Consider the following 60704-nt stretch of genomic DNA (forward strand, 5'->3'; position numbering starts at 1 on the left):
AGCTGACATTCTGCAGCAGGTGCCCCCGTTGTCACCTTCTGGCCCTTCAGGGTCCAATCCATCGGAAATCGCCAGTTTTATCGTTCTGCACCCCCACCCCCTCTTCCGGACATCCTAGAAAATGTGGCCTCCAGTGGTGATGGGAGTAGCTGTTTGCACTTGCTCTTTCCTTCCCAAGGGGTTCCCTCCCATCCCTTTCCTCTGCCTTGCCTAATCAGGCTAGTGGCCAGATGAACGCGGTTCCTAAAAGAAAGGTGATCGAGAGACCGAGAGACCGCAACTCAGAGAACCGCAGTTTCTCAGCTTGAAAAAGACAATGAGAAAAGAGATCTCTCAAGATCAAAGGAGGGGATGAAACAATAAGTGAACACGGGGGAACTAGGAAGTGGCGTTGGAAGGAGTGACTGCTAACGGGTTATGGCAGGTGCCCAAGCAGCTGCCCCCACCCCTGTCCTTTTATTCTCAGACCTCGGCCTCCCACCCTCCTGGGACATTGCAAGACCCAAACCACCGGAGGTACCACAGGAGATCAATGGAAAAGGAGAGGATAGGGCGGGGGCAGTCAAAGGGGGAGGCCAGAGGCAGAAAGCATGTGGTTGGGCCCCACGCCTCCGAGGAAGCCATGCGAGGGTGACCTGGGATGCTCTCCCCACCCCGGCCCCCTCCCTTCCCAGGGGGCGGCCCACATCCAGGCCGGAGCCCGGGCGGGGCGGCGCCGGCAAGGATGAATAATTGAGGTAGAGGGGAGGAGGAAGAGGAGCGGCGGAGGAAGAGCGGGAGGCGGGAGCCGCCCGCGCAGGGTCCTCCCCACTCCGCACCCCACCCGCTCCGCCGCCCGGAAGTCGCTCCCCGCCTCCTGCTCCGCCAACATGGCCGCGAAGTCGGATGGAGCGGCGGCCGTGGCCGGCCCGGGGCCCGAGGGGCCGGCGGGAGCAGATCGGGGCGGGGCGGGAGGGCGCGGGGAGGCTGCGGCGGGGATCGCGGGCCCGGGACCGGTGGAGGCGGGGTGCCCGGGGCCACGCTACGAGCTGCGGGACTGCTGCTGGGTGCTGTGCGCGCTGCTCGTGTTCTTCTCCGACGGCGCCACCGACCTGTGGCTGGCGGCCTCCTACTACCTGCAGGGTCAGAGCACCTACTTCGGCCTCACCCTGCTCTTCGTGCTGCTGCCCTCACTGGTCGTGCAGCTGCTCAGCTTCCGCTGGTTCGTCTACGACTACTCGGAGCCCGCGGGGACCCCGGGACCCGCCGTCAGCACCAAGGACAGCGACATAGTCGGAGCCGCCATCAGCACCAAGGACAGTGCTGTCGCCTTCCGGACCAAAGAAGGTAGCGCGGAGCTGGTCCCCCGGCCCGCACCATCCTCGGCCGGCACCTACCGCCGCCGCTGCTGCCGCCTCTGCGTCTGGCTACTGCAGACCCTCGTTCACCTCCTGCAACTCGGCCAGGTCTGGAGGTAGGAAAAGAGCAGGTGAAGGAAGCTTGAGTCTGGGAGTGGGATGCCGCCCCAGATCTGCTCTGGCCTTTCTAGCCCGCCCTGCTCCTGTCCTGACCCTCACCCCGACCCACTCCATTGCCGCTCTCATTTCTTTGCAGTCAGCTCCTCACCTCTGCAAAACTCTGTTGGAACCATAGCTTTGATCTGGCTAATGGGGCAAGATGGGGTCAGAGATTCTGAGTGATGTATGCAGAGAACAAGGGGACACTTGGAACAGGACCACAGCGATCCTTCCAGTCCTGACCCTTCCCCCATGTCCAGGTACCAAGCCTCGACTTAGGAAACCACTCAGAAGTCCTCCCTACCACTCACAGGCACTCAGTTTAGAATTGCAGCCCACCCCAACATCCTGGAAAAGGCAGCTAAATGACTATCCCGCCCAAACTTTCTGGTTTTGTAGAGAAAGGGCCTGGGGTGAACCCAATTCAGCACTGGTTAGCTCCTACTTCCTAAGGAGCTCCACAGTGCCGTCCCATCCCCCAAAAGGGACCAAGGAGATTTGGAATCTTGACTCTGACACTAGATGGCTACTGGCTGACCCTTAGTCTTCAGACCGGATGCTGAGGCTTCATTCAAACTGTTCACTTGCAGGCTTCATCCTTTGCCAGCAAGTAGGGTGCCTGCTGGGCTGAGGTAATTGGAGAGAGGGGGAATTCTAAACCACAGCTCCTCTCAAATCAGGATTACTCTAGTTCCTTGGGCTGTACTCTGCGGTGACAAAATGGGTTTGCTTACTGTGTGATCTTAGGCACACCTCCTCCTCCCTCCAAGTCTGTTCTCTCACCTGTGAAATGAGAGGAATCTCTGCTCTTCTCATCTTGCTGGCTTACTGTTTTGTTTTGTTTTTTTTTTAAACATGTTGGGATGAGCAGGCAAGAGGAGGTCTGTGTGGGGACTCTGGAGACTGGAACATATTTTGGGAATGTCAGGGATTACCGCGATTATAACGGAGGTGTGGAAAGCACAGGGAAAGCCACTCTTCAGATATAGAAGATGGTTATTTACTCTGTTGCATTTGAATGGATTCTGCCTAAGTCAGAAGACTTTGTTCTGAGCTGAGCATTGGACACTGGACCCCTGGTGTTTGCCCCAGCTGCTCACTTGCTCTGTGTCACCCTTGTTATTCTGTTGGCTCTCTCTCTGCCTTAGTTTCCCCATCTTCCCCAGCCAAGATGATGTGTATTCTACTTCTGTTGCCCCAGAGTAAGGGGAAGAGGAAAACACTATCCATGGTCTTATTATTATTAGCTTGACACACAAAAATATTCATGTCTACATCCAGGAACTAATCTGCATTTATCATTCTGTGCCCAAGTGGACAGATGGTGAGTTATTTTTAGATTCTGAAATGGTAACTTCCTATTCTGGGTAGCCAAAGCTTCATCCCCCTTTCCCTTTAGCCTAAAGTGGGCCAGCTGCCCCACAACTCACAGGCTGCCTTCCTCCCCATTCAGAATCCACATACACGAAGCTAATAGTAATCTTCTTTCTTGAACAGAAATTGAGTTTCCCTCCAATAGGGAGAAGAACTGAACTAGATGGGCGGAGGGTGGGGGGGAGTGGCTGGAAATGGTTGAAGGCCCATTGAACTCCATGGTTCCCAATACAAATAACTCTCCCCGATATTTTCACTGTTCTACACTGGGAAAGTGAGAGCTGGGATGAGATGACTTGGAAGGGAAAACAGTCAATGAGAAGGGGGAACCTAACTTGGGGAGGCCGTTTGTGTCCACTGCATGGCATTTCTAAAACTCAGAATCTCTCTGGGAGAAACAAAACAAAACAAAACAAAACAAAACAAAACAATCGACTGTAATACTATCAGGCCTGTAAAAATCTTAGATGTTAGAGTTTATTTTTTAATTCTTCCTCTCAATTGCATTTCTTTTAAACATTTACTTAGGCACTCGAACCCTAATTTACAAGGCTATTGTAATTATTTTATTAAGTCCTTGATTTCTGCCAAGCCTACTGGTTGCCCCCTTCCCTTTTTTTTAAACCTTCATTCTCTCCTGTGTCTTCTCTAATAATTCCATCCTGTGCTTAGTATTATAATTTTCATTTGGCAGATGAGGGAAGGGAGGCTGGGGTGGGGGGACACCCTTGCCCAAGGTCACATAGTGATCAACTGGGAGCTTTGGAACTCAAGATTCTGCATCTTCAAAACCCAAGTTCAATTTATCCACCTTGCAATCCTGCCACCAAAGTGTTCCCCAAAGCTTGAAGAATTATGAGTCTGAGATTGTGAGATTGCACGGTGATAGAAAGTCCCGCTGCTGTTTCATAGAGATAAGAATGTGAAGACCAGGGGGGCGGGGGGAGACAGTCGAACCGAGTGGGTGACGATGAGGAAACTGTACTGTGGGAAAATGCTGCATTTGGGGAGGGTGTATTTTCAGACGACTTAGGTTTTCATCTTGGTTTGAGAGTGACCTTGGGCCAGGCTCTGTCTGCTTCTGAGCCTCAGTTTCTCTGTGTGTGAAATGCCATGATTAGATGTGGTGATCCTAAGATGTGATATCATTCTCATGATCCATAATGATGTGGTACAGTTCCATGTGACCACCTGCTGCCCAGAACAGTTTAAGGTCATCAAGGTCAATTTGGGATCCTCCCCCAACACCCTCTCTATGTCTAGGTTGTAGAATTGCATCCTCTGCCTCCCAATATGCCTGCCCTTTGGACAGGTTCTGAAATGAGTTCATCACCTGTGGGGTATTTTGTTCCATGCATGGGGCTGGGGTCCACAGAGAGCTAGAAAGCAATTACTGCCAGCTTGACTGTTCAGTAAATTCAGACTCTGCAGTCAATTAGGATAGATCTCAGAGAAATGGCTATGGGGAATGAAATGTGCCCACCAGGCCACATTAACCAGGCTATAGTTCTGACTCTGGGTCTGCTATCACTGAATACTGTGGACCCTTGTCCCACAAACTTTGGATTCTTAAACTGCCGTGGGCCTAGATAAATAGGAACATTCAGAGGAAGTAGAGAGAAGCCATGCAGTCTGGCATGCCTAGAAATTAAGTGGTGTTGGCACATGTTGGCTTACCACATGAGGTATTCCAGAAGATGTTCTAAGCGGCAAGGCTGGGGCAACCAGAGAAAACTGAGCCCTCTAGGGCGACACCCGAGAGACTGCTGTTTATTCTCTTCCTGATCCTACACTAACTTAGTTCTAAATTTCACTCAGAAAGACAATCTCAACTCTCCAGGATTGCGCAGTGCCTTCAAAAGCCAGGAGGAGTCACTTAGACAAGGGCGCATGGGGTGTCAGACAAGGGGGCAGTGTTATGGAATACAAGTGTCCTAGACAAGATACAGATACCACCTGGTCACTCTCTAATGATTCCATGAGAAATCATGGGTCCAACATTGCCACATCTTGATTTTTTTTTTTTAAGGGCAATGGGAAATTGGAAAATCAACTACTAAGATGTTTAAAAAAAAAATAGTGTCAGCAAGGGCCAAAAAAAAATGACTCTGTGAGTAAAGGTGCCTGCTACCAAGCCTGCCTGACAACCTGAGTTCACTCTCTAGGACCCACAAGATAGGAGAGACTGACCCTGACAAGCTGTTCCCAGGTCTTTACATACCTGTGCAGTGGCACACACACATACACAACCAACCACACACTCACGCACAACTTAAAAAGTAGCATCAGCCAAAGGAAACATTGGAGCGAGGCGTTCTTTATATCACCTCTAGCAAACACTTCACACGAGCTATAAGGTCCTTTAGTCAGAACATCACATGAAAGGAAGGGGCTCACAGACACCGCACGCCTGCCGTGTGCTAACAAGGCCTGTGTGAGAGGTCCCAGGCATCCTGTATTAAAACCTTCCCTCTGTGGTTAGTGATACCTTCACCCATCAGACAAGGAAGCAAAGCTCAGAGAGGTCAAGGAACTTGATTGACGTTACAGGAGGAGGGGAGGGGAGGCTCCTTCCCAGCTTTGTCCAATCCTCAAACCTAGCCGCATCCCTGACATAGTGCATTTGGTGTATTGGGAATCCTAAGAAAATGCCTCGAAGCAGTAACAGACTGAGTCCCTGGGAGAGCAGCAATGAGATCCTTTGGTGGGGCATGAAGCTGGCTGTGGGCTGGACACCAGCCTATCCTTATCTACCTCCACCCGAAGCCCTCTGAGCCGTTAAGCCACTGAGGGCTGTTAAGCCAATTAAAGTCCCAACTCTGCCTCCTCTGACCCTGTGGGCAGCAAAGCAGTAAGCCATGAATCCTGCTCTCCCTAATCTTGAACTCATGGGCCCCAGCTTTGCCCAGATAAGCATGGCTTCCTAAGCCAATTAGTGTGAGGAGACCTGGCATGGGATTCCTCCCCAGCTGTCAGAGTCTGAGCACCCTGAGGTGGTGGGGGGGAGGTGGTGGTGAGCTCCTGGGGCCTCCCTCTTACAGCTCACTAAGTTCAGCTGTACTGTTGCTGCCTGTGTGTGCCAGCGAGTCCCACACACCAGAGAACTTGTGTCGTGAGTCAGTGCAGCTGAGAGATCAAGCTCTCGGTCCCTTCTGAGGAGCTCCATCTTTGGCATAATGTGAAGAGTTTGAACTCTTTATTCAGCATCTCCATTCAAATCAAGCCACCTAATCCCCATGCCTTCCAAAGGAGAGAGCATAACTGTACCTATCTGCTTCTGGCTTTAAACATACCAAGGACTTAGCAAGCGCTGCTCCCATCACTTAAGTGTTCAAAACCTGGTGGCAGGGCAAGTGGGATGCCTCGGCAGGTACAGGAGAATGACACAAAGCCTGATAATCTGAGATCAACCCAAGGGACTCACATGGTGGAAGGCGAAAACTATGAGTTTCACAATGTGAGCCATGGCACACACAAACCACCCCTACACAGGTGCACACAAAATACTTTAAATGTAATTAAAAAAAAACCTGGTAGCTGTGATTAGCACCATCGTTGCTCTGTGAATAGTAGCCAATGAGTAGAGTGGGGGGGGGGGCACAGTGATGTGGCACCCACGGATTGAATCTGCAGTTACTTGTGGAACACCTGCTGTATACCTGGAACTGTTCTAAGTGCCAAGGATAAAGGTGTAATTAAGATGGCAGCGTGGACGACAGTGGATCACATGGTAGCAATGCTATGTGAGAAGATGAACTAGGGACTGGGTAGATGGTTCATTGCGGGGAAAGCTGAGTTGCACAGGCATGAGGAGCTAAGCTCTGATCCCTGGTACCCACAGAAAAGGCCACATGTGCCTGTGACCCAAGTGCTGGTGAAGGAATGGAGACAGGTGGCTAATACTCTCACCCCACACTCAGTAAAAGACCATGTCTCAAGGGAATAAGGCAGAGAGTGAAACAACAGGATACCCGGTACCCTTCGGTGGTCTCTGTGCGCACACCTGCACATGCGCACAGGTACATACACCACACACACAAAGCTGAAACAGAGCAGGGAGCTAGCGAGTTTGCAGAGTAGATGACCTGGGGAGGGTGGCCTCACTACAAGAGATGGCACGTGGGTGAAGGCTGGGCTAGTAAGTGAGATGCAATACCCTTGTATCTTCCGCTTTCTGTGACTTTGGGCAAAGGTTATAACTTAACCTGCGTCTTGGTCACCATAGCAGCATCATGTGGCTTGGGGTGTATGAGCTACACAATATATGCTTCATGTGCGACACCTTGCTTGGAACACAGAAGCATCTGATTGTAATTAGCCCTTTCTGTTTTCATATGTATGTGTAGCTTCATTCCCAAATCACAGTCTCTCCAAATGGTGTCTCTCAATCCTCTCTCCATCATTTCAACCCGGTTACCCACTGCTTTTGTATTGGTTATGAGTCTAGGGTTTTTGAATCATCACACTTACATCTGAAGCATGTTTACAACCGCTTGGACTTGGCTACAGCCCCTTCACAAATGTTCCTCCCTGTGCTGACTTGGCAGGGTTGTTCCAGTGTGGCCTCCCCACCCTCCTTCGGGGGAGACCATCCCCGGTGTGCTCTGCACTCTGCCCTTCCCTCCCCTGCTGTCAGGGCAGCCACAGTCCACCAGAGCCACTCCTAACAGACACAGAGGCAGCACTTAGGCCCTGTCTTCTGATCTATAAAGACCACACAGGCGAGAAACCCTGGGGATCCAAGGGGAGGAAGGGCTGGAAGGAAATGGCTTTGAACCCCAGCAGCTGGGGCAAAGGTCCCTGGGGAGAGGAGGAGGTGATTTGAGATCTACTCTGGCCTTTCCATTCGCCACCCTGCCTTTGTGAAAGTGTTCAAATTCTTAAACCTGGAACTGCTTTGGCCCTCCTCCACCATGGCCCTCCCACCCCACCCTGCCCACAACCAGAGGCAACTGGGGACCCTGGATCTGATACTCAGGAGTCCCAGGGTGCCACTGGCTCCCCTCCCTCCCCAACCCTGCATCAGAGGCTCCCCTCCCTCCCCAACCCTGCATCAGAGGCTCCCCTCCCACCCCAACCCTCCATTAGAGCACTTGGCTCCACTGATGCCCAGGGCCTGCCGCCTCCTCCTCCTCCTCTTCCTCCTCCTCCGTCTGTACCCTCTCTTGCCCCCCCCCAACCAGGGAACCCACACACCCTTTGTCCTGGCTGGTTTTGTGTCAACTTAACACAAGCTAGAGTCATCAGAGGGGAAGGAGCCTCAACTGAGAAAATGCCTTCATAAGATCCAGCTGTAAGGCATTTTCTTAACAATGATCAACGGAGGAGGGTCCAGCCCATTGTGGGTGGTGCCATCCCTGAGTTGTTGGTCCTGGGTTTTATAAGAAAGCAGGCTGAGCAAGCCTTGAGGAGGAACAAGCTAGAGAATAGCACCCTTCCATGGCCTCTACATCAGCTTCTGCCTCCAGGTCCCTGCCCTGTTTGAGTTCCTGTCCTGACTTCCTTTGGTGATGTGGAACATCAATCTAGAAGTGTAAGCTGAATAAACCCTCTTCTCCCCAACGTTTTGGTCATGGTGTTTCATTGCAGCAACAGAAACCCTAACTAAGACACCTTTGAAGGCCACACTTCCATGTTGCCTCTTTCTGAAAGCTTTTCCTGAACAAACCCAGGACCACCCTCAGCATCTCACACCATCTTCTGCTTATTCAACCAGGCAAAAACCATCTTTCTATTTTCCTAAAGTGAAATTTTCTTGGCAGTTTTGTTTATGGAAGAGTTATGCATTCCAGCCACCCCCAAATCGTCTCATTGAGAAGGAATATGATGAAGAGAGATTTCCACTTGCTAATTAGATTTTAGGTTGGCTTATGTTTTGAGACAGGGTCTTACCAATGGCCACTAAGTGGCCTCAGGTGATCTTGAACGTCTGATTCCCTCAGCTAGGATTGCAGGGCATGTCACTACACCCTGATGTATGTGGTGCTGGGTACGGACGGAGTCTAAGGACTTGGGCTGTGGAGGCAAGCACCCCACGACTGGAGCTCTATCTCCAGCCCACAGTTAGCTATTTCTTGCATTGTTTGAAGACTTTACTTCTGATTTTTAGTTCACTAGGACATAACTGATTACATGCATGTGTGTTGTAACACTCAGCTATTTTGATGGGTGCCATGGCACCCACCTCTGTAATTCCAGCACTTGAGAGATGGGTTCAAGGCCAACCTGGTTTACATAGAGAGTCAGCTAAGGCTACAAAGTAAGACCCTGTCTTAAAAACAATATTACTAATTAAGACTTAGATTACATTATTGCCTCTGTGACAGACAGGATGAAGAACAAGGACCTGCAGAACCAAAACCCTATCCCACCACCCACACGGTTTTCAATGATCCACTTAACCCTCTAAACCTTGGTTCCTTATCATCTTGGAGGAAGGGCTAACAGTCCCTGTGGGTAGGTATATTGGCTATATGTACAGGCATACTGAATGAATACATAGACCATGTTTTATACATTATCAAGCATTATTCAGCACACAGCAGTGCTCCACATTAGCTAGTATTATTGACCCATTTTACAGATGTGAAGCTGAGTTACAGAAAGGAGTAGGCTCCCAGTTGATAGCAAAGCCAGGGCTGAAAATTATGTGGTCAAGACCCCTGAGTGCACCTGTGTGGGTTCTAAACCATTTTACTTTCTGCTAGCTAAGTATATGCTTTTGGAAAACATTTTAAATTATATGTGTACATGTGAGAGTAGGGTGTGCATGTGAGTGCAGTTGTCCTCAGAAGCTAGTATAAACATCACTTGCTCCTGGCTTACGTTACAGGCAGCCGAGAGCTGTGTGATATGGGTGCTGGGAACTAGACTCAGATCCTCTGTAAGAGCAGCCCATGCTTTTAACTGCTGAGCCATCTTTCCAGCTTTGAATATATATATTGAGTGTGTGTTTATGTCTTCATATGTGAGTGCAAGAGGGGATATGCTATGGGCATGTACAGAGGTCAAAGGGCAACCTTGGGTAGTCAGTCCTAGCCTTACACCTTGAGGCAGGGTTTCTTGCTTTGCATTTGTGTACACTGGGCTAGCTGGTCCACTGCTTACTGGGGCTTCTCTTCTTTCTGCTTCCCCATCTCACCAAAGGCATGCTGGGATTACAGGCACACACACCACTACACCACACACACACACACTATAATGCTAGTCTCCACACATGCACAAGTGCTTTACTCAATGACCCACCCTCCTAGCCTGGTGAAGTGTTTTCTTATAGACTGATCAATCAGGTATTATTTTGAGAACAAGAAGGAAAAAAACCAGAAAAGCATCTATAATGTTTTACTTTAATGTAAAATAAAGCACCTGCCGCTACTGTTCCAGACTCTTCCTCAGCTGTGCCCTGGGCCCATCACTCATTCCTGTCAGCCCATCTGGCTGGTTTCCCCACAGACCACAAGCCTGGGGAGGCCTGGCTGGGCCCTTGTTACTTTTGGTGGCCGTGCACCCAACCAGCTGGCACGGAGTCCAATCCCCCAGAGGAAAAAGGTGTCGCTGACATAGGACATAGAAGATGTAAAATCCCTTGTGTGAAGTGGGTGCTTAATAATGTTGATGTGAACGGAATAGAACCTTTGAGATCGGAGTTTTAGGTGAGCCATTTCCTCCGTCTGTAAAGTTTAGGTGAGGACTTGAGGGTTTTGGCCTGAGTTTTCCCAGAGCTTGGGAAAGAAGACAGAGGAGTGGAGCACTCTGGATCCCGGGCAGGTCAGAATCTCATCACACTGGAGCTGTGCGATCCTGGGCACAGTTGCTTCATCAGCCAGAGGCTGTCTGTAAAATAGCAGAGAGATGACGGTTCTGCCTGAGTTCCTTTAGAGTTGTCAGCACTTGTCACAGAGTGCATCCTTAGAAAGCACTGAGTGCTGCTACCCTTATGGGCTAACCCGTCCTACTGCTTAAGGGTAAGGGGAAGAGTATGGCAAGGAGCTCTTGGGGTCCTAATTCCCAGTGACCCTCACCCACTGAGTCCCACCAAGGAAGATCCTTGTTCTGTGGCTCCAATGTAGCGTGCACAGTGAGGATCTGAAGTTAAAGGGGGATGGGATCTTTTGCATAAAAGCAAGAAGACCTCACAGCTCTCACAAGGGCATGAACACCCACCAGCAGAGGGTGTAGAGGAGGTGGCTAGAGATGCTGTAAGCGGGGACTTGCTTTTGCTTCATTTTAAAGGACACATGAAATGACTGTAACACCCTTATGGTTTAAATTCGCAGCCCTGACTTGGGGTCTTGTAATACCGAGTCCCATGCTGCTAGACTGTCACTTTGCAGGCAGCAGATCGGTGACATTTGGGGAGACCCAACCTGGGATGTATTTTTTCCCCATAATTTCATCTCACCTGCTCTCTATTGATTTTGTTTTATGTATTCAATTTTTAATTTTAGTTCACCTGGTTTTTTTGTAGTGCTGGGATCAAATCCAGTGCCTCACCTAGGCCAGGCAAGCGCTCTCCCCCTGAGCTACATCCCTGGTGTTGCCTATTCTTTAAAGCAGCATTTTAGCTTTTAGCACGTTAAATTCCAAACATATGCAGGAGCACAGTGACTAGGCTGATGAACTTCACAGTGTATCATTAACGCCGTCATAGAGTTCAGCGCTGTCTGACTCCGGGCTCAGCAGAGTTCTGGGTCTGCACTGTCTAAGGTGGGAGCCCCTAGCCACCAACAGCTATTGAGCCCTTGGAATGGGAGAAGAGGGATGGGTGAGCACGCTTTAAGTGAATTTAACTTCCTTCAATGTATGTGTATGTGTATGAGTGTTTTGCCTGTAGGTGTATATTTCTACCATGTGCAGGTGTGTATGTGCACGTGTATGCATGTGCATATGGGCCAGAGGACACTCTCCAGGGACATTTCTCAGATGTCTCCTGCCTCTTGTTTGAGACAGGAGTCTCTCTCATTGTCTTAGAACTTCACCAAGAAAACTAGACTAGCTGGCCAGTGAACTCCCAAGGACCAGCCTGTCTTAGATTCCCAGTTTGCTATCATCACTGGGGTTGCAGGTATGATCTACCAAGCCTGGCTCCCCACCCCCACCCCCCAGCATACAGGGGTGTTTTGCATGCATGTATGTTTATACACCATGTGTATGCCTGGTGCCTGTAGAGAGAGCATCGGATCCCCTGGAACTGGAGTTACAGATGGCTGTGAGCCACCTTATAGGTGCTGGGACCCAAAGCCAGGTCCTCTGGAAGAGCAACAAGCATGCAGTGCATATAAACCCATGAGAGCACAGAAGGGTTTTTCTCTTAATATCTTGAGATATTTCATTAACTAGTCCCCATCATTTCCAACTTGGGACTTTCCTTTTTGCATTAATGTTCAAATTTCTGGCTGGACTTGAAAAGGTTAGAAGGGAAAACAAAATGACGCCCCTGCCTTTTGAACTGTATCTTCTCCCAGGGTGGGTGGTTAGAGCTGAAACAGGCTGCCTCTTTAGATAGGCTATGCCGCTATAGCGCCCCAGTCAGAAACTCCAAATCTACTTCCGGAATTTCTGTGAGACCACAAACAGCCAGGTGTGATTCTTTCTGTCTGCATTAGGTTCCAGATACCTTCAAACATCACCAGGAGATTGGAATCAAGGCCCCTCCCCACTGTCTCTTGACATCCTAGCTCCACCCAGGAGCGAGGGACAGGATGGGACATGGGGCTTGGGGGAAAGCAAAGGACCTTCAGAACCTTCAGAGCACAGGGCTCTGAGCTTTAGTCTCTCTTGCACATCACTAACCCATAACATAGCTGGCAAAGTTGAGGCCCAGAGAAAGGGAGCTGTGAGAAGCCTGGTCCCAAATATGGTTGCCCCAGAGCAGCTTTCTGCTTTTCTACTGAGCAAGAACATGGACACTGGCTGGGAGCTGGTGAGAGAGGATGGGATGGGAGAAAGTCACAGGTTTTTAGCTAAGACCTAAAATCAGTGGCCGGAAGTGTCTGGCCTGGTGCCAGCAAAGAAGAGGGGCTGTGACTCTTCAGGGGCTGTGAAGGAGAAGGGAGACAGCCTGGCTCCCAGCACCACATGAAATGGGAGCCAAACGTGTAAAATCACATTCTTTGCTGACATTTAGGATTCTTTTGGCTGCCAACCCCAGGAAGGGCCTATTTTCTCATCCTTGCAGGAGTGCTCAGAATTGAGGCGTAAACCAACAGGAGGGGGGTGTTGAAGCCATTCTTCCTGGGCTATCCTGCAAAACCTACAGGTGGGGTCTGGGTTCCCCTGCTCAGCTTGATCCACTCCCTGGTGAAATGAGGGACATCTCTGTGTCCTGAGACACAGCTCCATTGCTTTCTTGATGTTGGAGCTGGGCAGAGTCCCTCCTCCAAATGTCTGATAACTGTCTCCTTTTTTCATAAAAGCCCATTGTTTTCTCTGACCTGGCAACTGACCTAACCTCCACTCCATCTAGTGAGTTCTCCACAGCTTTTACCTCTAAAACTGCTGCCATCTTTAAAACCTTCCTGGGTCATGAGATAAAGACCTTTGCTCAAGTTGTTTCCTCTATCAAAATCCCCTCTCCTCTCCCCTTCCCACCTGCTTAGCTCCTGTACCTACTTCAGACTCCTCAGCAATCAACACTTCCAGAGACTCTTCCCTGACTGTAGAGCCTTCCCCACTCCCTCTGGTATTCTCTATGCTGTAGCACAAGACCTGGTCTGGACCATCACTGGAGTCTATGGAACATGGTTTTCTCCCACTTACACAATGATTGAATCAGTGCCCAGGCCTTCATTATTAAAAATAGTGCCGACAAATGGGTTGAATCGCTCTTGCTCACCCCTGTGTCTACCATAGTTCTTGGCACATAGTAGGTACTCAGAAGTGTTGAGAAAATAAATGGGGCTAAGAAGATAGTTCAACGAAGGAGCACATGCTTAGCTCTGGGATCACTCCCCAGTACACACACACACACACACACACAAACTCACACACACACAGATACATACACACACAGAGATACACACACACACAGGTACACACACACACAGATACATACACACACAGAGATACACACACACACAGGTACACACACACACACACACACACACACACCAAATGAACCTTTCTTTTGATGGTATTCAGTTTTTCCATCAGAAGATGGGCTCCTAGTCACAGAAGTCACATGGCTGCAGTAAAGATTTTAGCAAGGTACAAAATAGAATATATTGAATGAATGGCAGTTACTTTCTGCAGTGGGTGGAGACACCCCCCCACCCACCCCCACACACACACCCAGAAAAGAAACTGCCCATTGATCTCACCTAGCCAGACAGATCTTTTCTGGCCCTCTGTTCTTAGGGGCAGCTTCCGTGGGAAAGCCAACTTTGCCAGAAATTACCAACTTTCTCTAGTTAGCAATTCTGACTTTTTGTTTTGTTTTGAAACAAGAGTCTCATTATGTAGCATATATTAACTTGGGATTTATTATGAAGCACAGGCTGGTGTTGGATTCACAGGAATCCTTCTGCCTCAGCTTACTTGTGTTGAAGTTTGAGATAGGGTCTCACTCTATATAACCTAGGCTGGCCTCAGAGCAGCAATCCTCCTGCTTCAGCTTCCCACGAACAGGCTTATAAGCAAGTATGATCATGCCTAGTTAGAAAGTACCAGGTTTCTTTCCTGACAAAGCCTGTGAGCAGACAACTTTAAGATGCCTTGCTTACGTCTGGCTGGTACCACATTACCACTTTCTGGTTTCCCAGTTGTGCTGGAAGGTTGGTGCTTGATGTGGGTTATCGTTATCGTTATTTGTAAGCCCTGCACATGGTCCATCATCCTACAAAGAGGTGAAGGACTCGGAGGGTTAGCCCCCACCCTCAACCTGCAGGTGTCAGGCAGGGCCCATCTTGGAGACAGGGGTCTTTAGCAGGCCTGCAGGCTGCTTCCTGGATAGAGCGGGCAGAGCGGGGGAGCCTCTGGAAGCTGTTGTGGTTTTGGCTCAGAGCCCTGAGGGGGAGTGGGGAGGGGCGAGAACACAGGCTCAGAAACTCGGAGACCAGAGACCGACAGATGGGAGAGCTGAGGATGTGAGAGACACAGACAGACAAGAGAAGAACCCAGAGTCAGGAAGAAGAGAATCAAGCAGGAGAGGACGGCTGGAAAACGGGCAGTCATGCTGAGCCATGAGCTGAGCAGTAGGCCAGCAGATGGACCAGTTAGTGAAGGACTGGAAGCCCCAGGCAGAGAGACCCACAAGAGGAAAAAGAAAAAAAGAAGCGTGTATCCACAGGGCAGACAGGCTGGCCCCAGAGTGTAGGTCAGACTGTCAGATGAATGCAGGGTCTGAAGAACAGGATGGTACAGCATAGACGGGCGGGATGGTAAGAGGCCCACAGACTGGCTGGCCACAGTAAAGGGATAGATAGATAGAGATGATCGATGTTCAAGGGGAGACACCACCAACAATGATCTGTTGTCTGAGGCCATGTTTGCCTGTCTGAATGGAGATTAAAACCAATGACAGAAACTTCACCTCACAGGAGACAGATGGGGTAAGCTGGGGGCTGAACTCAAGTTTCTCTGGAACAGTGACCCCCTACTTCTCGCCATTAAAGCAAACCCCTTGGGCTCTGAAAGATGCTGGTCAGAGGAGCGACCTGATAGGGAAAGAAGAGTGAATTCTGCCCACTTACTGACCCTGCTGCCCACTCACGGAGGTCACAGGGTTCTGAGGGAGCCATGAACCCAGAGTAGGTGGATTCCAACACTAACTGTTGGCCTCTCTGTTTTCGCAGACCAGGCCTGTTTTGCTCCCAGCCCCACCTGTTTATGCTTATTGGTTCCTCGGCTTCCTCTTCTAGACCAAGCTTCCTCTCTTAGCATGCATGAGACAGTGAACTGGAGGCTGGCAAGATGGCTCAGAAGGCAAAGACACTTACTACCAGGCCTGACCACTTGATTTTGGTCCCTGGGTCTCACATGTGAGAAGGAAAGAGCTGACTCCCACAGGATGTCCCCCAACCTTCACACATGACACACACACACACACACACACACACACACACACCAACCTCCCCACATGGAATACACATGCCTACATACACACATACCAACCTCCACACATGGCACACACATGCCTACACACACACACACTCACACATAATTAACAAGAAATGCAATGATATTTTGTTTGGTTTAGAGACAGGAAGTCAGAAATGACACAACAGGATTTGCATCTACAATCCCAATTCTTGGGAGGATAAAGGAGGAGCAATCTCATGAATTCAAGGCCATCCTGGATTATTTAGCAAATTCCAGGCCAGCCAGAGCTATATAGCAAGAATCTATCTCAAAAAAAAAAAAAAAAAAAAAAAAAAGGCTAGGAACCAGAAGTTCAGTCCCAATAGACGTCTCCATAGCCCTGTAATTGGCTTTTGGTTAAAGGCACTGGCTGCACTAGCTGCACTGGCTGCTCATTCCGGCCTTCAGGCCACTAGCATCTGATAATCAGAAAGAGGCACCAGGGAAGACTTCCTGGAGGAAGAACAACAGAATGAATCAGGAGTGGAGTGCCGGGAGGTGTTCTGGCTCTGTGCGGACTGAGACAGGGAAGCCCAGGGTCTGCTAAGACCAGGAAGGACACACACACAAGATTCATTTATCAGTTCATTCAACATTTATACCTGTCTTCTACCTGTGCGAAAGCAGAGGAGACTCTGGTGACCATTACAAACAAGGCCTCTGCCTCATAGAGCACCAGTGACAGAATAGAAAGAAACTGTCTAGGGGCTGAGGATGGACCTCAGCTGGTCGAATGCTCGCAGAGCATCCACAAAGCCCTGGGACTGATCCCAGCGCTTCATAAACAGAATGTGGCGTCTCACACCTGCAATCGGGAGATGAAGGCTGGAGGACCAGAAGGAAGGCAGGGATGGGATGGACTAGAATGAACCTTAGCGGTGGGAGGTGCCAATGTGGGATGGGTGGACTCCTCTAAGGATGTGTTAGGGAGCGGATGAGGAGCCAGGCAGAGCAGGATGTGGGGAAGCACGGAGCGAGTGCAAAGCCCTGAGTCTGGAGCGAGTCTGGCAGGGAACTCCCGCTGCAGCTGGGGTATGGAGAACAAGCAGACAGTGGTTTGAGATAGAGAGATGAGCAGGCCAGATGGTTGGGAGAAGCTTGGGTTTCGTTCCAAGTGTGATAAGAGGCCTGTGTATGGCTTCCAGAAAGTGAGTGACCAGATCTGTAGGTCTCTTAGAATTCTCCACTGATTGCTATGCAGAGAACGGACTGTAGGGGGCAGGAGCGGATGGAGGAGACCCACGGAGAAGGGAAGGCTGATGTGGTTGGTTGTCCTGGCAAGAGATGAAGGGCGCTTTGTACCAATTGGTGGCGCCCACCCGAGAGGTGGTTGGAAATGGCACTGGATGCATTTTGGAGGAAAACAAAGTCTAGTTTCTTTGCCTTGAGGTGGGGTGTCCTGTGTGGGTGTTATCAGCCCCATCCACTGTGACATCTGCTTCTTTCAACTTTCAAACCGAGCAGGGTGTAGCGAGCAATAGAATTCCTAGAGGAGGTTTCAAGAGCAGTCGCTCGGTAGCCACAGGAGCCAGAGACCCCCCACCCAAAACATGTTCCTCTTCTCTCCACCGATGCTATGTGCACATCCATCTACAATTTGTAAATTACTGTTAACTCTTTATCATTTGATGCTTACAATGAGGAAGAAGAAAGATTCAGGAAAGCTGAAACTACCCAAGGCCATAAAGCAGGGTCCAGGGCAGGGCTGGGACACACCCCAACACGGCCAGTATTCTGCCATCTTGCCTTTGGGATTTTCATCCTGGTGGCTGTGGTGCACATAGGGGGCACAGCCCTGTTCCAGAGGAAGGGCAATTGAAGCCGGAAATAAGGTTGCATGTCCTCAACAGTGTAATTTTAAGGCCTCAGTGGCTTAACATCTACCAAGCATGTTAGAATACAGCCACATCAAACATCAAATGTAAATTATATATAACCAAATAAAAGCCAAACTGCAAAAGACTAGCTGACATCATGTTCTGCTTTGCAGACATTTAATTAAACATTTATTAATTTGGATTCTGCAGGGGTTTTTCCCCCTGTTTTACCCCCACAAGCCTCAAACACTCTCCTAAGCCCATGAACATCTCACAGGCCCCTCCCTGGCAGAGAGTAGTGAGTGCTGGCTGGAATTACAACCACTGTTTTGGTCCCATGGCCAAAAGGACAAGAGTGAGGCTGGGCTCAAAAGGCTCAAGCCTTTTGTCCCTAGGCTGCAGTGTGGCTTCTGCAACTCTTACACCCCCAAGCTCCATGGATGGGTAGCAGCCGCCTCCTTTTCATCCCTCCCCATGGCAAGCCTGGATGGTGTGAGCCCTTTGTCTGCGGTTAGCTGGAAGCTGGCAGAGGAGAGAGTAGGAGTGGGCGGGGAGGTAGCAGGAGGCCTGCCAGGTGGTGACGGATGCTGGCGGGGTTGGCACCTCCCTCATCCTAACCTGGGCGGAAACAGATGGTCTTCTAGCTTCAGAGAAACTTCCAGGGTATTGCTCTTCCCCAGCTCCCCAGCCCCCTGCACATTGGACCAGCTGGCCTCTCCTTTCTATTCGAAGTCAGAGCCACAGGAGTGAGGAGGGCAGGAGAGGTGGAGGCCTAGAATGAAGATTGGGGTCCCCAGAAACCCTGGGGTCACCTGCCCCCCATCCCCAGCCCTCACCACTGGCACTTCCAGGTCTGTTCTCTTCCCCTCTAGTGCACCACCCCCTTAGCTCAACTCTGTCACTGCTAGCCCGCAGGAGCAGCCCCAGCCTCTCCTTGGCTTCCCTCCAAGCCAGCCCTCAGAGAGGGCTTTGAAAGCTCCGAGCTGATCCTATCACCTCCAATTCTGGGATTCAGATTAAAAATTAAACCTTTACTCTCCAGTCCATATTCTTTTTTTTTTTCAGGGATGGAACCCAGGTTCTTGTGCATGCTAAACTTGTACTCCACTACTGAGTAGACCGGTAGCCCTGCAGCCCAGAACTGGTTGCAGAATTTGGTGAACTTTCGCAATGTGATGAACTGTGAAAATTCTGGTCTTCCTGGGCCCCTGTCTCATTGGAAGCCTCCTGTCTGGACCCAGCCCAGCAAATCTCAGCCTATTTCCCTGGGAGGGCATGGGCTCTCATGGCCTCCGTACTTTGCATCTACCCATTCTCCTGAATGTCCTCATTTCTTGCTGTCCTGAAGTGTGTGTGTGTGTGTGTGTGTTTACTTATTTGCATTTTTATCTACGTGGGTGCATTGTCTGCAAATATGTTTGTGTACCATGTGAGTGCAGTGCCCATAAAAGAAAGTACTTGCTCCCCTGAAAATGAAGGCCCAGACAGTTGTGAGCTGCCATGTGGGTGCTAGGGATAGAACCCCGGTCATCTGGAAAAGAAGCCAGTGCGTAGAACCAATGAGCTGTCTCTCCAGCTTCCCCCCACCTCTAGTGTTTTTATTGTATTTTATTTGACTTTTTTTTTCCTACACAAAGTCTCTTTTCATAGCCCAAGCTGGCCTTGAACTTGTGGTCCTCCAGACTCAACCCCTCAAGTGTTGGGATTACAGACAATATGTACTTTAAGACTGAAATCTAAACCAGGCATGATGACGCCTAAAGGGAGGGAGGAAGGCAGTGGAGGCAGAAGGATTAGGAATTCAAGACCTGAGCTGGAGAGATGGCTCACAATCAAAACTATAAGGAATTCAAGACCTGAGCTAAGACAGAGTTTGAGGTCAGCCTGGGTTACACGAGACTCTACCTTAAAAACAAAAAAACCAAAACAAACAGAAAATTAGCATGGCATCACATACCTGTAAAGCCAGCACTCAGAAGGCAGAGGCAAGCAGGCTGGGAGTTCCAAGACATCCTTAGCTACTTAATTCTAGACTAGCCTGGGCTACCACAGATACTGTCAGGAAAGAAAGAAGAGGAGAGAGGGTGAGGGGAGGGAGAAACTGTTTCTTGCAGGAAAACTTTCTTGACTGCTCTCCTTCCTTGACAAAGTTTTTTCCCTCACTCTCACGGCAGGGTGAGGTATGTAGGGACACGGACCTAATACCGAGGTAGATAGAAGCTCGCCTGCTTATAAGACAGTGTCATCCATGACACTGGCGGTAGGAATCCTATGCATGAGTGGGGGAGGGGCGGGAGACTCAGAAAAATGGTGACCTACCACAACTCATCAAAAGAAACCCAGTCCAGTCCTGGGGCTACCCAGCAGCCAAGAGAACAGCAACTTTCGCTCCTGGGAGCCAGGTGTCATATTGGGGGTATGTCAGTAGCATTAATTGGGGCCAAGGGGACTGCATGTTTTTGGCTACATTTGGGGGAACAAAGTTCAGGACTTTGAGGAGTCAGAGCCAGCAAGCCCACCCCTCTCATTATCATCTGGAGGCCCTATAGCACCATGGCTTCTTCCACAGCTGTCAGCACAACATGTATAAAGTTGGTCCCCTGGCTCCAGTGTCCTAGAAATGCCAGCACTTTCCCATCCCTAGTGTCTCCGTTTGAAGCTCAGGCACTAGGTCACTGGATCTGTGTCGGACAGTCTGCATCTGCTTTTGGAGAATTTCTCTGTGGTATGGACAAAGAGCTAACCGGCCATAGGCACCTAAGCGTTTCAGGGACTGGGGAGAGACAGGTTCTGTGGTCACAGGGAGGAGTTAGACTCAGTTCCTCAAACCGTGTGGACACTGCTCTTTCCCATCCATCCTCTCTGCTACTTCAGAAGGAACGAGGACTCAACAGAGTAAGTTAGAAGTAGAGTTGGGGATTGAACTCAGACCTTAGATCCTCCCCTTCCTGCTCCGAGGTTGTTGGAGCCATTAAAGCCAACCCACGTACAGCTGTGTATTCATTCATCTGTGAACACGTGGATTGAACACCTACTATGTGGTAAGAGCAGAGTGTACTGTGCTTAACAGGTGATTGTAGTCGCTGGCCTGGAGCTCAAAGCTGGGGGAGATGTGTGCCTAGCCAGGAAGTTCAACCTGCTGCGGCAAGGGCTGAAGTAGAAGCGGGTGGGAGCAAGGCTAGACTGAGGGGGCTCCTAACTCCCCGCACATGGTCAGCAGAAGCCTGATATTTGAAACATGAGCAAGACTTACCCAGGTTTGGGAATAGGGTAGGAACAGGGAGGCGTGTTCCAGGTAAAAGGAACAGCAGAGGTGTAAAAGCCGGGTGTTGAGGAGAACCATTAAATGTCCTGGAATCCGCGGCCTGTGCCAAGCAACCATGGAGTTTGTTGGGTGAGCAGCTTTCCTGAGGCCAGGAGCAGTGAGTGGGTCAGGACTCGGGCCTGACACCAGCTGTGATCCATACAGAAAACCCATGAACAAATCTCTTCAAAGTTTCCAGTAAGAAGCGATGTGGTGTTCGTTACTACCTGGAATCGAGTTCTGGTTCCGCTGTGTGACCTTGGGCAAATGCTATGGTCTCTGGTTCCCAGTTCCTTCCTCTAAACTGGAGATGAGGCTAGGACTAGGCGAGAAGCTAACGGGTGCACTCGGTGCTCTGCAACCACGCCCCGCAGAGCCTATTTTACAGCCACAGTGTAGGTCCTGGAGGTGGGGGGCTTACCCCGGCGCAGGCGGGAAACTGGGGTAGGGAAAACACGAAGCCAGAGGAGCCTAGAGCTGAGTACCACCTCCCCCTGCAGGTACCTGCGCGCCCTATACCTGGGACTGCAGAGCCGCTGGCGCGGGGAGCGGCTGCGGCGCCACTTCTACTGGCAGATGCTGTTCGAGAGCGCGGATGTGAGCATGCTGCGTCTGCTGGAGACCTTCCTGCGCAGCGCGCCGCAGCTGGTACTGCAGCTCAGCCTGCTGGTCCACCGCGGCCGAGAGCCGGAACTGCTGACGGGTGAGCCCCATCCACCACCCGCTGGCCCCTGGGGATAACCTGTGCCCGGCTCCCAAGGCAGAGTTGCTTGCCCAGAGTTTAGGGAACCACACCACCCTCACCACTTTCTAGGCCTCTCCATAACCTCCCCTCCCGTCTGACTTGTTTCTCCACTCTGACACCATCCCTCAGACACCCTAGACTCCTCTCACTTTTCCCTATTACCAGGGTTGACCTTATCTTGCCTCTGCCCATCACTCCCTCCAACCAAAATTAGGCCTCCCGAGGGAGCCCTCTGCTGGCTACGTTCTACAAACTGAGTCCCAGCCTGCATCCTCTGGGGACCCCTTGCTTTATGGACCTGTTCAATCACCATCCGTTTCCAGAGAATCTACCTATCCCTTCACTAGATGTCCTGGTCTCGTACCTTGTACCAGGTCCCGTTCACGCCAACACTGCCCCTTCTGAAACACTCCGGTCCAAGGCAGTCAGTGTCACAGAAAAGCCACACCACCTATCTCTAACGCAGCTCATGGTCTTTGCACCAACACACTCTCTAACCCATCCTCAGTGTCTCAAGGCTCCAATCACTAGCGCCCAGGCCCCTCGGATGCCTTCTGCCCTCTCTCCAGCCCAGAATTCAGGGCCCTATGTGGGATTCCCTCCTTAGTTCTGTCCAGCTTTACTTGCCCCTCCATACCCAGCCTCACATCTTCTAATGGTGTACTGACCCCTCCGTGACCTAATGATCCCTTCTTGATCCCTTCTACTCCCAGAGTCCTGGACCCTCATTTCCCACCCTCCACCAAGACCCCCGAATCCTGTCTACACCCCGTACTAGAATCCCAGACTCGATGCCCATGAAGCTCAAAAGCACACCAAATCTATTCTCCTTTATGCTCCCACACCCACAGAAGTATCCAGCCCATTCTTCCACCCCCCCCCCATATCCATACCCCTTGAAGACCCTTCCCCCAGCTGGACCCTTCCTCACACCTGATCCACAGACCTTCACACCTGCTCAGAACCCAGGTCCTGACCCAGCACCTCCTCCTCTCCAGACCCCAACCTGGACCCACCCGTAACCCAGCCCACCCCACCCCTACCCTGTTTCCACAGCTCTCTCCATCTCTGCCTCCCTTGTGTCCCTGGCCTGGACCCTGGCATCGTACCAGAAGGTGCTGAGAGACTCAAGAGATGACAAGCGGCCTCTGTCCTACAAGGGTGCTGTTGTCCAAGTGCTGTGGCACCTGTTCACCATTGCGGCACGAACCCTGGCCTTTGCCCTCTTTGCCAGTGTCTACAAGCTCTACTTTGGCATTTTCATCGTCGCCCACTGGTGCATCATGACCTTCTGGGTCATCCAGGGCGAGACAGACTTCTGCATGTCCAAGTGGGAGGAGATCATCTACAATATGGTGGTGGGTATCATCTACATCTTCTGCTGGTTCAATGTCAAGGAGGGCCGCAGCCGCCGTCGTGTGACCCTCTACTACTGCATCGTGCTGCTGGAGAACGCAGCGCTCACTGGCTTCTGGTACTCCAGCCGCAATTTTTCCACTGACTTCTACTCGCTCATCCTGGTCTGCGTGGTAGCCTCCAGCTTTGCCTTGGGCATATTCTTCATGTGTGTCTATTACTGTCTCTTGCACCCCAACGGCCCCATGCTGGGTCCCCAGGCACCTGGCTGCATCTTCCCTGAAGCCCCAGGGCCTTGTGGCCCTCCAGCTGATGCCATCACAAGTCCGCCAAGGTCTCTGCCGAGGACTACAGGCACTGAGCGGGACGGGGTCGCAGTGGGAGGTGAGCGAGCCGGGACCCCTACACTGCCTGTCTTCCAGGTGCGACCCGGTTTGCCTCCCACGCCAGTGGCTCGCCCCTTGCGGACAGAGGGGCCTGTCATTCGGATTGACTTGCCTAGGAAAAAGTACCCAGCGTGGGATGCTCATTTTATTGACCGCCGGCTCCGGAAGACCATTCTGGCACTGGAGTATTCTTCGCCTGCCACACCCCGGTTGCAGTACAGGAGCATGGGCACCTCCCAAGAGCTGCTGGAGTATGAGACCACAGTATAGACACAGTCTGCCTCCCAAAAGGGACAGGCTTGACTGACCCCACATTGACCACAGTGTTGAGTCTGGTTTTTCAGGGCCACCAGGCTAAGTGGGAATAGATCTTTGGATCCAAGAATGGTCCCACCATTAGGATCCCTTAGGGGAGAGGGCAACCAACCCTGTGGAGGCTCTAGGCCTCGTTTTAAGCCCTGTGGCCCATTCTCTAAGTTCCCCTGGACCAGGGCACAGGGCATCAACTGGTGCTACCCCTCATGAACTGCCCCAGTCTCTTGGGGATACCATATAATGCTTGCCATGGGGGTCTTAACTATCCCTGGCCTAGATTCATCCCACATCATCCCTGGTGGGCCTACAAGAAAGAAGGCACTGCCCGGGGCCCAAGTACCCCTCAGGGAGTGTGGGGGAAGGGCTGCCATGTGGTGGGAGGGGATCTCTTTGAGAAAGATGGAGAAAGCTGTGGTGGGTGTAGAATGAGTTGGGGGAATCTCTGGACAGGGTTGGCACAGTTCCTGTAGGAAGGGAAACTGGACGGGAGGAGGATTAGAGCAGAGAGTGGGGGAGGGGACTTGGGGGTCTGACAGCGCAGGTGTTGGGAGGATAGAGAACCCTGAGGAGTGAGGGCTGACAGCAATATGAAGGGTGGGGTGCCTCTGCTTGGGAGGTGCACTTGGGAGGAGCTCTATTATGGATGAAGTCTAGACCCCTCAGGTGAAAGGTCACAAGGTGCCATTTGTTCTAGATGTGCAGATGGGTCGCGCCCTCTAGAGGAAGGTCTTAAGCACAGCAGATAAAATGTCCAGGGAGATTCTGTCCCACTCAACTATAGATGAGGCCCTGTAGCCTCACTCTCGCACTGAGAGGACCTGTTGGGAGACATCTAGATTCTAGAATACCTCTTGATAGCATGTCTTATGGAGCTGCTGGTCTTTTATAAGGACCAAGGACCTGGAGCCCTGATGCTCTGATGTGGAAGAGTCTAGCTTCTGCTGTGGGTGGTTGGGGAGGGGTAGCGTGGGTCACCTGGGATGTTCTAGAATGGGTGCTCCAGTCTAGATCTCCTTCTACGTCCCCAGCCCTATCTTCTCTAAAAGGAAATTGTCCTCAGGACCCTTGAGACATTTCTGCTGCCAAGTGGCTCTCAGCTGGAAAAAAAAAAATAGCTCTGGGGACGTGACATAAATTTTGGCTTCCTGCCACCCTGCAGTGAGGTTCTCTGGGGCAATACCTGGGAGACAAAATTTGGTTTTGCCTCAAATCTGCCAAGGCCCCAGGCCTATGAACTATTTCCCATAGTCCAGACATCCTAGGTTGCACAAAAGACCACTCATCCTAGCCCATGTCCCTGGCCTGGGACAGCAGCCAGTCTTAACTGAGATGCAAGATGACAAGACTGGGGAGCTAGGAAGTTTTGTGAAATAGAAGATGGAGTTCTAGGCAGATCCTAGAGTCACTCATCACTCTCTCTCATGCCAAGTGAGATGAGCTCACTGAAAGGGGACGGCCTGGGACTTTAGGGACAAGTGCAGATAGAGCTGGAAGTATGGCAGACCGTGAGAATTCTAGACTATGCAAATAAGAAGTATTTAGCCCTCCCTGGCTCAGCTTTTCTTGAAGTTACAGATAGAAAACTGAAGCTCAGAGTGGCAGCTACTCTCACAAGGTTCCATCAGTGCTGGTGTGGCAATGGTTGATTTGCTGAGGTTACGGGGAGGGTCCCACACTTACAGTAAGTCTAAGAGGGCACACACGAGCACACATCATGCCCACGATACGTGCTATTGTGCTATCATACCACTGCGGGTAGCTACATCTATTTACCAGTGCAGAATGCTTTTTTTTTTCTTCTGCCTCCCAGAGCGAGGCTTCCAGAGTGTCAGGGAGTTCTGGCTAGACCCAGGTCTGCTCTGAGGGATTCATCCACTCTCTTTTCCCTCTACCCAGGGCTAGCTTTGGAGACAAACTCCACGGCCAGCTATACACACGTCACAATCTGTCAGACAGAGCATTGAGGATTAGCTCCAAACCTGAGCCACTTCTTTCTGCAGGGCTCATGGTGCCAGGAATTGCCATCCCATTATTTCCCTGACACTCTTCCTCTGCATGTGGCACCCCAACAAGAGCTATACACCCATCCACACATCAATAAGGTAACATCTGGGCTACCCTTGACAAGTTATTTTATACCCCTACCCGCTGTGGATGCCCCATTCTCCAGCAGCCTAGAAGGAAAGGTTCCCAGTTCCCCGGCTGGTTGCTGCAGGAAGCCAGGGTCCAGGAACCAGGGTGAGCAGAGCTAGGTGTATGGCTTGAGGCTGCTGGGAAGCCATGGCCACGTTTTTTCATTCTAATCTCACAGAGCTTTTCCCAGGACTGCCTGTGAGAGGAGCTGGGCACCAGGGAAGGTCATGGTCAGAGGCCCTCACCCTTCTCATTATCTGGACAGAGCTCATCTACCCCTAGTATTACCCCCCCACACACATCCCACCCCCAAGCTCAGGACCCCATCCTTCCTGGCTTGGGGCCTCTCGTTATTGGCCTGTGTTTTTGCTTCACTAGGGCAGAAGAATCCGAGTTGGGGAAAGCCCCATCTCCTTGGAGCTGTTTTTTGGTTCCTTTCTCTGACACAATCTACCTCAGCTGATCTCTTTCCCCCGTCACAAGTGGACCCCTGGAGTCCGCCACTCTTGTTCCCAGACCATAAACCAAACCTGGATTCTTAGTTCTTCCCTTGATCCCCATGAAGTTCTTTCAGTGAGAGAGGACTTTTAGAGCCACAATCTTAAAAGGAGGGGGCTCAGTGGGCCCCCAAAGTCACTTGTTCTTCATATCTATTATATAGGAGAAACAGAGAGAGTCACACATTTGCCCAAGATCACACGGCAAGTAAATGGACCTATAGGGTTCTCCTGGGCATCAATAAAAGTTAGTTCTGTCTTCTTCAGGAGCAGCAGACAATAGGACATCTTGGGAACAGAAATACTAGGCAGGCCCTGGCCTAATATCTAATCCTGTGACCTTCCTTCCCTAACCCTGCCTCCTATTCCATGAGCTTCTACCCTCAAACCAACTCTAGCTGCTGGCTGTACACCTCAGACCTCCCCGGGCACCATACATCCCCCGCTGCACCTCCTCTCATCAACGTACCATGTGCCTTGTAACGGTCACCCCAGCCGGTCACCCCAGCCAACAGCACGGGCCTCCATCCTCCCCTGCAGGGAATTTTCTAAAGATATGGGCTCAGTCCCTTCCTCCCATTATCCCCAAATCTGCCTTATTCTCAGCCAGATCCCTCCTGCACCTGTGTCTCCCTGAAGCTTGTCCCCTCGAGGGCTGGAGAAACTGAGACCCAGGAGGGCAAGACTGAGAATGTGCAGGCCCCCAGAAGAGAACCAGGGAGCTTGGGACGGTCACCCCCAAACACTCCCCTGAAGCCCGAGGTTCTGCAGGCCCCTCCCCTTGCAGCTTGTCTGGGTTTGGGGTCTATAAAGGCCTGAGGGTGGGAGGGAGGTTCCTTAGGGCAGGGTACATGAGCAGAAACTCAGATGCAGCCAGAAAGGAAAGCGGGGTGGGTGGAGGTTTGAGAAAGCAGAACTGTGGGGACGGGCAGGAGGGTGTTCTGTGCTAATTAGGCAATAAAGTTTAGGCTTTGGAAAGCAACCTGCTGGCCACCAGTTTGAGGCTTCTAGTCTATCTGTCCCTTCAGAGATATCAGAAGTCTCTAGAACTTGGTTGTATCTGACCCTAGATGTCACCCTAGTTTCCAGCATCTAATTTCCAGGACCTAGTTTCCAGGTCGGCTGCTTAGGATCTGGAGTCTTTTCTAGTTTGGGGGCTCCTGATTCAGAGGGATTCTCTCCAAGTAGAGGGAGAGTCTAGGCACAGATTTCTAACTTAATGACAAGAGCCCTGATCCCATCCTCTGCTGCCTCACAACTCTTTGTCATCTGTCTCCTTCCCAGACTGAGCCAGATGAGGCTGCAGGTAGGGAGCTGAAATCTCTAGGACAAGTTTTCTGTGGTGTCACAGTGGAAGGATCGAGTGAGTGCCAAGTCCCACAGGAAGCATTGGGGTAGGGGCCTGGGTCCCCTTTCCAGTCAAGGACACTTCTGAGGCTTAGGGAAACAGGACACATGTGCCATTCTGGTTGGGACCCTGAGTACTTGGTTGCCACCAGTAGACGCGGGAGAGGAAGACCCGCATCAGGATACTGCAAGAGCTGGGTCTGATTCCTGCAAGTAGAATCCCCAGGGCACAGAAGTGCTCCCACACTCAGTCCCTTCCACTGTAACCTCACACCGAGGCCACCCCCTGCTCAGCATCTCTGGCCTTTTCTATGCACAGCTCTCTAAGAGTCCCCAGGCCAGGATGGATGGCAGAAGCTCAGGATACCTGCAATAAAGTTAAAGTGGAGGGGGCCTTGGGAACAAAGATGGGGAGAGGATAGCCACAAAAGCGGGGAGGATGTTCCTCTTCATCCAGACAGGCCTAAGAGGACTCCTCCCCTGCCCCTCTTTTGTCCCCTTCCCAAACCAGACATAAGAAAGGGTCCGAATATCCCCGGAGCCCTCAGGATTCCCTGAGGATTTTGTGGCTTGAGAAGTTTTTTCCCCTCCCCTAACAAAAAAGGCCATCTTAATAAAGCATTAACACCACCTCAGATTAGCAAGCTGAGTGGACACAGATGCATCCTAGAGAGGACTCATGTCAGCTCCCAGGACTCAAGTGTGAAGGACTTTTGCATTCTGTATTGGATGGCTCAATGCTTTGCCACAGCAGACCCTTGGGCGGGGTCTGGAACCCCCAAATTTGGCATCGGTGGCTTACTAACCAGTTACTTCTTAGTTTACAGAAGGGGCAGGCCCAGAGATGGGAGGCAACCTGCCCAAGCTCACACAGCAAGCTGGTGGTAATCTAGGACTCCAGCCAAGGTCCCTTGGGAGGGGGATCCCACCAGAATACCTTCACCTCTGATACCTGCCACGTGTCCACAGGAACCACTAGCCATGCCTAAGGGCCCGATTTCCTTGTCAGCACAACTCCAGGTGACTCTTCCCCATGTTCTCCTTCTCCTCTGTGATCAGTCCAAACTTCTGCCCGCTTCTTAGCCTACTCCTAGGCCCACTCCCTGGTATTTACTACATCTGTGCCATTCCCAGCCCCGCAGCCCCACAGCCCCGCAGCCCAACTTGCCCTTTCGAGCTTTCCCTGGGCAGGGGAGGGGCGGCGCTGGGGCTTCTGTACTGAAACTTTTGTACACCACAGACTTTTTGTATATTTTTAATTTTGCTGCGACATGAGATATTAAAAGTCATTTCAGTACATTCTGCTTGTGTCCTGTTTGGTTATTCTGGGCCAGGGCCAGGAGGCAAGAAAGAGGAACCATTTTCCATCAGGATCCTTTAAAGAGCGGAACTATTATCCAGACCTCGCTGCTGATTGGATAGACCATCAATCAATCAACCAGACTCTCAGTCTGAATCTTCCTAGAGATTTCCTCCAAGTCCATTTTACAGAGAAGGGGGTGGGGAATAAGAGATGGGAATGTACTGTTCCAAGGTCCTAGGAAGAACTCTTAGAAAAGCAAGACTCAGCCGGAAGTTCGCAGCTCGACTGAAATACGCACTGTTTATGATGTGTGTGCCAAGGAAACTTCGTATGTACTGTGATCCACGCTCAAGAGCTGACCTTGGGGGCCTTGGTAGAAGAGATGCCTTCCCCTAAGGGTTTCTACTCCCACTGTGCTGGGGATTGTGTACAAGGCACATAGTTAGAGGAAACGCTACCTGATCTGCACCCCATCCAGGGTTTGACACTAGCATAACGCTTCCCAAAATTCAGAGTATGAGAACCAGTTTTAGCTCACACACTTGATCGTAGCCAAAAGGTTGAGAAGCGATAAAGTGGTTCATTTCAAATACAGGCTTCTGTATTTCAAAAGGTCTCAGCAAGGCATGGTGGCACACGATGGAATCCCAGTACGTGGGAGGTGGAAACAGAAAAATCAGACATTCAAGGCATCACGGGCTACATGAGATCCGACTCCAGAACAAAAAGGTGTCTGGGAACTTCTGTGTAAGGGGGCTCTGAAGACCTCACTCTGAGGACCACTGGCATCATATCCTCCTGTAAGCCTGGTGGTGGCCTTTTCTTGAGGTAGAACCTCTAGTGCCTTCAGGATAAAATCAACTATTTTAGCCAATGCCCACTTTTTAGAAGAGGGACCCTAAACACTATTTGAGGCATTTGTTCATGGCACCCAGCACTGAGATAAACAAGCCAGGAGCCCCGAAAACACAACCTAAAAGGAGGACGGATTCCTTAGGCTCACCATGTCCGTGGCTACCGGGTTCCATTTGTCTCACGGCCGGTGTGTGCTCCTGCAGAGCACTGTGGCAGAAGTCTCTGGTAAGAGGACAGTGGCTTGCCTCGTGGCAGACCAGAGACCTAGAGAGACAAAGAGCCGGTTTCTTCCTCCTTGGCCTCTGCTCCAGCTGAGCTCTCAGCCGTTGGGCACTGCCATCTGTATTCAGGCCTGTCTTCCCCCTCAGTTGCGATGCCACAGGAATGGAGTTTACAGACAAACCCAGAGGTGTGCTTGCAGTAGTTAGAAGCCTGGTGTTTCCTGGTCATTTGTGGTTGGACCTGAGCTGGTACCAAATGTGCTTTACAACGGAACCAAGCTCTGGCCCACACGATATGAGTGGTAGAACTCAGTGCTACTTAAGGGCATTCCTTTGAAGGAAGGGGTAGCAGTCTGTTTGCAGCTTAAGGCACTGGCTGAATAGATAGACACTTTACAATGGTGAGAGGAACTGCAGTATGGAGTAGTGGCAGCAAGACAGGATGTGCTGGGTCCCGACACACATTGCTGCTCTACCTGTCTAGACTGTAGGCCTTGACTGTTAGGATAAGAGATAAATTCTCACATGAGGCCACTACTATGTAGCTCTCAGTTATAGCCAAATGGATCCCGGTTGGTGTGTCTGGACCACTGGCTCCTATGGGAAGGTGTTTTATTTTGTTCTGGTTTTGTTTGTTTTTACGAGTGTGAGTATTTCCCTGCATGTGTGTCTGTGTACCATGTGTGTGCCTGGTGCCCAGAGGCCTGAAGAGGCCCCATCAGCTCTCCTGGAGCTGGAGTTTCACGTGGTTGTGAGCCCCCCCCCCCCATATGGGTGCTGGGAAATGAACTTGGATCCATCAAGTGCCCTCGATGGCTGAGCTCCCTCCAGCCCCCACAACTCACCTAGCAATGTTTTCTTCCAGAATCAAGACAAGAGGAGAAGCCTTTTGTGCCCCCTGATGGATGGGCTCTTTACTCTCCAGCCATCTTGCCAATTATATTGCTTGCTAGGGTGCTCATGGCGTGATCCACGGACAGGAGAACATGACGGGAAAACATTTTCTCACAGTTCCGGAGGCAAAACTGGGCTGGTTTCTCCTGAGGCCCCTTTCCTTGACCTGAAGATCCAGTGCCCCACTGCACTCTGGGGTAGATTCTGTGTGTGCAAATGTTGCTAGTATCTTTTTATACATGTCAAATTTCTTCCTTCGCTTATACAGGTCCTCATAACAGTGGCATTTCACCTTAGTTGTTTCTTCTAATTAAAAAAAGGTTCTAGGATGGGCATGGTGGTGCACACCTTTAACCCCGAACATGGGAAACATAGGCAGATCGATCTCTGTGAGTTCAAAGCCAGCCTGGCTGATCTACAGAGCAAGTTCCAGGATAGTGAGGGCTACACAGAGATATCCTGTCTCAAAAACAAAACAAAACAAAACAAAACAAAAACCTAGCAGTATTTGTGGGGTTTTAAAAAAAATTTATTTATTACATGTAAATACACTGTAGCTGTCTTCAGACACACCAGAAGAGGGTGTCAGATCTTGTTATGGATGGTTGTGAGCCACCATGTGGTTGCTGGGATTTGAACTCAGCACCTCTGGAAGAGCAGACTGTGCTCTTAACCCCTGAGCTGTCTCTCCAGCCCTTTCTTGTCTGTTTTTACAGTACTTCACATAGAACCCAGGGCTCCTTGCAGGCAAGGCAAATTCTCTAACATTGAGCTGCACGCCAGCCTAACTTAATTATTGCTTTAAGGGACATATCTCAGGACTGAGGCTGTGGCTCAGTTGGTAGTGTGCTTGCCTAGCATGCACAAAGGTCCTGGGTTCTGTCCCCAGCACTGCACAAAGTGTAACGCTTGCACTAGAGGGGTGGGGGGATAAAAGCAAGCAGGAGGATCTGAACTTCAAGGTCACCTTTGTTTGCATAGTGAGCTCAAAACCAGCCTGGGCTACAAGAAACCCTGACTTAAATAAATAAATAAATAATCAAACAAACAAACAAACACATACATACATAATAAATATGAATTAGTAAATAAGTGAATTAAAAGCTCTATATCCAAACACTGTTAAGTACCAGAAGTTGCTGCTTCAATATGCAAATCTAGCAGCACGTACAACTTATCTCAGGAAACAACAAAGTAGAAAAATATAAGGACATTGACACCATTGCTGAGCTGCTCAGCTAACCAGCCCTGAAAGCACTCTCAGACTTCTGCTGAGCCACCTGCAGTCAGTCAGAATTGGCTGTTTGTCACAGCCAGAAGCAGCCCAACTCACAACCACATGTTTGCTCAAGCTGCCTGCATTCACCCTTCCAGGCGGAGCAGGAATACCCTCCTCACACAAGCTGCTTGCTGTATAGCTCCGTTCTCTTAGGTAAGCTGCAACTGTTTCCTTTCCCCTCTCTGCCTAGGACTGCCATGGACAATAACCTCTTCTGCTGCTGGGTGCAGAGGTGATCTTCATAATCCTCTCCACGGCAGCCCAGGCAGCAACTTAACTGGGGCTGCAGCCTGGCCACCACACTGATGATGCTGACAGCACGGCGTTTTCTGGCTCTCCTTATCTCGTTTTTTGATTCCCTGGCTGATTTTAGTAATGTGCGTTATCATTACGTTGCTGTTCCATTTTGTCCTGAGAACAGCTTTCTGAGAAAGCGCCATTATTATCCTGCTTTTAACACATGAGGACTCTGAGGCTCCGAGACATGATGCAAATTGCTCAAGGTCATTCATGATTGGACCCTAGTCATCTGGCCCTGCATGATTTACTGACACTAAGCACTTGAGCTGATCATGGCTCTGGGGTGGGTTCAGCACAGAGGCCATTTTCTTTTTCTAGTCATCCCCCTGTCCTAGTTGAGATTCCGAGCAGTGACATTTGGTCCTGTTAGTGATCCTCAGAATAAAATAAGGTCCAAATTTATAACGGGGGCGGGGGGGGGCTGAGACTGAGACAGGAAATAAGTTGCAACAGCCTCACCAGAGACTGCCTTTCATAACCTGCTATCACAGCAAGGCTAGAACTCTAGACTGGCTCAAGGGGTAATTTAGCAATTTTGATACTCAGAGCAGAGTCAGGGATTGGCTGGCATATCCTGATCTCTTTTCACTGGCCCAGCAGGCAGAGTGGAGGTCTCATGTTCCAGTGCTCGGACGTGACTGGCAGGATGCATGGTCTTAGGAGGAAGAGGCTGTAAGTCTGGGACCAAACTGCCGGGACCATTTCCTTTCTGGTGTGTGGAGAAAGATAGGAATGGCTAGGGTTGGGGGTGTCCTGTAGCTCCCACACCCAAGAGTGATAAGAGACCTGACATGGTACACCCACCCTTTCAAAACTACCATGCAAAGAGTTCCAAACCTTGGCACCTGCTGTTTATGATCTGTGGCCCTGTGTCTTCCGTACCATAGGGAGCACTAGCAAGAGAGGATTTTGGGGATCACCCTTTCATTGGGAAGGTCGGGACGCTGAAGACCAGGGCTTAGAATATTCACTGCAGCCAGGGACACCAGCAAAGCAGTTCTAGAGCTCTGGCATCCAGAACCCAGGTGCTGTGGCAGGTGCCCACGGGCCACTCAGAACACCCCAAGTGTGCCTGCTAAGGCACACAGGAGGTTAGAGCCCCAGCAGCACTGGACACTAGACTTCAGGTCCAGCGAGGCTGGAAGCCCCACGTTCTTATACTCATTGTGTGACATGAACCCCCACCCCCAATGCAGAATCCTTGCCGAGCACGCCGCCCACGTGACCTTGAGCCAGGATCTGCACACGAAACTGCATTTTTAAAATTTATGTCACTGAAATCATGGTCGCAGATACAGTGAGGAGATAAAAATATGCCAAAAAGACAGTGAGGCAGCCCGGAAGCCACAGATAAGGAAATAGAATTTGGTTTTTTATTTATTCATTTGCAGTGCTAAGGACAGAACCCTGGGCCTGCAGGCTGCTAGGTAAGTGCTCTATTATTGAGTATCCCTAATAGTAAATATTTAATATTTATTGAGTATTTCATATGTTCCAGGAGTTCTAAGTGTATTTAATCCTAGTCAAAGTACTATGAGGTCAGGTTGAATGTGGAAACTGAGGCATAAGTGGTGAAGTAAGTAGCAGGCAGCCAGTCCCAGAGGCCCCCATATACCATCTCTGAAAAATAAGGATTTATTATTATTATTACTACTACTACTGCTACCACCACCACCACCACCACCACCACCACCACCACCACTACCACTACTATTATGTTAACTTGCCTGGACATAGTCTGAAGCACTTTCCACCTACTCATTCATTTCTCAGAGAAAGGCCGGGGTTTCTCCTGGTGTATACAGAGAAACAGGCAGCAGGCTTTCAAAGAGGCTTTTAATGTCTTATCTTGCCAAAGTCATTGAGCAAGGTTGGTGGCAGACATAGGGAATGACCCAAATGTGATCTCCAACTCGGGGGACCGTTCCTCAGTCTGCTCCAACAAGTGCCGAGCCCCTTAGACGCCATGTTTGGCTCCCACCCTTCAGTTGCAGGGTTCCAAGGCAGTGTTCTCCATCTGCCCCCACCCCCACCATCAGATGGGAGGGGCAGGAACTCTGGTACTGGTGGAGTTTCCGACCGGGCAGGAAAAAGAACAAAGGAAATGGAGGGGGGTCTGGAGGGGGAGAGGAGGGTGGCAGGACAAGAGGAGCAGTTTCACCATGGAATATGAAGCCAAGAAAGGGAAGAAGGTGAGTGGGGGGTTGAGAGGGCCAGGGTTGGGAAATGTCTCTGAAGGTGGATACAGAGGTGAGCAACGTGGAGTTAGCAAACAGCACAGGGAAGGGAGACTGCCTTCTCTTTTGGAAGGAAGTTTCTTTCTGTCCCTGACAGCCAGACGGACATCTGGGCTCCGGTCTAAGCTTCAGTCTTAGTGGCCTCTGTCATACGTCTACTGAGAGACTGACAGGGTCTTCCTGTTTCTTGGACATTCTGGTGGTAGCTTCCCGAAGCCTCTCAGAGAAAGGGACAGACAGACACACAGCAGACACCTTCCCTCCCCAATCACCCAGACAGTAAGGCCCAGCCAAGATGATTATAGTTTGGCAGATTGCCCATCCAGGCTGGGGCCTCTCACCTGTTCCCTGCCCCCTGCCCGCTGTTTCCCAAGCCTACACCTGCCCTCCCCTACCCTTGTGCAAAAACTCACTCCTGAGACCTCAGTTTAAGCCAACCCAAGTCCTTTCTCCACCTTCCTCCTCTTTTGAATTTGAGAGGTTTTTCCACTTCCCAGTTCCCACTGCACCCTCATACACACGGGGCTCCCTCCACCTAAGAAACGGGGTTCAGAATGTTTTATAAGGAACTCACATGAGGTCAGTACGGTGGCACAGGCCTGTAATCCCAGCTATTCTGGAGGCTAAGGCAGGAGGATTACAAGTTTAAAGTTAGTGTGGGTAATTTACTGAGAACCTGTCTCAAAACTGTAAAAGTGGGCTGGGGGGAGGGGGGACCCGTTCCTTGGCAGAATGCTTATCTAGCATGCAAGGTCCCAGGTTTGATTCCCTAACCTGCAAACTGATAATAAGAATTTTAAGTGCCAAGAGAGCTGGAGGTATCCAGCTCAGAAGTATTTATGTGAGGCTCTGGATAAAATCCCCAGTACAGACACATCAACGTGCCCCCATGTGAATCATTGGGGCTGACATGCACAAATTCTCAGGGGTCTATGTATTTATTTAGGGGACAAGGTCTAACCATGTAACCCAGGCTGATCTTAAAAACTCACTGACTGTATAGCTCAGGCTGGCCTTAAACCCACAGCAATTCTCCTGCCTCAGCCTCATGAGTGCTAGAATTCACCCAGTGAGGTCCATCTGATTAGGCTCCTAGGTGGCCGCCCATCCTGTTTGTGTCTGTCTTTTGGGGAAGCTAAATAGCATGCCACCCGTGTCACCAGAATTGATGGTTTGCTTTAGAAACTGCCAACGTAGTTCTAGAATGCCGCTAGATTGCTGCCCCCAGGGCTTCGGATTCCATAGGCTCAGGATGGGATCCAGGAAACAGCAGTTCTCTCAGATTCCCTCGATCCATCCTGGGTGTCTTTGTATCGGTGTCTCTGGATTATACTTACATTTATTTATTGCATAATTCTAACTCACAAACAAGCAATAGCCTAATAAATGCCTAGCTATCCTCCACTTAGCCCTGGGGCCTTGGCCGTTCTTTGAATCTGGCTGGCAGGAGCTTCACCCTCCCTGGGTACTTAAAATGCAGCTTTACGATGTCCTACCTGCTGGTGTTCTTTCTAGCTCTCAGCCTGGAGTCTCTTTGCTTCTCCACCTGAGGGGGGGAGGGCGGACCTGCAGGGCTGCACCTCCCGCAGTTTTTAGGAGGATTAACTGAGGTTGTGGAAGCAAACCAGAGCTCATAAAGCCAGTGCTATAGTTACTGGGACTTTCCTGTCTCTACCAGGGCTTTGTGTCCCCCATCCGAAGACTGGTGTTCCCGAAGGCTGCACGCCAGGCTGCCTTCAGAAGCAGTGTCAGTCGCAGGCCCCTGCACTCTATGCCTCTTTATCCCCCTGACTACCTCATCGACCCCCACATCCTGCTGTGTGACTACCTGGAGAAAGAGGTCAAGGTGAGCATGGGACAAAGATGGTAGGGCAGGGGTAGGGGGAGCCTGGAGGCACACCAAGCCACACTCTGTGTCACATGACGGAAGCCTCCTGCCTTACTGTCATGGGCTGCACCCTCAGCAGGTGACATCCACCCAATGAGCTACCATAGGAGACTGAGTTCTGGGAAACTGTGCTGTGTTCCCAAAAGCTCAACCTACTCATGAGACTGATGTCTGCAGGCTCCCTGATTATTCAGTGTCCAAGTTAGGAGCAAGCGAGAGGCTGGGAGTGCGGCTTGGTGCTCGAGCACTCACCTGGCATTCTGAAGACCCCAGGCTACACAGCCAGCACAGGTCTGGGGGCGTGAAGGGCGGAGATAGGTGGATACCATAATGGACCCTCTTGCCAGGCAAGAGCTTTTCTTCCATTTTAAAACCACCGTGAAGGAGCATTGGGTAGGTTAACAGGTCTCCATCAGCCAAAGATTGGTGTGAAGTAAGATTGAGGCACTGAACAAACAGGCTGCTTGGTCAAATTTGAATTGCAGATGAGCAGTGATTATTTCCTCAGCATAAATATGCTCCAAATGTTAAATAGAACTAAATAGGTACAAAAAAAATCCTAAAAACAAAATTGTTGTTGAGCTGACATCTTGTATTTTATCTGGCAACTCTATAAATAAAGAAAAGCTAGAAAAAGAATTGTTTTAAAACCAAGGGCTGAAAGTTTACAGAATAAAAAGATGTGAGTGGTGAAATTCACCCAGATTCCTGCAATTAAAGTAATAAAAAGTTAATTCTCATACGGAATAACATTTAAATGATAATGTTGCTATAACTTGGAACACATAGGAGTCTGTATATTGACTGGGAATGTCTTTTTTTTTTTTTTGAAAAAATGATGTATTAATTCAGTGCTTCCTTCCATTTAATCTGCAATGAGGTTGTTAAAAGGATTAATAATGCGTGAGGTGGGGAGAGTCACTGGGCAAGGAAATTCCCAGGGTTCCTTTGAGCTTTAATAGTAGATCCCGGCCTGGGCCAGGTGTGGAGAGGGAATGGTTCGATGGATAAAGTGCTTGCTGGCAAATTTGGGGACCAGAGTTCCTATCCCCCAAACCCTTGTAAAGACAGGCACATGCAAAGCATGCATCCATAGTCCTGAAAATCCCACTGTGTGGAGGTGGGAGGTGGAGATGGGAGGACCTCTGGAAGCTCAGGAGCCTGAGTCTGGCATGTCATGTACAGAGAAGAGGCTCTGGCTCAGACGATGTGGAAGGGCAGGAGCTCATTCCCTGACTGCCGCACAGGGGCTGCAGCAGCATATGCCTGCAGTCACTCACAGGAACACACACACACGTACACGCATACACACATACACACACACACACGCACACGAGCACACACACACACATACACACACACATACACACACACGCATACACACACATACACTCACACACATACACACACACACACACGCATACACACATACACACACGCATACACACACATACGCACACACACGCATACACACACACACATACACACACACATACACACACGCATACACACACACGCACACACACACACACACACACGCATACACAATGATAGACTCTGGTCTATCATTCAAAGAGGCTCTAAATCTCATCTTCAACGTGGCAGTGGGGTTGGGGGGGGGGAGAAGCACTATATATTAGTGACTTTTACTTTCCTGAAGGGCCTTATAGAGTGAGATGACCATGTGTTAGTGTGTATCAGCTAACTGTTGGAAATGTGAACTCTGACACATGCATTCAAGCTTTCTCACTACCTCACAAGAGTCTAACATAGCCCAGGGAGGTCTTGAATTTGCTAAGTAGCCTTGGACTCTTTGTTTGCTTGTTTGTCAAGTCAGAGTTTCTCTGTGTAGCCCTGGCTGTCCTGGAACTCACTCTGTAGATCAAGCTGACTTCAAACGCAGATTTATCTGCCTCTGCCTCCCAAGTGCTGGGATTCAAGGAGTTCGACATGCCCACACTCCCATGGCTGACCCTGGACTCTAAACTTCCTGCTTCCACCTCCCAAGTGCTGGGTTACAAGCATGATCCACTATGACTTGCCCAGTCTTACCCTTTCTAGCTATAATCCTGGGCCAGGCTTTTAGTTAACTGTACCATGCTGAACCTTTTAAGCCTTAAAGTAAAAGTGAGTGGATGGGAAAATATATATATAAATTGGTCACCAGATCAACAAATTTGTTACCAGGTTGTATTAGCCAGGGTTCTTTAGGGCAACAGAACCGATGGAAGGGGCAGGGAGGCTTACAGGGTGTGGTCCAGCCATTCCGACACAGGCTGTCTTCTAACAGGAAAGCGTCTGGTAGTTGTTCAGTCTATGAGACTAAATGTCTCAGCTGCTCCACAGTCTTTGTGGATCTAATATTGAACGAAAGCCTGGGCAGCAGAACAGATGAGTTTGCCATCAAGACCGAGGGAAAGCAGGCGAACGTGAAAGTGTCCTTCTTCCATGCCCCTCCAAGGGCTGCCACCAGAAGGTGTGGCTCAGATTTAAGATGTGTCTCTCACTTCATATGACCATCCAATCAAGAGAATCCCTCATCGGTGTGCCAGGTGCTTGGGTCTGACAAGTTGACAACCAAAATTAACCATCATACAGGTTATTATTAATTTGAGTATTTCAGCCTGTCCTGCATTAACTCAGAGGCTAGAATCTCCCATTTCTCATCCAGTTCCTGGGTCACCTCACCTGGGTGACTTCCTCACTGAACCCCTCCAGCCGAGACGAGCTCCTGCAGCTTCTGGACACTGCCAGGGTGAGGTCCTGGGAAGGGAAGAGGGCGGGGTCTCTTTCCCTTTCCCCTCTCCTACTCCGAATTCCTGGGGACTCAGGTGATCCGACCCATCCCGCAGCAGCTGAAGGAGTTGCCTCTGAAGACCACGCCAGAGCAGGACAGCATCCTGAGCCTGTCCGCACGCTGCCTGCTGCTCACCTGGCGCGACAATGAGGAGCTCATCCTGCGCATCCCGACGCACGAGATTGCTGCTGCCTCCTACCTGCAGGACGACGCTCTGCATCTGCTAGTGCTTAAGACTGGTGCGGCGCGGGTAGGACGGGGTGGGAAGCCAACCTGCAGTGCTGGGACATTTCCCAGTGTTGGGCATCAGGGGAGGGACCCGAGGCTGGGAAAGGGATGGCAGAAAACCTGAGCACACTATTCTGAGACCAAGGGCAGGCAGAAGAAACCACAGGTAAGACCAAAGAGCTGGGGATTTAAGATGACCAGATAGAGAAGGTTGGGTAGGGCAGAGATGTTGGAGTCAAGAATTCAACCCCAGTTCAACGTTAAAGGGGGTGAGAGGTGGTTACAAGACATAATTGCTTGACTCTGATCTGACAGTAGGGGGCGCCCTGGCTAGGGGACCAGTCAGGTCTTGGAGGTTTCAGGTCAGCAACTTGGAGATGGGACTGAAGATAGCAAGGAAAGTCGTACTGGAAGGTGGGATGCTTAGACCAAGGTCTCCGTTCAAATGAAGGGTATGGATAAAGAGGACAAGTTGACTACCTCTCTCAACTCAGAAAGCAAGTCTGAGGAGGGCATTAGGGTGTGTTGGGGAGGGTGGAAACTTTGTGGCTGCCACCTGGAGGTCTAGGACAGAGCCAAGGCCGGAGGCAGAGTCATAGGCCTGGGGTGGGGACCGAATGCCCCGGAGCCAGCAGAACCGCCTGGAAGCTTAGTGCTGGGCAGGGCCTTAGCTCAGGGAACCTCAGAACTGCGAGGTGGCCCTCCGGGTGGCCCCAGAAAGCGATATCCTGCTACTGAGCCCCCAAACCCCTTCCTTCCCCAGGTCTGGGGGTGGACCCTGTGCCCGCGGGCATGGATGGCAGCCCGGGAGGTTCGGGTCGCGATCCCGGCCCTCCGGGCGCCGCGCCCGAGAAACGACGGGTAGGCACAGCCGAGCGACGCCACACCATCTGCAGCCTGGACTGGCGCGTGGCGTGGGGCGGGGGCGCGGGCGCCGAGGCCCGGGCGGCGGGAGGCGGCGGCAGCCTGGAGCGGCAGCGCGCGGGAGCGAGGGCGTCGGGCAGCTGGGAGCGGCGACAGACGTTCAGTGGCAGCTGGGAGCGACGGCACGCGGGCGGAGGTGCGGGCAAGCCGGGTGGCAGCTGGGAGCGGCGGCAGGCGAGTGGCGGCGTCGGCGGCAGCTGGGAGCGACGCCACCCGGGCCCCAACCCGCTGGATCCCCAGAACCACAGCCCCGACGCCTACTGCAACCTGGTCATTCTGGCTGTGGCAAACAGGGTGAGCACCTGGCGGTGTTGGCACCACTGCTGACAGTCACTATCATACTAATCACAGCACATGTGAAGCGCCGACCCTAGACAGATAGGGCACAACATTAACACTTAATCCCCACAGCAGCCCCTAGGGCAAATATGACATCTATTCCCATTCCTAAGAAAAGGAAGCTGGCTCAAAGTTTAGGTAACTAGAAGTCCTGCGGAAAGCAGGTGAGTTCAAGATTCGAACCCAGGAAGTGCAAAGCCTTTCTCTTGGTAACCACCCAAGGCAGACGCTTTGCCGTCATTCGTGCCTGTCCTACCTGTCTGTCGCCTTCCTGTACTCATTCACCCTTGCTCTCACTAACGTGATGATGATAATTTAGTTGTTTTTGTTGTAGTCTTTCGAGATAGGATTCCTCTGTGTAGCCCTGGCTGTCCTGGAACTCACTCTGTAGACCAGGCTGACTTCCAACTTAGAGATCCATCTTCCTCAGCCTCCTGAATACTGAGTTTAAAGGTCCACACCGCCATGCCTGGCTTGATGGTATTTGTTGAGTGCCAGCTGTGTGCTCCGCATTGGGCCAGATGCTGTGGGTGAGGTGAGTGAGCCGTTTGGTGTCCTCCCTTAAGGAGTACCCAGTCTAGCCGGTACTTTCAGCATTTCCTCTGCGCCAGGTTCCAGGGATCTGAGTAATGAGTGTGCCTGTCTACAGGGAGAGGAGGTCAATCCCAGGGATGCAGCTCAGTGGGCCCCACCCCCACCTGAGATAGATACCATCCAGCCCTCCTTCCCTGCTCCCCCACTCTCACCCTGTGCTCCTTTCTTTCCAGCCTCTTAAAGTCGGGGTGGTCCAGGAGTTAACCTCAATCTTTTCTCCTTTATCCACACTTGTTTCTAGGTGACTTCTACTCTGCTGCCTTCTAAAACCCAGAGTACACTCTGAATTTCACCTCTAACCAAATCTCTGCTCCTCTTGTCTTTTCCAGGGTCTCCTTCTCATTATGAATGAATTTGTTTCAAGCTGAGCCCCCAATCTCCTCTCAAACCTGAAGTGTCTTCACGTGCACATTTCATTGAATGGTTTCCATCCTTGGTGGCTCAGGCTGAAACCTTGCAGTGGTCCTTGGTCTGTCTCTCTTCTCTCTGTGTCTCTCTCTTTCTGTCTCTCTCTCTCTCTCTCTCTCTCTCTCTCTCTCTCTCAGTCTACTCTGTCAATAAATTCATTGGTCTTATTTTTAAATATATCCAAACCCTATGCCCACACCATTCACTGTCCATACCCAGCTCCATCGTCTCTCTTGGATAACATCGCTGTGCCCCCACCCCATTGACTCAGTCCTTCCTCACATTCTGTACTCCACTGTCTCATCCAACACAGCCTCATCCTGGAACCTTGACTAGGGAGGGCGATGAGGTCATGAAAAGGGGGCGGGGCGTACAGATGTGCAGAAAAGCTAGGATCACATGGGTCATGCTGGCTCTAGTAGAAGTGAGTGTTCTGTGTGACAGGGGATGGAGGAAGAGACCCTGTTACAACAGGAAAGGTTAGTTTGTACTGTTTAAACCAAAGCAAGGAGAAGAAACAGCCTGTAGATCCACGGGCCTGAAAACCAGACAGAGGCAACACTGTGCCTTGGCTGTTCCACTCAGCCATGGGGTCCTGGCCTGGTGGTAGAATGAATAAGTAAGTGAGTTGCTCTCCAAGTGTCTGAGCCTCTGGCCTCCTGTCTGATGCTCAGTGATCTCACACACAATGGTCAGAGTTAAAATTCCCAATGCCAGCATTAGCTGACGCCTTGGGCCTGTGGTGAAGCCAAACAAATCACACAAGTCCATAAAGCCTCTGAGCATTCAACTATAAAACGAGCATCCTCCCTGACCTGTCCTGTCTATGGTAAGGTTCAATCCTGGTTTAAACAGCAGTACCTGCAATGACCACAGATACCCATCCTGAGTTACAGTTGAACATTTACCTTAGGATTTTTAGAGCCAGATTTTCGTAAGCATGGTCTTTGTCTATCAGTTACTGCTTTCTGTGTCTCTCACTTGAAGAGGCGGATCCCTCCTCCTCAAACGTGCACTCTCCAAAGCTTTGCTCAAGCCCCTCTTGATTCTACCAGGGACACTATTATTGTTTCGCTTCCACAATGGCATTGGGCACAGAGCAGCCCATAGCCATATCCTGCGTCCAGTAATAGTAACGGCACTGAGCCTACAATTTTGATTCTTTGAAGTGTCCCTCCTCCTCCTGCTCCCATCTCCAGACAGGCACTTCAGCTTCTGTGCCTGTACATTTAGTTAAACGAACCCTTATGTTAGATAAATTTCATGATAGGCCATGACTCCCCTGGAAATCTGAAATTTGCTTTCATGGCAGAGAAGTTCGAGTTGCCTCTAGATTCTATAAAAAGGCCATAGGAACAAGAGAGGAGCCGTATAATTTTGAGGGGAAATGTGTTTGAAGTTGGCTTATGGTGTGGTTGTTAGCACTGGCTCACGCTGCATCTGAGGACATAGGCATGTCCTGGGGGGGAGGGGCAAGTAAGAGCCTGAGCTCTCCTCCTGCCCCTGGACCAGGATGCCGCTGAGGAATCCTGTGCGCTCATCTGTCAAGTCTTCCAGATCATCTACGGGGACCAGAGCATCGAGTGTGTAGACCGGGCCGGCTACCACTACAGATCCACACCAAAGCGGCCATGGCTCTCCAGCTGCAGTGCGTATCTAAACTCCCACAAAGCACTGGGAGAGGCTGCATGTCCTGATAGTCAGAGCTGATGAAGGCCTTTGGGAGTTCTGAGCTGGACCCCGGGTCTAGGGGTCCACTTGATAGAATGTCATTCTTCTTGATGACCTCTTTAGCGATGACCTGATGCTCAGGTTGTCAAGTTTGGGATGAGTTTGAACTTAGGCACTTGAACGTCTCTCTTGTTTTGGGTGTCCCTGCTTTGCAGAAAGTTCAGCATGTGTACTGTCGGCTAGCTGAGCCATCTCACCCCATGAGATTCCTAGGGCTGACATTTCCAGATTAGTCCATGTATGCAATCAAGGGTTGGAATTAAAGTGAGACTAACAGGGACATTTGTTGAGTGCCAGTTATATGCCAAGCACAATAGCCAGATGCCAAGTCTTCTTGAGTCTTTATGGCATCTTACCTTTCACATTCACTTAGCACAGACGTGGACACCTCACAGATGCTAGAGAAGTAGTCTTCAGAGAAATGAAAACTGCTCAGTCCCCAGGCAGGTGAGCTGGCTCAGTGGGGAAAGGGGCTTGCTGCCAACCTTGACAACTGAGTTTCAAAAGTTTCCCCCACGACCTCCACATGGGCACCATGGCACGTGCAAACTCAGACCTAAGCACATTAGTTAATAGTCCCAAGCTTTTGGGACGATGAGGCAGAAGGATCCGAGTTTCAGGTCAGCCTGAGCTGCAGTGGAGAAACTTTATCTTTAAAAAGAAGAAAAAAGATCTGTGCATGGTGGTGATATACATCTTTCATCTCAGCACTTGGGAAGCAGAGGCAAAAAGATCTCTGAGGTCAACACCAACCTGATCTACTGCAAGTTCCAGTCCAGCCAGGGCTACATTGAGAAAAGGGGGAGGGGGTAGAAGAGCCTCTCTGATGTCCCGTGAATCTAGTTTTACAGATAGTAAGCATTGAGGCTCAAGTAGTCACAGGTCACATGGTTGGTAGGTCAGAGTCAGAATCCAAGCTCAGTGTGTCTAAGTTCCAAAGCTTCTGTCTGCATCTCTCCCCCTCCCCCTCCCCTCCCCTCCCCTCCCCCTCCCCCCCCTCTCTCTGCTCCCCTCACAGACATTACATCAATTCCCTCCCCCACAGCCTGCTCTGGAGTGGTCTCTGTTTGCGCAGCCCCAGCAGCTGTGTCACTGGCCTTGTGGAGACCAATGAAGGGTTTAATTCCAACCCTTGATTGCATAAGCCCCAGGTTCCATCCCTACAGCATGTGCACACAAACACACATTTACCAACACTCTCCCACTGCCTCTCATTTATTTGTCAGCTGCTATGGACCTTGGCACTGAGGAAGGCGAGGATTAGGGAGGTCAGTTGCCTGAGGTTAGCTATGTGTCAGGGCTTGACCAGAACTAGATCCCAGGGTGCTGCCAAGGCCAAGGGGTGCAGGGAGCCTGGGATATTGGAGCCTGCATGTCACCTCTGACAGTTCTCCTGTCTGCTGGTCCCAGGTGAGAGCTGTCGTACGGACGGGACGTTTGCCTATGATGCCGACTTGAGCTGCTGCAGCTCCTTGTGAGTATCAGCTCTGTCTGGGACACCAGTTCCTCTCCTCAGCCCCTCCCGAACTCCTACAAGCATGATTTGCCTTTCTTCCAGTCACAGCTTCTTCTTCACCATCCTCAGAGTGGCCTCATGTCCAAGCTGTAGCTCCAACCATGCAACAGCACACCAGTGGCCTCTTAAATGACTTTAGGGAGGATGGAGATCAGAGAATACTACAGCATCACCATGCATGTTCACTGTATGAAAAGCCCTGGGTTCCATCCCTACAGCATGTGCACACACACACACACACACACACACTCACCATCAAGCTTAGATTTTAGTAGTCAAATTTTGGCGGCTTGGTCAGAACTAGCTGCAAGCAAGACTGCAGGCTTCTGCAGGCTCGGGGTGTAGCTCAGCTGGTAGAGTACTTCCCCTGCCATGCACAAAGCCCTGGTTCAATCCCCAGCACTGCATACCCTGATGCACACCTGTCATGTCTACATTCAGAAGGTAGAAGCAAGAGGACCAGAGAGTCACCGCTGGCTACATAATGAGTTCAAGACAAACCTGGGATATATGAAACCTCCCTCAAAATGTTTTAAAAACAATTCTGTTAGAAACATTGCCCATCCCCGTTTGCTCAGGATTGAGGAGTTTCCCAAGATATGGGATTTTCAGTTTAAATCCAATAAAACCCTCAGCAGGCCTGTGGTAGGGAGTTATCCTGGTCCTGTAAAGATTCTGATGTTGGCAAGTAGTGGCCCCTGCCAGTGGCCTGTGCCCTACCATACCAATGTTGATATTGGCACTACATTTGTATTCCCGAACCCATGTGTGTATAAACTAGCCCATAACTGACCTGATTTAGCAGAGGTGAGCAGAATCACACTAAGGACCCATTCGCTGAGCTTGCCATGTGATTGTGTATCATTGGCTTTTGTTAGCTGCTGTGTGGCTAGTTATCTGTTACGTGGGCTCTACAGTCTGAAGTGCTTGACAAACGTTAGTTCCTGTCATTTTTCACAGTGACACCAATCTTCATCATCCCATTTTACAGATGGAGAAGCTGAAGATTAGGGAAACAAAGTTTAGCATCCCAAGGGTCAGACAGACTTGGCTTGTGAGCAGAAGCAGGCTGGAATGCGAACTCAGGAGTCTACGCCCTTGCTAGGTCTGTGTTCCCAGACTTCTGGAGGTGGAAGTCAGAGTGTTAAAAGTTCAAAGCCCAAGCCCAGTGAGGTCATCTTATTTTAAAAGTAGTGAATAATGAGAACTTCCTACATTGGGCTGGGGGTGATCCAGAGATAAGAGAGTGTTTGCCTAGGATATCAGAGGCTTTCATTCCAACCCTCCCTGTCACTGCATAAACCTGGCTGGGTGGTTCATGCAACAACGTCAGCCCTGGGAGGTTGGAAGCAGGAGGATCAGAAGGTCAAGGCTAATCTCTGCTACATAGAGAGCTTAAGACCATTCTAGGACATGTGAGACCCTATCAAAAAACAAAACCCTCCACGATGATCCGGGCAGCCTAGTTTATAAAAAAGAACTCAGCAGAGAGAAAGGAGAAGGGCCACACAATTCAGCAGAGGTGGCAGCCAGCAGTGATGACGCCACACTGACAAGGAGCTTCCTGGGCTATGGGAGAGTCAGAAGGGGACTCTACCTTATCCAGGAACCAGGAGGGCTTCCTGACAACAGCTGAGCTGGAAATAAAGGGGACAGGTCATTCCATGCAGAGGGGAACAGTGAGAATTCAGAATAAGCAGGTAGAGGTCCTGTGGCTGTGACATCAGACGTGAGAGAGACAGTGGCGGAGAAAGAATTCCAGGCAGAGGGAGCGGCGTGTGCAAAGGCCCAGGATGGGGTAAGGAAAGGTGACCCGAGTGCCCAGAGCAGGAAGGGACTTGAAAGGTTGCTGGGCTTTGATGAGCAAGACGAGGTCTGGATAGCCTTGAGCACTGGTATAGAGGCCCAACCACCTTTAGCCTCCCTAGGGAAAGGAGCAGAGGTTGGTGAGGCTACTTCCATCCTTTCTGTGCAGCAATGGCTCCCAGGACACATTTGAAGCGTGCTACAGTGGCGCATCCACACCGTCTTTCCACGGCTCCCACTGCAGCAGTATCGACCACAGCAGCTGGGCCTTCGAGCAGCTACAGGATTACATGGTCACGGTGAGCATGAGTGGGCGGCAGAGCTCCGCAGCAAGCATGGCTCAGAGATCAGGGAAGGAGGTGTGACCAGGAGAGGCCAGCTTAGAGAAGCCTGGACTGGTGTCAGCCTGCACTGAATGTCTTGGGCACCTCTCCTGCATCTTGTCTTTCATCTCTTCAGCAACCTCAAGAGGGAGGCTCCCTCCTCACCCCAAATACAGAGAAGGAAAGCAAGGGTCAGAGAGATAATGACATCCTGCCACCACAGAGGAGGTCACCAAAGGATTGGGACTCAGGAAGCTGGACCCATATTCCATTTGTTTTACTGCTGTGAACGGACACCATGACCAAGGCAACTCTTATAAGGACAACATTTAGTTGGGGCTGGCTTACAGGTTCAGAGGTTCAGTCCATTATCATCAAAGCGGGAGCATGGCAGCATCCAGGCAGGCATGGTGCAGGAGGAGCTGAGAGTTCTGAACCTTCATCTGAAGGCTGCTAGCAGAATACTGACTTCCAGGCAGCTAGGTTGAGGGTCTTAAAGCCCACACCTACAGTGACACACCTACTCCAACAAGGCCATACCTTCTAATAATGCCACTCCCTGGGCTAAGCTTATACAAACCACCACACCATTCTGAGATGCAAAGGACCAGATGTTGACCCTCCAGTAGGCAGTGGAAGATTTTGCAGGCAGGCTGGGCCTGACAGAATGCCAGAAAGAACCTCAGCATTTTTAGCAGAAGTCAGGTGGTGTTGCAGTCTGGATCTGGTCCCCAAGGGGTATCCTTCACTCCCACAGCTGCGGAGTAAGCTGGGTCCTCCTGAGATCCAGCAGTTTGCATTGCTGCTACGAGACTATCGTCTGGGGCTGCCTATCCAGGACTACTGTGCAGGTCTGCAGAAACTCTATGGGGACCGACGGAAGTTCCTTCTCATTGGTAAGCCCCACTCCCCCTTGGCTCCAGGCATTCCCAGCTAGGCACCACCTGGGAGCACTTTGTTTTCTGAGCCCCTAAAGCCCAAGACTTTGAGAACCTGGACCTGAGGAGAGCAAGAAAGAGTGCAGAAAAGGGAATAGGATCGCCAGGAGGTGGCAATGCTCAAACTGGCAGGAGCAGAGCCCTAGAGTAGCAAAGCTGGTTAGGCTGTGATCACACACACACACACAGGGGGGGGGGAGGGGGAGGGGGGAGAGAGGGAGAGAGAGGGAGGGAGGGAGGGGGAGGGGAGAGGGGGAGGGAGGGGAGGGGGAGAGGGAGAGCGAGAGGGAGAGGGAGAGAGGGAGAGGGAGATAGGAGGAGGGAGAGGGGGGAGAGGGAGAGAGGGAGGAGAGGGAGAGGAGAGAGGGAGAGGGGGGAGAGGGGGAGAGGGGGAGAGGGGGAGAGGGGGGGAGAGGGGGGAGGGGGAGAGGGAGAGAGGGAGAGGGAGAGAGGGAGGGGGAGAGGGGGAGGGGGTGGGGAGGAGGCGGAGATGGGGGGAGAGGGAGGGGAGGGGGAGGGGGAGGAGAGGGGGAGGGAGGAAAGGGAGAGGGCCTATCTCAGCCTCAGAGGGGCAAAGCAACTTGTCTGGAGTCACACAGCTAGTGAAGAGGGTTGCTAAGCACCATAGGAATACTACTGACAGCATAGGAGCATGTGTCTGGTAGTTGTCGTGAGCCAAGCATGATCTCATAGACTCTCCCCACTCCTGAGAAATAAATATTACTATTTCGTCCCCATTTGCATGCGAAGAGACTGAGATTCACAGTAGCAAAGTAAAGTAAAGACATTAAAGATCCAGAAAGGGACGCAAGTAAATCTAATGTTTATGGGGCTCAGCATGGGAAGTAACTTAGTACACTTGCATCAAATCAGACGCAAAGACCTGTTGTACAGGTGAGAAAAGTGAGGCTTGAGTAGTTATTTAACTAAGGTGGTATAGCCGATAAATGGGAGTATATTCTTAAGACTATATTAAGCTAGCAAACACGCGGGGAGTCTTGTGTCATCTGCTGTTTTGAGAGGTAAAAATCTTGGGTAGGGCTGGAGAGATGGCTCAGCGGTTAAGAGCAAGGACTGCTCCTCCAAAGGTCCTGAGTTCAAATCCCAGCAACCACATGGTGGCTCACAGCCATCCATAATGAGATCTGATGCCCTCTTCTGTAGTGTCTGAAGACAGCTACAGTGTACTTACATATAATAAATAAATCTCAAAAAAAAAAAAAATCTTGGGTAAAGTCACCCCTGCAGAGATAGGATTTGAACTCAGACTTCCAGAGACCGCACTCCGTAGCAGGCTAGCTGGATGCTGGAGTCGCCTTGCCCTGTGTCCTCTAGGAATGCGGCCCTTCATCCCAGATCAGGACATCGGCTACTTCGAGGGCTTCCTGGAGAGTATGGGTATCCGCGAGGGCGGAATCCTCACTGACAGCTTTGGCCGCATCAAGCGCAGCATGAGCTCCACGTCTGCCTCTGCTGTGCGCAGTTACGACGGGGCGGCCCAGAGGCCCGAGGTGCAGACCTTCCACCAGCTGCTAGCCGACATCACTCATGACATTGAGGCGCTGGCCCCTGACGACGACGACGTCTATGAGGATGTCTCCCCAAGCGGGGGCGACCAGGTTGAAGACAACTACCTGTAGCTCTGCGGCACACTTACCCATACGACATCATCCCCAGTATGCCTAGACTCCTGGGTTCCCATCTGTACCTTCTGGGCTTCTTTCCTTGCAAATGGGTTCCCTTGCAAATGGGTTCCTAGGGCTTCAGTCCTGCAATACCGAGAAGATCCTGCAGAGGGCGGGATAGTCAGTGTTCTTCAAGATAAAGAATCGCTCCACCTACTGGCGGACAGAAAAGATTTCCAATTCACGCCCCACTTTCTGCAAACCTGCCCAACCCCAAACCAGAAACATTTCCAGAACCTAGAGACCTCTCTTCAATTTTACAGGCTAAGAAACTGAAGAGACTTTGGGGGGAGTTGTTTGTTTGTTTTTAAGGGAATGGATTTGAGGGAACACCAGGTTCCCATTTCCACATCTCTACGATAATTTCAGCTCCACCCACCTCACAGGTGGTCATTGGAGTGAATGGAGGGCAAGAGCTTAGTGTTGGGCCTAGCATGCTGTAGGTGCTCAATAAATGCTGTTTCTCTCCGCTTGGAATGTTTCTGACTCAATGTACTGTTGTTCCTGAAGCAGTGTGTGGAATGAAATGTTATAAAGACTAGTGGAGTTTACAGCTTAGAAGAGGAAACAGAACTGGCCTCCACAGTGGTCTTATAACGCGGCTCTGTGCCCACGCCCCAAACAAAACACACGCAGGACTCTGCAGACAGACAGCTGGGGCTAGTCAAAGAGTTGTGCAGGTGGAGCTGTAAGCTATGGAGGTCAAGATGAGGCCAGGCCCTTGGCAAAGCCTCAGTGAGGACAGTGAGCTTTGAGAAGAGGCCAAAGTCCACTAGAAGAGATCAAATGTGTCTGCAAAACCTTGCTAACCCTTCCACAGCCAAACATTTCCAAATCATGTGAGCACTGGGGCTTAAGAGTTCCAGATTCCCACTGGGACGGTGGCAGATGACCCCGCCCCCGTCACTGGTCCATGCAAGGTTCTCCTGATATTCTTCTTCATTCCTTGCTTGTCTACATATTCTTCGCCACACTACAACCCCCAAACATGCCAAAACTTGCAATTACACACACACACACACACACACACACACACACACACACACATACACATACTATGCAATGTGCAAATGAACACAGCGTAAGTGGTATTGGAATGGGTTCTAATTCTCTTCCTCCTCCTCCTCCTTCTCCTCCTCCTCCTTGTCCTTCTTCCTTTAATAATATTTGTTGTTTTTATTGGGGTGGTCAGTGGTGTCGTACCATGTTTTGTTCTTGTTTTTGATGTGATCATCTTGTTGTATAGCCAAGACTGCACCCAACTCAAGATCCTCCTGCCTCAGCACTTGAGTGCTTGATTACAGGTGGGCTGCCCCATGCCCAGATCACTCTGTAACATTTTTTTTTTTTTTTTGGTTTTTCGAGACAGAGTTTTTCTGTGTAGCCCTGGCTGTCTGGCACTCACTTTGTAGACCAGGCTGGCCTCGAACTCAGAAATCTGCCTGCCTCTGCCTCCCGAGTGCTGGGATTAAAGGCGTGCGCCACCACGCCCAGCCACTCTGTAACATTTTTAAGACCCAGCCATATTATTGTGGGGAAATCTAGCTCATTGCGTTCAACAGCTGCCAGCTCCCTGAAGCATTTAAGCATCCCCTCTATTCATCCCACCCCGATGATGGATGCCTAGCTTGCTTTCAACTCTCTCTTACCACAAACACTGCTGAGATGAACACCTCTGTCACTAACCCTTGTGGACCCACATGAAGATTCTTATGGGCTCTGCCAGGAGTGGAATTAGTAGATCCCAGATATATGTGTTTAAATTTCACAAACCCCTTCTAGAAAGACCCATCCTCAGCTTGCGAGCAATGCTGCTGTCTCGTGCACTCGTCAGTTTTTTTTAAAGCCTGTCTATAGCCATTGTCATCAGTTAGGATGTGGCAACTGAGCAGGACTCGGTCTCAAACACAAACACACACACACACACACACACACATATGCATACACATATGCACACATACACACCAGACAAATACATGTATATCATGCTTTCTTGCAATTTCATGAGATCTGTGTTGTTGTTGTTGTTGTTGTTGTTGCGATACTGTCTGTGTATCCCAGGCTGCTTTCAACCTTCTGATCCCCCTAAGTTATAGATTACAGATGAGTGCTGCTGCATGCGTTGTGGAATGCTCAGCATCCTGAATTCCAGGTGAGCCCGCTCCTAAGTACTTCCCCACCTAACCCTGGAATCTGGAGCCTCCTCCTGAGCGCAGTGGACCTGGGGCTTCCCCTGCTGGCTACAAACTGCTCCTTTGGACTGTTTGTTCATTTCCATGGGGTTTTCCGGGTTTCTCTACATTCGCTTGCAAGAATAGTAATCACATTTTAGATACGACTCCCTTGTTTGGTGTTGCTGTTCCACATACCTTCTCCCAATATGTTGCCCATCTGTTAAGCTTCTAGCATCGATTGACTAACTTCAACGTGCGTACGCTGGAGTTTCCGTGAAGGCTTGCTAGAAGAGATGGTTGAGCCACATACCCAGAGTTCCTGACTTGGGAGGGTAGAGGATTCGGCTGGAAGTTTACTCTGCCAACACGAAGAGCGACAAGCATTAGCACTGCTAGCGATCGGGGAACTCATGTGGAGAACAGCTAGCCCCTGGTGCTTCTATTGAACAAATTTGCTCATTTTACTGAGCTCACTCATTACTTTTGATGTTATCAGGTGTCTTTCCTCAGCTTGTGAGTGAGTGGCCTGGCTCTCAGGAAGCAGAAGTCAGGAAGCCATGTTGCACAGTGATCTGCCATGTGAACTTACCAGAGTTCTTTTTTTCAGCCTCCGTCCTGCCTTGCCCTGCTAGAAGGGATGTAGCAATGTTAGGTCACACTGGAACCTGAGGCCTCAGGAGTGAGTCTTAGGGAGTTGCTGAGGGAGGCAGCCTCTCTTAAAGGCCTTGGGCTTTTAAGAACTCAGATTCTTGCTTACAGTAATAGCCAGGATACCACGGTGGGGCTGTGAGAGGTACGAGGATGGTGCTTGCCCCATAGCCTTGAGCATGGGGCAATTTCCCTCACAGTCAAGGAAGTCCATACTTGCCCTAGAATGCTCATAGTAACAAAGTGATGTGACCGCTTGCTGTCAGAGGTCCTGTGGGCCTGGCTGGGCAGCCTAGGCAATGAGCCTAGGAACTCTGGCCACACTTCCTCCTGTGACATGCTACATCCTGCCAGGGTCACTTCCTATCATGGTTCAGTTCCTGGCATCGAAAGATGGGGAAGTCCCCTAGGGTAGGACAGCTGGCTCCAAAGACCTCTGGGGATCATGCAAGTGTGGGACTTCATCCCCAGCTGGCTCCTCTGGGGAGTTTGATCCAAGTGGTAAAGACATGTGGTAACTAAGTGAAACTGTGCCCTATATAGAGACCTCGCCCACAACTGCCTCCTGCCCCTCTGCTTCTTTCCAGCTAGAGACTCCTAGATGGCGTCTGGGGACTTCCAACTGTGTGATGGGGGTGAGGCCCCTGCCATTCAATCCTCAAGCATTTAGAGAATGCCTACTCTGTGTCCCGTTTTGTGCTAGACACCAGAGGGAGACAAAGCACATTTCCTACCAACACAACTCCTGGGTATGGGTGCAGGTGGGTGGGTGTGAGTGGGTGGATGCGGGTGGGTGGGTGTGAGTGGGTATGGGTGTGAATGGGTGAGTGTGAGTCAGTGTGGGTATAGGTGGGTGGGTGTGGGTGCATGTGGATGGCCGTGGGTGTGAGTGGGTGGGTGGGATGTGTAGTCTGAGTGAGAGGTCTCAACACAAGCTGGGTGTGGTGGCACATTATTGTAAGTAACTTCATCCTCTGAGAGGCTGGTGTAGGAGGATCATAAATTTGAAGCCAGCGTGGGCTGTGGAGCTGCTACTGCTCCTCTTGTTGTTGTTGTTGTTGTTGTTGTTGATGATGATGATGATGATGGTGGTGGTGATGATGATGAATAACATTATAGAGTTCTCTCAGTTATAAAACGTTATAAAAATCAAAGAATGAGAAACGTTGTCTTTCTGGGTAATCTGGAAGAGACTTTGAAACAGAGGTGGTTTATGAGCAAGGTGTGTTCTAGAACAAACAAGGCTTGAAGCAAAGGGGACAATGGAGAGGAAGAGTCCTCTAGGCCGGGACCTGGGCATGGAGAGAGACAGGAAACTCAAAGGAACATGATAACCAGTTAGACATGGGTGCTATGATCAGACTGAATGGTTTTGAATCCCAAAACTGTCACCTGCTAGTTGGGAAAACTTGGGTAACTCCTTAAACATTTCTGGGCCTTGAGTTTCTTCTCTGTAAGATGGAGATAGGAACACATCACAATTATAGAGCCTGTGGAGCTTGCGAAACATAGACCTTACTATGTAGCTGGGTTCTCTGGGCCTCAAGTTCAAGGCCAGCCAGGGCTACGTAGTGAGACCTAGCTCAAAAATAGACAGAGTACATGTAGTAGGTGTTCAATAATTTCAGTAAATGCAGATGCTGGTATTGCTGGAGGAGCAGGGGGGTGTGGGATGACATCAGAGTGGGTAGAGGCTTATAGATAAGGAAACCAGAGAATCATAAAGACTGAGGAGCCCTGCCGGGGCAGGCCAGGAGCTGCTACAGAGGAGAGTGGGGACGGGGCGGAGGCGGGAGCAACCTTAGGAAGATCTCAGACAGGGGAGGGGAAGAGAGGAGTGAGTCCATTCAGAAAGGAAAGGAAGAGGACTTCTTAGCATGAAGACCGTGGCCTTTTGGAATAGACAGACTACTAATGGGCATTAATGGGTTTCTATTTTTGCTGTATTAAGCCAAGATTTCACTCTGTGGCCCAGGCCGGTAGCAAGCCCTCAGCAATGCTCCTGTTTCTGCCTCTCTAGTACTGGGATTACAGGTTAAACTCCATAGGATTACAGGTTAAACTCCATAGGATTATGGGTTAAACTCCATAGTTCCTTCGAAATTATTGGTCTGACTACTTCTCACCTAGGCTGAGGGGTACAGATTTGGAAGGCCCCACTCTTACATTTCCATCCTTCCTAGGAGCTCAGATGCAGGACAAACGGAGGCCATAAAGCCAGGCCAGCCTGCCTTGTCTTACTAGTAGTTTCCTGTCATAGTAAGCGCATAACCTTCAGCACCAGCCACTGCCATCATCTGCAAAACTGACAAGTGCCCGATGCCCCTCCTCCCTCCCCCACTCCTCCTGACTCCCCTCACAGCTGGTTCTAGCACCACTCTGTAGACTCTGATGTGACTGGCAGACAATGGTGTGACTGGCAGAAACTTCTGTCTAAAAGACATCTGTTTCAAAAGAAAATTAATTTCTCAGGCTCTATGTAGGCAAAGGGATGGAGTCTTTAATGCATAACGAGATCTACAAACATGAAAGACACTAATTGAAAAGCAGGTGTCAGATTCACATTCTGAAGTTTGTGGTGAGGTAGTCTACGTCACTCACGAAGAACGAGGTCAAAAATCCGTATTACCCAGGGAAGCCATCTGTTAGCTATGTGATTGGCAAAGTTCGGAATGTTTTGAGGATCAGGAACCTATGACAGGGTTTAAATGCAGCTCCCTGCTGGGACGCCCACCCTTGCTCATAGCCTCATAAGTGGACATGGATGGACACACTACTGACAGGAGGTTAAAAATAAACCAAGCTGTGGGTGACAGGGGACTGGTTAGATAAACTGTAGATCCTGAAGATAATGGAATACTATGCAACCATAAATAAGGATTTAGTAGCTCTCTGTGCTGACACAGAAGTATTTCCAACGTAATGTGTGTGGGGGAGGGGCAACAGACAAAGTGCTGGAACGTGTGCTTTAGAGCACTGTAGGAAATGTCTTTGTGTGCTGTGGGATAGTTCTGTAGTTGTCAGCTCTGAGCTGGGAAATGTGTTGGCTATAGAATAAGGAGGGAAGAAGACGTTCTCTTTACGAGCCATGTATACACAGCAGAGCAAAACTATCCTTAAGGATCACTGTTCTACTGTTGTGCCGTCTACTGAGCTCAGTAGACACCATCTGCTTCCATATGTCTGATCTGCCACCCCCGCCAACACACAGGTGCACACACATTCTGTCAGGAAGCGCGACTTCTGCGTTATTCCTTCATTCCCCAAAGCTCAGCATCACCCTTGGCTTGCAACAGATGTTTGGGAGATTCGAATGTGTATTTACAGCCAGGCGGTGGTGGTACACACCTTCAGTCCCAGCACTCAGGAGGCAGGTGGGTCTCTGTGAGTTCGAGGCCATCCTGGTCTACAGAGTGAGTTCCAGGATAGTCAGGGCTACACAGAGAAAGTCTGTCTCCAAAAAAATAAGAATAAATAAAAATTTAAAGAGCGTATTTATAGCCACTGTGTTCTACAGTTGATCTCACCTCCTGGTGTTCATGCTCTGTGCAGACCCCTCCTGCAACTGAACAGACTTGGCACTTATGGCTCGCCCACTCTGGAGAGGCCTGCCATCATCCATGAGCACACGCAGACAGCCCAAGGCAGAGGTATACCTGATGAGGGACTGGGGCCTCCAGCTAACAGACATGTGACTGAGACCTGTTAGAACAGGTAGAACTTCATATGATAGCAAATCACTTAACAGGAGACAGAGACCCCAACCAGAACCACTAAACTAAGCTGCTTCCAGATATGTGACTCAGAGACACTGGGTGGAGGTAAACATGCCTATGTCGAGGGCACCCAATCTGGGGCAGTTTGTTACACAGTGATGTTTGGCTAACACAATCAAGACATCATGTAGGAGCACTTACTAAGGACTGAGTCTGTGAGGAATACCTAGGGAGTGCACATGTCCCCCCCCCCCCCGCCCCCAGTGGAGCAAACCACATGTGCATCCATTCCCAAAGCATCCACTCAATGCTTTGGCCCAAATGTTTGTTTGTTTGTTTGTTCTTAGTTGACTTTGTGTTTCAATATATGGTTTCTCTGTGTAGCTCTGGCTGTCCTGGAATTGACACTGTAGACCAGGCCAGCTTCAAACTCTGAGCTCCACCTGCCTCTTCCTCCCAAGTGCTAGGATTAAATGTGTGTGGCACCACCACCAGGCTAGACTCACACGTTTTTAAGCCCTTGTTGCTCACTGTGTTGACAGCCTGTGCTTAGTGCTGACTTGGGATATGGGCAACATGAACACAGTATAGGACAGCATAGAACCTTCTGGAGTCATAGAATATATATGTGTGTGTATATATATATATATATCTTAATGAGTTTAATTTACAGAGCTGTATATGGTTTTTAAAAAAAAAACTCAGCAAATAAGCAGTTACTTGATTATATCGAAATAATCTACTGTGTCACTGGCAAGATGTCAGTTAAAGAGCATCGACTGCTCCTCCAGCGAACTGGGGTTCAATTCCCAGCACCCACAGAGCAGCTCATAATCATCTGGAGCCCCGGTTCCAAGACATTCAGCTCCCTCTTCTGGGCTCCATGGACATCAAGTACATACTTGACACACTGACATACATGTGGGCAAAGCACCTATACAAGTGAAGTAATAAACATGTTAAGTTTAGAGAAATAATTTACCATGAAATGCATCTAAAATATAATAATAACAGAGTCAGCAAAATGTCTCAGTGGGCAAAGCACTCGCTGTGATGCAGGTTAATCCCTCAAAGCTGTCCCCGGATCTCCACACACTCACTGTGGCATGCCTATACACACAACCCCATTCTACACACTCACAATAATTAAAAAGAAAATTAAGAAAGGCAAATTTGGACTGGAGAGATGACTCGGAGGTTAAGAGCACTGGCTGCTCTTGCGAAGAACCCAGGTTTATTTCCCAGCTCCCACATGGCTATTCACAACTAACTACACTCTTGTCTCTTCTTCTGACCCCAAGGGCATCACATGCATCTGACAGACACACTTACACGCATGCTGGCAAAAACACTCATACATGCACAAGATAGAAATAAGTAAATGAAGCCAGGAGTAATAGCCATTAGCCTCAGCACTTGGGAGCACAGGCAGGTGGACCATTGTGAGCTTGAGGCCAGACTGGCTTATATAGCAAGTTCCAGCCAACTGGGGCATAGAGTGAGACCCTGTCTCAAAAATAAAAAGAAGAAGAAATGTTAAACTGGAAGGGAGGCTTGGCTCAGTGGCCAAGCTCTTGCCTAGCATTTAGGAGTCTCTTCCACAAACCAAGGTGAATTTGGGCCTAGGGAGATGATTCAGCAGGTGAGAGTCCATGGTGCACACACAGGAGGACTTGAGACTGAATCCCAAGCCCCCACATAAAAAGCTGAGCATAGCTACACGTGTGTCTGTGAGCCAGCACCACAGTGGGGCCTTCCTGGCTGACAGTCTAGCCTCAGTCCTGCATAAAGAAAATAACTGGAGGATCATCCCAAGGGACAGCCAGTGGCCTCAGTGTACACAGAACACGAACAACACATGATGTGTGCACACAACACATGCACACACACACACACAACACATTGGTGGACACACATGTAATAAAAACGGTAACATATTAACGGTAGAACAGAAGTGGTTAAGTATAGCACTGTAAGATTCATTCAATTCTGTTTCCTGCTTTTATTTGTTTGTTTGGGTTTTGGGTTTTGGCTGTCCTAGAACTCTCTCTCTAGAGCAGGCTAGTCTCGAACTCACAGAGCTCCACCTGTCTCTGCCTCCAGAGTGCTGGGATTAAAGGCATGCGCCACCACACCCAGCTCTGTTACATTTTTAAACTACATAGTAAAGTATTTGGGAAACAGGACACTTAATATCAATATGCACCAATTTCTTTGCTTATATTATTTTAATTGCAAAAAGGCATGCTAATTAAAGAAATAATAAAATCCAAATATAGAAGTCACTCCCCTCTCTAGTCCACATTCCTTCCTCTTCAGTGTCCCTGTTCCTTGTGGGCTGGGCGGGTAGAGCTTCCGGACTTTTCCCAGAGTGGAGAGCCCTTTCAGGGCTGTGCCCCCCATGTTCTTCCTTGTCTTGGGGGAGGGGAGGAAAATTGGGAAAGGACCTTATTCTGCAGCCCAGCCTGACCTGGGTCATGCTACAGTCCTCTTGCAGGTATGAGAGAGCCATCCTGCCCCGCATTCCCAGTGTTCCCGGGCAAGTGTTTCGTGGGACTTTCTTGGTGTTATGTCACACACATCAGCAAGGCTTACAGGCTCAGAGAAGAGAGGAACTTCACCTGGCACACACTGCACATTAGATGTGCTGACCAGGGCAAGATCATTGACCAGCCTGAGTTTCTCAGGAAAGCCTGATCCCAGTCTCCTACCTCCACCACCAGCCCTGAAAAATAAACCAGATGAGGTTGTTCTCAGTCTCCTCTTCTGACAGCCCTGCCAAATGTGGGGGAGGGGGTCATAGCCATGCCCAGGACGCTTGTTCTAGAAGAACCTGCAGGCAGGACTGGTTCTACCCTTTCAGCAAGAAGCAGCCGGGCTTGGTATACTCTGACCAAGAGGAAGTCCACAAGTGCTTCCTCTTTTCTTGCCCTCTGGGGACACTGGGGGAAGGGGAAAGGGTGTTATGAAACTCGTCCCTCCCCCACCCTCCTGGGACGACCTATCAGCTGGAGGTACCACAGCTGTGTAGATGGGGGCAGAAAACACAGAGCTCCCCCAGGACGTCCCATCACCTCCTATCCCACCCAGCCCTGAACAGACCACAGTTCGGGGAGGTGAGCTTTGGAGATACCCCTAGGTCAGGCTCCAAGTCACCATCAGGGCCTCCTCAGTGTCCGGAGTTCACAGGCAGGCCACGCCCTCCCCATTGCCACGCCCCTCCCATTGCTAGGCTTCCCAGGCTGGATGTGGTACCCTGTACCCTATTTTTTACCATCATTAGGACCGAACACCCAACAGCCACAACTTCAGGAAGAAAGTCTCAGGGGAAAGAGCAGTAGCAGGAGGCAGCCAGTCACCCTGCATCCACAGGGAGGAAGCAGGAGGAGAAAAGCTGGTTCTCAGCTCCTTTTTTCTGTTTCACTCCATTTGGGATCCCAGCTCATAAAATGGCAGGTCTTCCCAAGTCAGTGAACATAGCTAGACAATTCCTCAGACATGCGCAGATATGTGTTTCAGTGGTGATGTTGACAAGATTAACCCTCCTATGAGGCATCTGGTCCCTTCAAGCCTTAGCTCATGTAACAGCCTTCCTAGGAACCCCTCAAAAGAACCCTTCAGGAGCGCCTTCTCGTATCACCTGTACTTGGTGCCACCCAGGGACTCCGTGTTCCCTGCCCATATCATTCACAGTGCCCGTGCTCCAACCACCCCCCCCACCCCCAATCTCCCAACCCATGCCAAGCACACAGGGTTTTTTCTCTCCTCCATCCAAATTACAGGTTTCAGTGTCTGCCTCTGTAATTGAATGGTTGGCTGGAAAGTTGGAAGGTTGCTTGGGTACCAAGACCATCTTGTTCCTGTGTGCTCCCAGACCCCAGCAGGAACAACCTACTGTGGGGCCAGTGAGGTAGCTCAGGGGGTAGAAGTGCTCACAACGGAAGTATGGTGATCTGCATCAAACCCCAGAACCCATGTTAAAAATGTTTTAAAAAGCAAAGTTGGAGTCAGTGACAGCATCTGTAATCCTCTGGGAGCTTGGGACCAACTAAC

The 60704-nt window shown here is 50.4% G+C and overlaps 2 protein-coding genes and 1 long non-coding RNA gene across 12 annotated transcripts; 2 read left to right on the plus strand and 1 right to left on the minus strand.

Moving 5' to 3' along the window:
• Positions 1-706: 706 nt before the first annotated feature.
• Xkr7 (X-linked Kx blood group related 7) lies at positions 707-29149 on the plus strand. 4 transcript variants are annotated; one of them, NM_001011732.1, is made up of 3 exons: positions 707-1453; positions 21569-21771; positions 22870-24630. In NM_001011732.1, exons 1-3 carry the CDS (start codon positions 870-872, stop codon positions 23823-23825), a joined length of 1743 nt encoding a protein of 580 aa, NP_001011732.1. In that variant the 5' UTR covers positions 707-869; the 3' UTR covers positions 23826-24630. The 4 variants fall into 4 exon arrangements, with proteins under 4 accessions (NP_001011732.1, XP_030106455.1, XP_006499386.1 ...); XM_030250595.1 differs by having other exon boundaries at positions 1382-1468; positions 22870-29149; XM_006499323.3 differs by lacking the exon at positions 707-1453 and adding an exon at positions 19874-20805 and having other exon boundaries at positions 22870-29149.
• Positions 10199-21654, minus strand: Gm32286. Its single transcript, XR_375138.1, has 2 exons — positions 21588-21654; positions 10199-10703 (listed from the first exon to the last, which is right to left on the minus strand). It is a non-coding gene; the product is annotated as a predicted gene, 32286 (long non-coding RNA).
• A 5642-nt stretch (positions 29150-34791) lies between the features above and the next one.
• On the plus strand, positions 34792-50590 carry Ccm2l (cerebral cavernous malformation 2-like). 7 transcript variants are annotated; one of them, XR_001782331.2, is made up of 10 exons: positions 34792-34891; positions 36615-36782; positions 39496-39579; positions 39677-39860; positions 40613-41067; positions 41543-43762; positions 45256-45319; positions 47337-47466; positions 48248-48386; positions 49764-50590. XR_001782331.2 is itself a non-coding variant. In XM_006499326.3 (10 exons), exons 1-10 carry the CDS (start codon positions 34862-34864, stop codon positions 50066-50068), a joined length of 1692 nt encoding a protein of 563 aa, XP_006499389.2. In that variant the 5' UTR covers positions 34792-34861; the 3' UTR covers positions 50069-50590. The 7 variants fall into 7 exon arrangements, 4 of the variants coding, with proteins under 4 accessions (XP_006499389.2, XP_006499391.2, NP_001359292.1 ...); XM_006499326.3 differs by having other exon boundaries at positions 39680-39860; positions 43627-43762; NR_164169.1 differs by having other exon boundaries at positions 34810-34891; positions 39677-39871; positions 43627-43762.
• Positions 50591-60704: the final 10114 nt, after the last annotated feature.

The sequence above is a fragment of the Mus musculus genome, chromosome 2 (assembly GCF_000001635.26).
Source record: "Mus musculus strain C57BL/6J chromosome 2, GRCm38.p6 C57BL/6J".
NCBI classification, from domain to species: Eukaryota; Metazoa; Chordata; class Mammalia; order Rodentia; family Muridae; genus Mus; species Mus musculus.

What these genes read in the sequence shown, in the direction of transcription:
- Xkr7 (NM_001011732.1), top strand. Translation starts at nt 870, where the DNA reads ATGGCCGCGAAGTCGGATGGAGCGGCGGCCGTGGCCGGCCCGGGGCCC. An exon ending in CAACTCGGCCAGGTCTGGAG is followed by an intron (nt 1,454 to 21,568) that starts GTAGGAAAAGAG and finishes CTCCCCCTGCAG; the next exon opens with GTACCTGCGCGCCCTATACC. An exon ending in AGAGCCGGAACTGCTGACGG is followed by an intron (nt 21,772 to 22,869) that starts GTGAGCCCCATC and finishes CTGTTTCCACAG; the next exon opens with CTCTCTCCATCTCTGCCTCC.
- Ccm2l (NM_001372363.1), top strand. Translation starts at nt 34,862, where the DNA reads ATGGAATATGAAGCCAAGAAAGGGAAGAAG. An exon ending in AAGCCAAGAAAGGGAAGAAG is followed by an intron (nt 34,892 to 36,614) that starts GTGAGTGGGGGG and finishes TGTCTCTACCAG; the next exon opens with GGCTTTGTGTCCCCCATCCG. An exon ending in TCTGCTAGTGCTTAAGACTG is followed by an intron (nt 39,861 to 40,612) that starts GTGCGGCGCGGG and finishes TTCCTTCCCCAG; the next exon opens with GTCTGGGGGTGGACCCTGTG.